Genomic DNA, 67,060 nt, shown 5'->3' on the forward strand with positions numbered 1-67,060 from the left:
TGTCCTGATCTGACTGCCCTCAAAACCACTGTCAGGGGCCCCGATGTGCAAGGCCGGCTTGATCAAGAGCCCACTGGGGCAACATCGGGCCTAAGAAACAGGGTTGCGCACACGCCCATTGCTCCTTCCTTCTCCCGAGGCCGAGTGCGCAAGCAGCGGCAGTTTTCAAATCACCTTCCAAGGGGCCCTGGCAGGCGCCCAAGGGCCGCACAGGCCACCAGAGGCCCACAGCTACCTCAGGCCTCATGGCCACATGGCCATTCTAGCTCAGGAGAGCTGGGCGAGAACATTTCTCCAGGCCTCTGGACCCCTCTGTCACAGGGGCCCGTTCTCTGTCCCGTGGTGCTCCCTGCTCCTCCCAGCACCAGCCACCCAGCCGCGTGTCCCCACAAGAGCACCGACCAGGGCGTCATGGGGGCCCAAATCACAGGACACCTCCTGAAGGCAGTGGGAGCGGAGAGGAGGAGCATGCTGGTCTGGTGTCATGGCAGGGACTTGGCACAGCCGGAAGGGCGGGTCAAGCAGAGCGGGCAATGACCAGAAGGCGACGAGGGCCCCCGTGGTGGGCGCATGTTGCTACGGGGGGAGGGCACACAGAGCCACCGGACACCAGGCCCTGAGGCCAGCCTGCAGGGCGTGGGCTCCTGAAGGCTGGGCGTCAAATGGCCACATCAGCGGGTTCCAGGGCCCCTGGACAATGGCGTGGCCAGCGGACTGTGGTCTGAGAAGAGCCTGGAACCTGGAGGACATGGCGTTGAGGCCGTGGCAGCATTAGGAGGAGGGAAGGCGGTGGCAGGAGCCACGGCAGCGGCGGTGCCGGAGGCCCGAGGGGACCTCTGTGCAGCGAGCTAGAGATCCTCGCTTTGGTTTAGACCCCACTCACTCAGGGGGATCCAACGGGCCGGTTCAATATCCTTCTGGTGTTGCCGCCGGCGGGCACCCCGCCCGCCCTCTGGAGCCTATACCGCACTCCGTACCAGTTAGATTGCGCTGAAGCCTACTCTTCTGTCTCTGAGGTTACGAGCCTCCTCTCTCGCTGCTGCTCAGTTGTTGGTTCCAGGTGATTTCTCCACCACGTACTGGTAATCCCAGGTCGGTCCTGGGCGGAGGTCAGTGTGACTTCCACTCACTCCACTGCCCTCTTGTCTTTTCTACCTATTTACTATTTATTTTTAGAGAGAGGGGAAGGGCGGGAGAAAGAGTGACAAAAGTATGAATGTGTGGTTGTCTCTGCCACGCTACCCACAGGGGATCCCGCCCACCGCCCAGGCGTGTGCCCTGACCAGGAATCCAAGCAGCGACCCTTTGGTTTGCAGGACACACTCAATGCCCTGAGCCACGCCAGGCAGGACGAACCCCAGAAGCCTTGAACTCAGAGAACGGACCAGATGCCATCCGTCCCGGTTAACGGAAGGCCTGAGGTAGCGTGTCAGCAGAGAGACGTGACCCATGGGAAGAGAAGAGGACCGGCAAGGCGCTCTGCAGGCCCCCCAGGCTAAGGGAAGGGGCGTGGGAGGAGACCCAGAAGGAGCTACAGGGGAGGCAGGAGGGAAACCAGGAGAGCGGCCTCAGGGGAAGACCGGGCTGCCGAAGGTTTGGGAGGACAGGGGCCCCCTTCGCCTGGGGAGATAACGACCAGGCTTGAGAGCGGCCCCGGGCCGGCGAGGGCTGGCCAGCTGGCAGTGCCCTCCCTGTGGCAGCAAAGGAACAGGTGAGTGTCGTTGGAGAGGGCCCTTGCTCAGCCTGAGCAGGAGAGAGGTCGGGGCAACAGGCCACATCTAGCGGTGGCTGGACATGTTTACAGACCAGAAAGTACTAGAGAAGATTCCGGGAGAGGGCACAGTGGTCCCGAACACCTGAAGTGACCAAAGGCTGGGGCTAGAGCGGGTAAAGTGTACTTGGCATCCTCCACGGAACTGGCTGTGCAGGTATGTCTGCAGACCCAGCGGTGACTGTTCTTCCCTCGACCAGCCTGACCTGAGGGCCCTCTGGGTGGGTTGTGGGGCCTGGAACGAGAACTCAGCGGTGATCACGTTGCCACAGGTGGGAACAGGTAACCAGGTTCGAGGTGACTGCAGACAAACATTGAACTGAACATACAGAGTCTATAGCAGAAAGTGAAAGAAAGCAGATAAATGAAGCCACGCAGAACATGGGAGCACCAACTCTGAGCAGAGCAGAGCAGGGCAGAGCAGAGCCTCACAGCAGCCAGGACTGAGGGGGGAGAGGGCTTCGATTCCTTTAGGGTGGGTCTCCCATGATTCCTTCCCTGGCTCGGGAACGAGGTCCCACAATGCCAATTTATTTTAAGGCTCTTTGAATGAAGCAGGGGTCAGGCAGCATCTTCTGCACAGGCACATTCTTGATTCCCTAGGATTCAACGCTTTTCCAAAAGCAGAAACCACCAGTCGTAGAACAGGGTCTCCGCCCTTTATCCTTGTTCTTTATCTTATCCCTGGGGCACCTCTGGAGTTGGCTCCTTCCTGACTATCTGCTGCCTCAACGTGGCAGGACCCCGATTCCTGGGCCGGCCACAGTGGGGAGAGGGACGCAGGACGGACGCCTGGCTCCTTCCTCTCTCCTGGACCTCTCACCTCTCTGGAGCAACCCCGGGGAAACTCCCTGAGGGGCCCCAGAGTGACCAGGATGCTGTCAAGGAGATGGAGAAACCATTTCTTCACGGCGCACACGGGGCCAGCCAAGCCCCCCAGTCCAGCGAGCCCCGTGAGGCAACAGCGGGGCTGAGGCAAGCTCCCGCCCAGCCCAGCGCGCGCAGGAGGCCGGTGCCGGGGCGGGGCAGGAAGGCCCAAGGTCGGGCCCTTGCAACACTGTCGGGCATAAAGGAGGGTCCCACAGGCTGGGGGACGCACATTCAGGGACCATGGAAGCACAGAGGAACCGCGGCTCCTGCGGGCGCTGGTCACTGATGCTCCTGCTGCTGGGCCTGGCGACGCCGCCAGCCACTGCCCAGGCCCTCAGCTACAACGAGGCCGTGCTCCGTGCCGTGGAGGCCTTCAACCAGCGGTCCTCGGAGGCTAGTCTCTACCGCCTCCTGCAGCTGGACTCGCAGCCGCCCAGTGCAGTGAGTGGGGCAGGGGACTCGGGAGGGAGGCTCTGGGCCAGCCAGGGGCCACGCTGCCACCCTGTGTGCTCATGAAACACCTGGGCCTGGATGGCATTCCTCCCTTTCCGTGGGACCCCACCTCTTCCGGGAGACCTTCCCCAGCTGTGTTCCCTCCCCGATCACAGCCTCCTGCCTTAGAGCCTATGGTGTGCGAGGTGGTACCCCCTCCACACCCGCATGGTGGCCTCAGGGCCTTCTGGGAGTCCCGGGAACAGGAGTGGGGCCACTGGGTCTGGGACGTGACTTCCCTGCTTCCAGCTGTCTCTGCTCCTGCTCGTCTCTCACACGGGCAAGGGCTTTGCTGAGCCCGGAGATTTCCGTGACACTGTCTTTCCTGCAGGAGGCCCCCTGATGTCCCTCGGGTCCCAGAGCTTGTCCGAGGTCCGCCCTGTGCCCTGTATGTGGGCGGGGGCAGGGATGGGCCCTGACCTCCTCCGTCTGTGCCCCTCACCCCACCCGGTGCAGGGAAGTAGCCAGGGCCTGTGAAATGGGGTCTCGGGGAGACAGGACGAAGAAGCCTGGCAGGTACCCAGCCCGGTCTCCCCACTGTCTCTTCCGTCAGGACGAGGACCCAAACAGCCCGAAGCCTGTGAGCTTCACGGTGAAGGAGACTGTGTGCCCCAGGACGACGCAGCTGCCGCCCGAGCAGTGTGCCTTCCAGGAGAACGGGGTGAGGCTGGGGCCCGGGGCCGACGGGGCCTCCCCTGACGCTGATCCATAGGCGTCCACGGAACCGTTCCCGTCACCGGGGTGAGGCTGGACGGTTTAAGCCCAGAGATCCCAGTTTGACCTCAGGCCTCGTCTTTCCAGCTGGTGAAACAGTGTTCGGGGACCGTCACCCTGGACCAGGCCAATGGCCCCTTTGACATCAACTGTGTGAACGTAAGTGGCCCCTTCCCCCACTGTCGGGGCCCGCGGGCGGGGGTGCATGGAGCTTCCTGTGGACCCGTTCACCGTTGCCCCATCCAGGGCAGAGAGAGCCCCTCGTGGCCTGGGCTCCTCCCTCAGCCCGAGCCCCAGGTCCCCAGGACTGGCTCTGCAAGGCCCCGGAGCAGCGGTTGTCCAAGGGCCGTCCTCTCCCGGGAAGGTGGTGGCAACGCCGGTTGTCAGGCCCGTTGAGACCCGCTGCCTCCCAGTCTGGGGTGGGGCCCAGCACTTTGTATTTCGGCAGCCGTCCCGTAGAGCCTGACCCCTGCGGACGTCGGAGAGCCAGGGGCTCCAAGTGATGGGGTTGCAGGCCATGCTGTGGCCTGCGGTTGCTGGGACGGGCTGTGTGACCTTGAGAAGCAACTAGCCAGCAGAGTCCTAAGATTCCTCATCGGATTATGGGTGTGGGGACTCAACTGCACGTTCTGAGCTTCCTAGTCAGAGGGTGGAATGTAGCTTCAGGCCTCTGGGGTGGCCCGGGAAAGGGAGGTCTAGTTGGGAAGGGGTCTTGACGTGGGTCCAGCCCTCAGAAGCAGCTTCTTTCTTCCTGGTGCACAGGTGCGGAATGTCAGAATAGACTGGAGGAGGATATTTCGCCCCTGGTGGTGGAGAAGGGGATGAACGATCGAAGATACTATTTTTTAACTTGAGCCCAGGGACGAGTTTTACCAGTTGGATTTGCCTTGGCTCCAGCTTCTGCTCTATGAAAAATAAAGTCTTGTGAAAGCAATGCCACCAGGCTTCAGTGTCACATGTCTCTCCTTCCCTCACTTACAGCCTCGGGGCCCCAGCCATCCTTGTCTGCGTGCGCACACTGTGCTCATGTGCAGCAATACTGAGGCCTGGGTGGGGCCGCTGTTCCCTGCAGGACGGCATGGGGGAGGCAGGAGGGACAGGGCGCCCAGGGCAGCGTCTCCACTCTCAGGGTCGCCCCCTCCCCCGGGGACCTCATCTGCACCGCCCTGCCTCCTTCCCTGCCCTGTCCCCTCCCTCCCCGCTTCCTCTCTGAGTCCGAAGTAGGGCCTTAAGGGGATCTACTCCGTGTGCTCGGAGCCACAGATGCTCCGGGGCTGTCCCTGCTCAAGAGGTGGTGACCGTGGAGGGAGGGGCCGGGCGTTCTGTTAAACACCCACAGAGAAGCACTTCACGCTCATGGTTGGCCGGGTTCTGACGTCAGCAAGTTCCAGTGCCCATTAAACTCCAAAGTCCCCTTGAAAATGTCCCCTCTGCTAATCCCTCCACACCGCGGGGTAGCCATCAAGGGCGCCCGCTGCGATCAGCTCTTCACCTGGGTGGTGAGGGACCAGGCGCTGGAGATAAAGGTCTGCCTTTCCCCAGTGGGTGAGCTTCTCAGACTTGCACGTGCCGTTTCTGGGGAAGGAACTGCCGTCTATTGCTCAAGGATGGAGGTGAGGCTCAGTTAAGGCCTCTGGTCGAGTTGCAGTAGAGTGAGTTTTCCCCCAGGAACACACTTCCATGGAGTCAAGTGGAGACTGTGGCTGAGCCCAAAGGCCTGGCTCCGTGACCTGCTTTGCTCCACGGCGAGCATGTCGTCTCCCAGGCACAGCCCGGGAGGGCAGCCTCGGACAGTGTTAATGCCGCCTCCCAGAAGCTCTGGACTCATTCCTTTTTCTTCTTTTTTAACATCGACTGATTGACTGATTGATAAATAAATGGACAGGACACAGATAGAGAAGCAGAGGCACAGCCATGTGACAGAGATGCATCGATTTATTGAATGTTAGGTTCTCGCCTGTGCCACGACCGGGACCAAACCAACAGCCCTGCATGTGCCCTGGCCGGCATCAAACCGGCAAGCCTTCCACTTGCGGGTGAAGCCCACCAACCCAGACACCCAGCCAGGCCGGGACCACCCTCGGTGTCAGGGTTACCCCTCAAGAAGTGGGAGGAATGACCTCAATGGGCCTGCGACCCAGAGCCACCAGCAAAACACGGCAAAGGGAGTAGCGGAAACCCTTTTCCGAAGTGTGAAGTCAAGGGGGCTGCAGAGATGTGCCGGGTGGCTCATCCTTGCTGCCCCGCACCCTGGCCCCGCGACGAGGTACCACTGCAGAGTGTGTGCGGCTGCCCTCACGTGCACGCCTGGGAGTTCATGCTCCGTGCTGGGCAGCTGAGGGAGAGTTCCCAGCACGTGGAGGGCATGGGGCCTGAGTTAGGCCAGAGGCAGAGGACAGGGAGTGGAAGGCTGGGGGGAAATAGGGAGCCACAGTCAGTTCGGGAGCAGGGGAGGCTTTCACTCCAAAAGGACAAGCATTCTTGTGAGGTTTTCTGGGGTGCTCTCTGGAGGTCAGAGGTCTTGGATTAGAGCTGGGCCCTCCTTACAACCTGCAACAGAGTGCTGTGCCCTCCACAGAACATAGTGGGGCGCAGGGAAACAATGTGGTGGGGCCGAGTAGCCTTTCTCTGTGTCTGGGCCTCCAGGAGGAAACATTGTTCCTAGGGTTCCTTCCCATCCTGGTTGAGCTACAGCCTGTGGCGCCAACTAGCTGGTAGGTGTTTGACAAATGCCCACATAAGGCAAGATGCTGAGAGTGTGTGCGTGTGTGCATGTGTGTGTGTGTGTTTCTGGAGGGAGAGGGGGATGGGGGGATGGGAACTTGGTTGCCAGGACTGAACCCTTCTCAGCCGTGAACAAACCCTGCCCTAGAGGAAGCCGGGGGTGCAACCACGCCCTCCCTTTCGGCCAAAAATCCAGACCCCTGGGCATGTCCTGACCTGTGGGACGCCTGTGTGTTCTGTGAAGGAGGGAAACTCTGAATAGTGCCCACCTCTGCAGTGAAGCCCACACTGACTTCACAGACAAGGAACAGAAGTGAGAGCCTTGTCCCTGGCCCAGGGCAGTGCCTCCTCAGCAAGGCCTGCGCCTCCCTCGCTGGGACAATCAGCGCGGCCTCAGAGGTTGGGGGAGAGCAGCCGCCCCTGGGCTCCTCTTTTTCCCCACCTTCAGAGCCTTCTGCATGAGCAGCTCCTCTGAGATCAGGCTCCGCTGTCCTGTTGTTAGGGAGGGAGACCAACGCTCCTTCCTGGGAAAATATGCCCGCCCATTTAACCCGCTTACTCCTCACTCCGCTGCTTTGAAAACAGAGGTATACATTTTCTACCATGAAGTCCACTCAAGGCATCATTTCGTGAGTTCTGGGACATGTCTGCAATCGTGTAACGTCCACCACAGTCACGATGTAGAACGTTCTCACTACGCAAACCTCCCCTCTCGCCCCTTGGCGGTGAGTCCCCTCTTGCTCACCCGGGCCCCTGGCGGCCACTGGTCGACCTCCTCTCACTGGAGCTTTGCCTTTTCTGGGGATTTCCCTTGGACAGGAGCAGACAATCATGACCTTTGGCCTCTGGCTTCTTTCCCTCACCCTCATGTTTGTGAGGTGCTTCTGAGTGTGTGTGCTGGCAGTTCCTTCCTTTTTCCTGCCCAGGAGCATTGCAGAACGCATGTGGGTGGCCCAGTGTGAGGAGCCTGGCAGGGGACACCGGGGTGTCCCTGGTTTTTGGCTATTTTCTTCTTCCCCTCCTTCTGCTCCTCCTGGACGTCCTCTTCCTTCTCCTCCTCCTCGTGGTCTTCACCTTCATCCTCGTGTTCTTCTACTTCTTGATTAATTTGTATAAATTTGCTATGCACATTATCGTAAGACGTTTTGTGTAGGGACCTGCGTTCATTTCTTGGTGGCAAACACCCAGATATGGAGTTTCTGGGTTACATGGTCAGGGCTCATCCTTTCGAAAATGATTCCTGCGTGTTCTCACCTTACCACCCTCGGGCGTGGGGGGAGGGCGTCGGGGGGGATGAGAGGGTGAGCTGTTGGCGGGGGAGCCTGCGGTGCCCCGGGTCTCGGCCTCCCATCTATCTTCAAGGATCCCGGCGTCTTGGGCACGTTGCTTCGCCTCCCCTAGGTTGGCCTCGTCTTACTCATGTGTGCAAAGGAAAGAGCTTCCCACTCTCCCTGCCTGTCCCAGATGAAGTTCTGGGGACATTCGGCCGAGGGTGAGGGCAGCCTCAGGCCTCTACGCGGGGCCCGGGAGACAGGACGTGGCCTCAGGGAGAGGCCCCCTTGGAGCGCGCCGTTCTCCACAGCCCCCGAGGGCGCGCCCGAAGCCTGTGTCTCCCGGACCTCAGAGGCCCCCTTTGGCCTTGAATGAGGGGCCCAGCTGATGCGGTGCGGGTGCCGGGGCCATCCATTTGCCATAAACCCCTCAGAGAGTGACACTGCGAAAGAGGAGAGAGTTTTTTCAAGGAAGCCAAGGAAAAAGGGTCTCTACCGCAGTTCATGCCTGTGGCCACTCGTGTTTGAGTTAATAAAATTAAAAAATCAGTTCCTCCGTAGGCCTAGCCTTCTTTCCAGTTGTCAACAACCGTGAGTGTTGAATAGTTACCCGATACAGAGCGGTCCCTTCACTGCAGAAAGCTCTATCGCACAGCTGAGAGAGACCCCAAACGCCGCCTTTTGGAAGGCTCAGCACCATGACACCGTCCCTGGTGGGCATGGGAGAAGGATGCGGGCAGCGCCAGCAGCCAGAGGTGTCCCCGAGCGAGCTGTCTGTGGGGTGGACCCTGAGACACGCAGTCCTACCACCTGAGGGTCTGGAGGTAGAAGGTGGGCTCTGCCCCTGGCTGTGGGGGGCCCCTGGAAGGAGGGGCTGCATCACGGGGCACGGTGGGGAAGCGCAGCTGGGTGCACCCGGCGGAAGGAGAAATAGAGGGCGATTGGGAAAGGTAGCGCCCCAGCTCGGAGAAGAGGTGGTGACACCCCTGCGCCAGCCTCTGAAGGACCCTCTACTCCCATCTGTCAGGCCGCTCTGTGCTGTTTCCTGGGTGAGGAGTGGGCGAGAGGAAGGTGCCCAGAGATCTGCGCGACCATCCAGGTCTTCACTACCACAGCCTCCGGGGTCCTGCCCACCCCCGACTTGGCTCCTCTTCCCTCTCCCCTTTCCCTCTGTCTCTGCCTCTCTGCCTGCGTCTCTGCCTGTCTGTCCTTCTCTCCTCCAAACAAAATCCCTGGAGGCCCGAGGGGGACACTCTGACGGGTGGCCCGTGCCCTCTCCCTCGGGGCTTCGTCCGCCTGCGGCACCTCAAGCTGGGCTGACACGTATATGCCACTGAGAGTGCCGCCCAGGACAGGGGTTTTCAAAGGAGTCGCCTCCAGTGAGAGGCTGCCCGATGATGCCAACGCCTGTTTGCCTGACCCAGCGTCAAAGGACCTGACCAGCCCTTGGGAGCTGCTTCAGGCCCTGTTACAATAGCAGGTGCTTGATGGACAATCTATAGTGTCCCCTCCAACGAGGAGGGAAGGGGCCCTGGTTTGCTGGGCCTGACCCAGAGGGAAGCAGGACCGGGCCGGTCACATGCCCTCATCAAAGACGCACATGGGAACCTACTTCTCTCCCAGTTTAGATCGATGGGACCACAAAGTCAGAAAAAGGTGAGGGATTCTGGAAAGATCTTACGTGTCCCATGCACTAGTCTGACCGTCTTCGAAATTGCAATCGGGGGCCCCGATGTGCAAGGCTGGCTTGATCAAGAGCCCACTGGGCAACATCTGGCCTAAGAAACAGGGTTGCGCACACGCCCATTGCTCCTTCCTTCTCCCGAGGCAAGTGCGCAAGCAGTGGCGGCATGCGGGCTGCTGCCTTCCAAGGGGCCCTGGCCGGTGCCCAAATGTCCGACAGGCCACCAGCGGCCGACAGCTACCTCAGGCCTCATGGCCGCATGGCCATCCATTGCTCAGGCGAGCTGGGCAAGAACATTCCCCCAGACCTCTGGACCCCTCTGTCACATGGGCCCGTTCTCTGTCCCGTGGCGCTCCCGCCTCCTCCCAGCACCAGCCACCCAGCCTCCTGCCTCCACAAGATCGCCGACCAGGGCGTCATGGGGGCCCAAATCACAGGACACCTCCTGAAGACAGAGGGAGCAGAGAGGAGGAGGATGCCGGTCTGGTGTCAAGGCACGGACAGTGGCAGAGCTGGAAGGGCAGGTCAAGCAGAAGGGGCGAAGTGCAGGAGGCTCCGAGGGCCCGAGTAGCCGCATGCAGGAGCCGCGTGACTCCTGGGGCTCGCAGGGCTGCGGGGAGGGCGCCGGGGGCCGCAGGACGCCCGGCCCTGAGCCAGCCTGTGGGGCTTCGGCTCCTGAAGGCAGGGCGTGAAATGGCCACATCAGCAGGCGGAAGCGGCGCCTAGACAATGGCGTGGCAAGCGGACTGTGGTCCGGGGAGAGCCTGGAACCTGGAGAAGGTGGAGTCCAAGGCTGTGGCCGCACTTAGGGGGAGGGAGGATGGTGGCAGGAGCCAGATTGGGGCAGAGACGGAGGTCCGAGGGGACCATTGTGCAGCCGGCAGCGAGCAAACAGCAGGCCAGGCGGCCTGGGGACGGCCAGGGCTGATCCTAGAAGTCTTTTCTTTTCAAAGACTTTATGTATTATTTGTTTTTGGCGAGCTGAGCAGGGGAGTAGAAAGGAAGAGAAATAATAGCATGAGGTTTTCTCTCACTTGCTACCCTGAGGGATCCCGCCCACCGCCCAGGCATTGTCCTGACCGGGAATCCAAGCAGCGACCCTTTGGTTTGCAGGGCACGCTCAGTGCCCTGAGACACAGCAGCCTGGGCTGATCCCAGAAACCTGGAACTGAGAGACGCAGACCAGCTGTCCTGTGTGCCAGATGACGGAGGGCCTGAGAGAGTGTGTCCCCTGACAGATGTGACACCCGTGGAGAAGCAGTCCCAGAAGGCGCTCTGCAGGCCCTCCAGGCTAAGGGACAGGTCGTGGGAGGAGACCCAGAGGGAGCTACAGGGGAGGCAGGAGGGAAACCAGGAGGGCGGCCTCTGGGGATGATGGGGCAGGCGAAGGATTGAGTGGACAGGGGGCCCCCTTCGCCTGGGGAGGTAGATACCTGGCTTGAGAGCGGCCCCGGGCCGGCGAGGGCTGGCCAGCCAGCAGTCCCTGCCTGTGACAGCAAAGGAGCGGGCCAGGGAAGTTGGAGATGTTCCTTCCTCAGCCTGAGCGGGGGAGAGGTCCGGGAAACAGGCCACGTCTGGCTGCGGCTGGGGACATTTTCAGACCGGAAAGCAGGAGAGAAGAATCCGGGAAAGTGCACAGTGGCCCCACGTACCTGAACTGACCGAGGGCTGCGGCCAGAGCAGGTGAATAGGCCTGGGCATCCTCCACAGAACCGGCTGTGCAGGTAAGACTGCGGACCCAGCGGTGACTGTTCCTCCCTCGACCAGCCTGACCTGAGGACCCTCGGGTTGGGTTGCGGGGCCTGGAACGAGGACTCAGTGCTGATCAGTGGTGCTGAGAGCGAAGCAGAGACTCACAGCAGCCAGGACTCAGGGGGGAGAGGTCTTCGATTCCTTTAGGGTGGGTCTCCCATGATTCCTTCTCTGCCTCCCAGGAAGGGGGTCCCACAATTCTAATTTATTTTAAGGTTCTTTCGGTGAAGCGGAGATCAGGCAGCATCTTCTCCACAGGCGCATTCTTGATTTCTAGGATTTAACGCTTTTCCAAAAGCAGAAACCACCAGTTTAGACAGGGTCTCAGCCCTTTATCTTTGTTCTTTATCTTATCCCTGGGGCACCTCTGGAATGCCCTCTTTCCTGACAATCTGCTGCCTCAACGTGGCAGGACCCCGATCCTGAGGCGGCCACAGTGGGGAGAGGGACGCAGGACGGACGCCTGGCTCCTTCCTCTCTCTGGACCTCTCACTTCTCTTGAGCAACCCTGGCGAAACTCCCTGATGGGCCCCGGCATGATCAGGATGCTGTCAAGGATATGGAGAAACCATTTCTTCATGGCGCACACGGGGCCGGCCAAGCCCCCAGTCCAGCGAGCCCCGTGAGGCAACAGCGGGGCTGAGGCAAGCTCCCGCCCAGCCCAGCGCGGGCAGGAGGCCGGTGCCGGGGCGGGGCAGGAAGGCCCAAGGTCGGGCCCTTGCAACACTGTCGGGCATAAAGGAGGGTTCCACAGGCTAGGGTGACGCAGACAAGTGGACCATGGAGGCCCAGAGGGATGGCCGCTCCTGGGGGCGCTGGTCACTGATGCTCCTGCTTCTGGGCCTGGCGACGCCGCCAGCCACTGCCCAGGCCCTCAGCTACAACGAGGCCGTGCTCCGTGCCGTGGAGGCCTTCAACCAGCGGTCCTCGGAGGCTAGTCTCTACCGCCTCCTGCAGCTGGACTCGCAGCCGCCCAGTGCAGTGAGTGGGGCAGGGGACTCGGGAGGGAGGCTCTGGGCCAGCCAGGGGCCACGCTGCCACCCTGTGTGCTCATGCAGGGCCTGGGCTCGGGATGACACTCCTCCCTTTCCGTGGGACCCCACCTCTTCCAAGAGACGTTCCCCAGTGGTGTTCCCTCCCTGATCACAGCCTCCTGCCTTAGAGCCTATGGTGTGCGAGGTGGTACCCCCTCCACACCCGCATTGTGGCCTCAGGGACTGCTGGGAGTCCCGGGAACAGGAGTGGGGCCACTGGGTCTGGGACGTGACTTCCATGTTTCCAGTTGATCCTGTTCCTGCTCGTCTCTCACACAGAGCATGGGCTTTGCTGAGCCTTGAGATTCCTGTGACTCTGTCATTCCTGCAAGAGCCCCCTGACGTCTCTCTGGGTCCAGAGCTTGTCTGAGGTTTACCCTGCGCTCTGTGTGCTTGGCAGGGGCAGGGATGGGCCCTGTCCTGCTCCCCTCTGTGACCCACACCCCACCCAGTCATGGACACAGTAGGGGCTTGTCAAATGGCGGACACGGGGAGACAGGACGAAGAAGCCTGGCAGGTACCCAGCCCGGTCTCCCCACTGTCTCTTCCGTCAGGACGAGGACCCAAACAGCCCGAAGCCTGTGAGCTTCACGGTGAAGGAGACTGTGTGCCCCAGGACGACGCAGCTGCCGCCCGAGCAGTGTGCCTTCCAGGAGAACGGGGTGAGGCTGGGGCCCGGGGCCGACGGGGCCTCCCCTGACGCTGATCCATAGGCGTCCACGGAACCGTTCCCGTCACCGGGGTGAGGCTGAACGGTTTAAGCCCAGAGATCCCAGTTTGACCTCAGGCCTCGTCTTTCCAGCTGGTGAAACAGTGTTCGGGGACCGTCACCCTGGACCAGGCCAATGGCCCCTTTGACATCAACTGTGTGAACGTAAGTGGCCCCTTCCCCCACTGTCGGGGCCCGCGGGCGGGGGTGCATGGAGCTTCCTGTGGACCAGTTCACCGTTGCCCCATCCAGGGCAGAGAGAGCCCCTCGTGGCCTGGGCTCCTCCCTCAGCCCGAGCCCCAGGTCCCCAGGACTGGCTCTGCAAGGCCCCGGAGCAGCGGTTGTCCAAGGGCCGTCCTCTCCCGGGAAGGTGGTGGCAGCGCCGGTTGTTAGGCCCGTTGAGACCTGCTGCCTCCCAGTCTGGGGTGGGGCCCAGAACTTTGTATTTCGGCAGCCGTCCCGTAGAGCCTGACCCATGCGGACATCGGAGAGCCAGGGGCTCCAATGATGGGTTTTCAACCCAAGCTCTGGCCTGCATTGCTGGATGGGCTTTGTGACCCTGGGAAGCCACTAGCGATCTAGTCCTCTGCTTCCTCATCTGATTATGGTGTCAGGACTCAACCACGTGTGTGGAGGCGCTACCCAGAGGGTGGAATGTAGTCGTAAGGCTCCGAGAGTGGCCAGGAAGGTTTTGTCGAGGTGGGAAGGGGTTTTGACCCTGCATCCATCATTCACAAGGAGTCTGTTTCTTTCTGGTGCACAGGTGCAGAACGTCAGACGGGGAAAGGTCTTGTGGAGTCTTGGCAAAAAAATTGGTAAAGCGATTGGCAAAGTGTTTCAAAATATTCGCCCGGGAGTCGCTATGAGCGTTCCGTTTGGTTAGCCAGGGCCTTGTGGCTAGGGATGTGTTTTGTCCTGGCTCCACTTTCTGGACTCGGAGAAATAAATTCTTGTGAAAGAAGTCTCCTGAAGCTTCGATTTCACCTGTGTTGCCCTCCCTCACTTCCCTCCTCAGGGTCGGAGCGGTCCGGTGTGTGCCTGCACACCGTGCGCGCTTGTGCGGCACAGCTCTGGCGTCGGTGCGGGCAGCTTTTCCAGTCATGAGGGTGTGGGCGGAAGCAGCAGGGCCAGGGGGTCCAGGACAGCGTCTCCACTCTCAGGCTCCCACAGCCCAACCCCGTGCCACTTCCCCGCCCCCACACCCTCCCATTCCCCCCTACCCCCGCCCCGCTAGTGATTGAGCATCCAGTAGGGACTGAAGGAGATCGACCCCGAGCGCACCCTGCTGCGGATGCTGGTGTGCTATCAGTGCTCACAAGGTGAGGTAGCTTTAATGCCACCTCCCAGAAGCTCTTGTCCACATTCCTTTTTCTTTTTTTTAAACATTAGTTGATTGATTGATTGATATACAGATATATAGGACGGAGATAGAGAGGGAGAGAAACATCCATGTGACTGGGAGACATCGATTGGTTTGGTCTTGACAGAGGTGTGACCAGAACTGAACCTGCAACCCTGCATGTGCCCTGGCCGGCATCAAACCAGCAACCCTTCCACTTACAATGTGATGCCCGACCACCCCAGCCATCCAGCCAGGCTGGGACCACCCTTGGTCTCACGGTTACCCCTCAAAATTGGGAGGAGTGACCACAATGGGCCTGCAACCCAGAGGCATCAGCAAAACACAGCAAAGGGAGTAGCGGAAACTTTTCCGAAGTGTGAAGTCAAGGGGGCTGCAGAGATGTGCCGGGTGGCTCATCCTTGTTGCCCCGCTCCCTGGCCCCGCGACAAGGTACCACTGCAGAGTGTGTGCGGCTGCCCTCACATGTACGCCTGGGAGACTGTGCCCCGTGTTGGGCAGCTGAGGGAGAGTTCCCAGTAGGTGGAGGGGATGGGGCCAGAGTTAGGCCAGAGGCAGAGGACAGGGAGTGGAAGCCTGGGGGCAGTAGGGAAGCACAGTCGGTTCTGGCGCAGGGGAGGCTTTCACTCCAATGGGCCTATTTTTCCTGTGAGGTTTCTTGAGGTCCTCTCTGGAGGTCAGAGCTGCTGGATCAGAGCTGGGCCCTCCTTCCTACTTGCCCCTGGGTGCTGTGCCCTCTGCAGAACATACCGGGACGTGAGGAAACACTATGTGCTGGAGGCCAGAGTGGTCATTCTGTGTCTGGGCCTCCAGGAGGTAACATTGCCCCTGGGATCCCTTCCCATCCTGGTTGACTTACAGCCTGTGGCGCCAACCAGCTGGTAGCTGTTTGACAAATGACCACATTAGGCAAGATGCTGAGAGTGTGTGTGTGTGTGTGTGTGTGTGTGTGTGTGTGTGGCGGGAGAGGGGGATGGGGAATGGGGACTGGGTTGCCAGGACTGAACCCTTCTCAGCCGTGAACAAACCCTGCCCTAGAGGAAGCCGGGGGTGCAACCACGCCCTCCCTTTCGGCCAAAAATCCGGACCCCTGGGCATCTCCTGGACTTTGGGACGCCTGTGTGTTCTGTGAAGGAGGGTAAGTCCGAGAATTCCCACGTCTGCAGTGAAGCCCACACTGACTTCACAGACAAGGATTGGAAGTCGAGGGCCTTGTCCCTGGCCCATGATGGTGTCTCCTCAGCAAGGCCTTGGCCCCCCTGCCCTGGGACTGTCAGCGCCGCCCTAGCAGTGGGTGGCAGGTGGCGGCCGCCCCAGGGCTCCTCCTTTTCCCCACCTTCAGAGCCTTCTGTACGTTCAGCTCCTCTGAGATCAGGCTCCGCTGTCCCGGAGTTGGGGAGGGGGATGAATGTGCCTTCCTGGGAAAATATGCCCGCCCATTGCCACCGCTTACTCCTCGCTCTGCTGCTTTAAAAACAGAGGTAAACATTTTCTACCATAAATTCCACTCGTGGCATCATTTCGTGAGTTCTGACACATGTATGCAATTGTGTAACCACAGTCACGATGTAGAACGTTCTCACTACACAAACCTTCCCTCTCGCCCCTTGGCGGTGAGTCCCCTCTTGCTCACCCGGGCCCCTGGTGGCCACTGGTCAACCTCCTCCCACTAGAGCTTCGCCTTTTCGGGGGATTTCCCATGGACAGGAGCAGACAATCATGACCTTTTGCCTCTGGCTTTTTTCCCTCACCCTCATGTTTATGAGGTGCATTGGAGTGTGTGTGCTGGCAGTTCCTTCCTTTTTCCTGCCCAGGAGCATTGCAGAACGCGTGTGGGTGGCCCAGTGTGAGGAGCTTGGCAGGGGACACCGGGGTGTCCCTGGTTGTTGACTATTTTCTTCTTCCCCTCCTCCTGCTCCTCCTGGACGTCCTCTTCCTCCTCATTTGTGGTCTTCACCTTCATCCTCTTGTTCTACTTCTTGAGTAATTTGTATAATTTGTTATGAATATTATCTTAAGAGGTTTTGTGTAGAGACCTGCTTTCATTTCCTGGTGGCAAACACCCAGGGATGGAGTTTCTGGGTTGCATAATCAGAGCTCCCCCTTTTGAAAATGACTCCTGCGTGTTCTCACCTTATCACCGTCGGGCGTGGGGGGAGGGCGTTGAGGGCAAGGAGAGCGTGAGCTGGGGCGGGGGAGCCTGCGGTGCCCTGCGCCTCAGCCTCCCATCTGTCTTCAAGGATCCCGGTGTCTTGGGCAAGTTGCTTTCCTTCCTCTGGGTCTGTCTTGGTTTTAGTCCATGTGAGGAGGAAACAGCCTCAGGGGCCTCCCTGCCTGTTCCAGAGGGTGTTCTTTGGGTGCACGGCGGTGGCGAGGGCCGCCTCTGGCCGCTACTCGCGGCCTGCGCTCTGCGGGCTGGGGCTGCGGTCACGCGGTGCCCGTGAGACAGAATGTGGCCCCGACGGAGAGGGCTCCCTCGGAGCGCCCCATCTCTCCCCAGCCCCCGGGGCCTGGCCGCAGCCAGTGTCGGCCAACCCTCGGAGGTTCTTCTTGGCCTGGAGCTGGTGGCCGAGGGCTGCTGTGGTCTGGGGGTCTGAGGCCATCCGTTCCCCATAAACACCTCAGAGGGTGCCGGTACACGGAGGAGGGAAAATTAGCAAGGACACCATAGCAAAACGGTCTCCACCGCAGTCCAACGTGTATGTAGCTCCTTATGTTACAATTAATGAAAGTTAAGGAAACACTTCTTGGGTTAGACTAGCCAAGTTTCAAGCTGCCTACACCCCTGAGTGTTTAAACATTACCATATTGGGGAGCACAGATACAGGGCAGTCCTTTGGCAGAGAAAGTACTACAAGGCAGATGATAGAGACCTCAAACCCCCCATTTGGAACGGTCTGTATCGTTAGACTGTCCCTGTGGGATGAGGCAGCCCCCAAGGTCAGGCGGCTGGCAGAGAAGGATGCGGGCAGCTCCGGCGGGCAGAGGTCTCCCCGAGCGAGCTGCCTGCACTGGAGCCCGCGGGCGGCTGTGGGGTGGACCCTGAGTCACACAGCCCAAGTAGGTGAGGGCTCTGGAGGGAAGGAGAAGGGGGGCTCCACCCGTGGCTGTGAGCCGGCTGAGGAGGGAGGGGCTGCAGCGCAGGGCAGGGTGGGGAAGCGCAGCTGGCTGCACCAGGCACGAGGAGAAATAGAGGGCGACTGGGAACGGTGGCCCCCCAGCTCGGGGAGGAGGCGGTGACACCCCCTTGCGCCAATCTCTGCAGGGCCTTCTGCTCCCATAGGTTGGGCCGTTCTGTGCTGTTTCCTGGGTGAGAGGTGGGTGAGGGGACGGTGCCCGGGGATCTGCGCCACTATCCAGGGCCTGGCGACCGCGGCCCCCGCATTTCTGCCCACCCCAGACCTGGCTCTTCTTCCCTCTCCCTTTTCCTTGTCTGTCTCTGCCTCTTTGCCTGCGTCTCTGCCTGTCGGTCGTTCTCTCCTCCGAACAAAATCCCTGGAGGCCCGAGGGGGACACTTTGACAGCGTGCTCGTCCCCTCTCCCTTGGGGCTTCGTCCACCTGCGGCACCTCGAGCTGGGCTGACACGCACGTGCCGCTGAGAGTGGTGCCCAGGACTTGGGTTTTCAAAGGAGTCGCCGCCAGTGAGAGGCTGCCCGATGATGCCAACGCCTGTTTGCCTGACCCAGCGTCAAAGGACCCGACCAGCCCTTGGGAGCTGCTTCTGGCCTTGTTATAATAGCGGCTGCTTGATGGAGAATCTAGAGTGTCCCCTCCAACCAGGAGGGAACGGGCCCTAATTTGTGGGCCTGACCCAGAGGGAAGCAGGGCAGGGCAGCGCATGCCCTCGTCTAAAGATCAACATGGGAACCCACTTCTCTCCCAGCTTGGCTCCTTCAGGACCCTGAGCCAGAAAAAAGGCGAGGGATCCCGGAAAGATCTTAGGGGTCCCATGTCCTGATCTGACTGCCCTCAAAACCACTGTCAGGGGCCCCGATGTGCAAGGCCGGCTTGATCAAGAGCCCACTGGGGCAACATCGGGCCTAAGAAACAGGGTTGCGCACACGCCCATTGCTCCTTCCTTCTCCCGAGGCCGAGTGCGCAAGCAGCGGCAGTTTTCAAATCACCTTCCAAGGGGCCCTGGCAGGCGCCCAAGGGCCGCACAGGCCACCAGAGGCCCACAGCTACCTCAGGCCTCATGGCCACATGGCCATTCTAGCTCAGGAGAGCTGGGCGAGAACATTTCTCCAGGCCTCTGGACCCCTCTGTCACAGGGGCCCGTTCTCTGTCCCGTGGTGCTCCCTGCTCCTCCCAGCACCAGCCACCCAGCCGCGTGTCCCCACAAGAGCACCGACCAGGGCGTCATGGGGGCCCAAATCACAGGACACCTCCTGAAGGCAGTGGGAGCGGAGAGGAGGAGCATGCTGGTCTGGTGTCATGGCAGGGACTTGGCACAGCCGGAAGGGCGGGTCAAGCAGAGCGGGCAATGACCAGAAGGCGACGAGGGCCCCCGTGGTGGGCGCATGTTGCTACGGGGGAGGGCACACAGAGCCACCGGACACCAGGCCCTGAGGCCAGCCTGCAGGGCGTGGGCTCCTGAAGGCTGGGCGTCAAATGGCCACATCAGCAGGTTCCAGGGCCCCTGGACAATGGCGTGGCCAGCGGACTGTGGTCTGAGAAGAGCCTGGAACCTGGAGGACATGGCGTTGAGGCCGTGGCAGCATTAGGAGGAGGGAAGGCGGTGGCAGGAGCCACGGCAGCGGCGGTGCCGGAGGCCCGAGGGGGACCTCTGTGCAGCGAGCTAGAGATCCTCGCTTTGGTTTAGACCCCACTCAGTCAGGGGGGATCCAACGGGCCGGTTCAATATCCTTCTGGTGTTGCCGCCGGCGGGCACCCCGCCCGCCCTCTGGAGCCTATACCGCACTCCGTACCAGTTAGATTGCGCTGAAGCCTACTCTTCTGTCTCTGAGGTTACGAGCCTCCTCTCTCGCTGCTGCTCAGTTGTTGGTTCCAGGTGATTTCTCCACCACGTACTGGTAATCCCAGGTCGGTCCTGGGTGGAGGTCAGTGTGACTTCCACTCACTCCACTGCCCTCTTGTCTTTTCTACCTATTTACTATTTATTTTTAGAGAGAGGGGAAGGGCGGGAGAAAGAGTGACAAAAGTATGAATGTGTGGTTGTCTCTCCCACGCTACCCACAGGGGATCCCGCCCACCGCCCAGGCGTGTGCCCTGACCAGGAATCCAAGCAGCGACCCTTTGGTTTGCAGGACACACTCAATGCCCTGAGCCACGCCAGGCAGGACGAACCCCAGAAGCCTTGAACTCAGAGAACGGACCAGATGCCGTCCGCCCCGGTTAACGGAAGGCCTGAGGTAGCGTGTCAGCAGAGAGACGTGACCCATGGGAAGAGAAGAGGACCGGCAAGGCGCTCTGCAGGCCCTCCAGGCTAAGGGAAGGGGCGTGGGAGGAGACCCAGAAGGAGCTACAGGGGAGGCAGGAGGGAAACCAGGAGAGCGGCCTCAGGGGAAGACCGGGCTGCCGAAGGTTTGGGAGGACAGGGGCCCCCTTCGCCTGGGGAGATAACGACCAGGCTTGAGAGCGGCCCCGGGCCGGCGAGGGCTGGCCAGCTGGCAGTGCCCTCCCTGTGGCAGCAAAGGAGCAGGTGAGTGTCGTTGGAGAGGGCCCTTGCTCAGCCTGAGCAGGAGAGAGGTCGGGGCAACAGGCCACATCTAGCGGTGGCTGGACATGTTTACAGACCAAAATTACTAGAGAAGATTCCGGGAGAGGGCACAGTGGTCCCGAGCGCCTGAAGTGACCAAAGGCTGGGGCTAGAGCGGGTGAAGTAGACTTGGCATCCTCCACGGAACTGGCTGTGCAGGTAAGTCTGCAGACCCAGCGGTGACTGTTCTTCCCTCGACCAGCCTGACCTGAGGGCCCTCTGGGTGGGTTGTGGGGCCTGGAAGGAGGACTCAGTGGTGATCACATTGTCACAGGTGGGAACAGGTAACCAGGGTCGTGGTGACTGCAGACAAACATTGAACAGAACATACAGAGTCTATAGCAGAAAGTGAAAGAAAGCAGATAAATGAAGCCACGCAGAACATGGGAGCACCAACTCTGAGCAGAGCAGGGCAGAGCAGAGCCTCACAGCAGCCAGGACTCAGGGGGGAGAGGGCTTCGATTCCTTTAGGGTGGGTCTCCCATGATTCCTTTCCTGGCTCGGGAACGAGGTCCCACAATGCCAATTTATTTTAAGGCTCTTTGAATGAAGCAGGGGTCAGGCAGCATCTTCTGCACAGGCACATTCTTGATTCCCTAGGATTCAACGCTTTTCCAAAAGCAGAAACCACCAGTCGGAGAACAGGGTCTCCGCCCTTTATCCTTCTTCTTTATCTTATCCCTGGGGCACCTCTGGAGTTGGCTCCTTCCTGACTATCTGCTGCCTCAACGTGGCAGGACCCCGATTCCTGGGCCGGCCACAGTGGAGAGAGGGACGCAGGACGGACGCCTGGCTCCTTCCTCTCTCCTGGACCTCTCACCTCTCGGGAGAAACCCCGGGGAAACTCCCTGAGGGGCCCCGGATTGACCAGGATGCTGTCAAGGAGATGGAGAAACCCTTTCTTCGCGGCACACACGGGACCAGCCGAGCCCCCGGTCCAGCGAGCCCCGTGAGGCAACAGCGGGGCTGAGGCAAGTTCCCGCCCAGCCCAGCGCGGGCAGGAGGCCGGTGCCGGGGCGGGGCAGGAAGGCCCAAGGTCGGGCCCTTGCAACACTGTCGGGCATAAAGGAGGGTCCCACAGGCTGGGGGGACGCACATTCAGGGACCATGGAAGCACAGAGGAACCGCGGCTCCTGCGGGCGCTGGTCACTGATGCTCCTGCTGCTGGGCCTGGCGACGCCGCCAGCCACTGCCCAGGCCCTCAGCTACAACGAGGCCGTGCTCCGAGCCGTGGAGGCCTTCAACCAGCGGTCCTCGGAGGCTAGTCTCTACCGCCTCCTGCAGCTGGACTCGCAGCCGCCCAGTGCAGTGAGTGGGGCAGGGGACTCGGGAGGGAGGCTCTGGACCAGCCAGGGGCCACACTGCCACCCTGTGTGCTCATGCAGGGGCTGGGCTCGGGATGGCACTCCTCCCTTTCCGTGGGACCCCACCTCTTCCAGGAGACCTTCCCCAGCTGTGTTCCCTCCCCAATCACAGCCTCCTGCCTATAGTCTATGCTGTGCGAGGAGGTACCCCCTCCACACCCACATGGTGGCCTCAGGGCCTTCTGGGAGTCCCGGGAACAGGAGTGGGGCCACTGGGTCTGGAACGTGACTCCCCTGCTTCCAGCTGTCTCTGCTCCTGCTCGTCTCTCACACGGGCAAGGGCTTTGCTGAGCCCGGAGATTTCCGTGACACTGTCTTTCCTGCAGGAGGCCCCCCTGATGTCCCTCGGGTCCCAGAGCTTGTCCGAGGTCCTCCCTGTGCCCTGTATGTGGGCGGGGGCAGGGATGGGCCCTGACCTCCTCCGTCTGTGCCCCTCACCCCACCCGGTGCAGGGAAATAGCCAGGGCCTGTGTCATGGGGTCTCAGGGAGACAGGACGAAGAAGCCTGGCAGGTACCCAGCCCGGTCTCCCCACTGTCTCTTCCGTCAGGACGAGGACCCAAACAGCCCGAAGCCTGTGAGCTTCACGGTGAAGGAGACTGTGTGCCCCAGGACGACGCAGCTGCCGCCCGAGCAGTGTGCCTTCCAGGAGAACGGGGTGAGGCTGGGGCCCGGGGCCGACGGGGCCTCCCCTGACGCTGATCCATAGGCGTCCACGGAACCGTTCCCTTCACTGGGGTGAGGCTGGACGGTTAAGCCCAGAGATCCCAGTTTGACCTCAGGCCTCGTCTTTCCAGCTGGTGAAACAGTGTTCGGGGACCGTCACCCTGGACCAGGCCAACGACCCCTTTGACATCAACTGTGTGAACGTAAGTGGCCCCTTCCCCATTGTCGGGGTCTGTGTGCGGGGGTGCATGGAGCATCCTATTGACCAGTTCATCGCTGCCCCATCCAGGGCAGAGAGAGCCCTTCGTGCCCTGGGCTCTTCTCGTAGCCTGGACTCCAGTACCCTGGACTGGCTCTGCAAGGCCTCGGAGCCATGATTGTCAAAGTGCGGTTTTCCCCTTGTAACGTTTTGAAAATGCCAGCTCAGACCTGCTGACTCCCAGTCTCGGGGTGGACCCAGCACTTTGTATTTCAGCAGCCTTCCCGTAGAGCCTGACTCCTGCGGACGTTGGAGAGTGATGGGTTTTCAGCCCATGGTCTGCCCTGCGTTGCCGGGATGGGCTGTATTTCCCTGGGAAGCCACTACCCATCTGGGTCCTCTGCTTCCTCATCTATAATGGGTCTCGGGACTCAACCACGTGTTCTGAGAGTTCCTGCCAGAGGGTGGAATGTAGCTGTGAGGCTCCCGGGGTGGCCCCGGGAAAGTGAGGTCTAGTTGGCAAGCGGTCCTGACCCTGGGTCCAAACCCCCGAAGCAACCTCTTTCTTCCTGGTGCACAGGTGCAGAATGTCAGACGTCTCCCAAGAGGCCACCGGCGGGGGAGAGGTCGGCCCAGAAGAGGGGGGAGAGGGGACCGGCCGGGGAGACTTCCCCGCCGGGGGAGGAGGAGATGGGGCTGAATGATCGAAGATATTATTTTCTAAACTTGAGGCCAGGGAAGAGTTTTAACGGTCGGATTTGCCCTGGCTCCAGCTTCTGCTCTATGAAAAATAAAGTCTTGTGAAAGCAATGCCACCAGGCTTCAGTGTCACATGTCTCTCCTTCCCTCACTTACAGCCTCGGGGTCCAGGCTGTTCTGTGTGCGCATGCGCACCGTCCACGCACGCGTTTCGCCAAAACTGAGGCCTGGGTGGGACAGGTGTTCCCTGCAGGACGGTATGGGGGAGGCTGAGAGGACAGGGGGTCTAGGACAGCGTCTCCACTCTCAGTGTCGTCCCCTCCCCCGATACCACATCTCCACCGCCCACCCCCGGCCCTGCCTCGTCCCCTCGCTCCCCACTTCCTCTGTAAGTCTGATGTAGAAACTCAAGGGGATGTAATCTGTGTGCACCTGGCTAGGGATGCTCCGGAGCTGTCCCTGCTCGTGAGGTGGTGACCGTGGAGGGAGGGACCAGGCATCTGTTAAACACTCACAGAGAAGCACTTCACTCTCATGTTTGGCTGGGTTCTAAGGTCACCAGGATCCGATACCCACAAAGTTTCAAGGTCCCTTGAAAATGTCCCCTCTGCTAATCCCTCCACACCGCGGGGTAGCCATCAAGGGCGCCCGCTGCGATCAGCTCTTCACCTGGGTGGTGAGGGACCAGGCGCTGGAGATAAAGGTCTGCCTTTCCCCAGTGGGTGAGCTTCTCGGACTTGCACGTGGTGGTTCTAGGGAAGGAACTGCCGTCTATTGCTCAAGGATGGAGGTGAGGCTCAGTTAAGGCCTCTGGTCTAGTTGCAGTAGAGTGAGTTTTCCCCCAGGAACGCGCTTCCGTGGAGTCGAGTGGAGACTGTGGCTGAGCCCAAAGGCCTGGCTCTGTGACCTGAGCGCTCCAAGGGGAATGTTTGCTCCCCCAGGCACGGCCCAGGAGGGCAGCCTCGGACAGCGTTAATGCCGCCTCCCAGAAGCTCTTGTCCTCATTCTTTATTCTTTTTTTAACATCGATTGATTGATTGATACACAAGAGGAAGAAAGAGAGAGAGAGGTACATCATTGTCACAGAGATACATCGATTTATGATTGTTTGGTTCTCTTCCTTACTACGACCAGGACCGAACCAGCAACCCTGCATGTACCCTGGCCGGCATCAAACCAGCAAGACTTCCACTTGCAATGTGATGCCTGACCACCTCAGCCATCCAGTCAGTTCAGGACCACCCTCGGTCTCAGTTTTACCCCACAAGAAGTGGGAGGAATGACCTCGACATGTCTGCTTCACAAACACATCAAAAAGACACAGCAAAGCAAGTAGCAGAAACCCTTTTCCAAAGTGTGAAGTCAAGGGGGCTGCAGAGATGTGCCGGGTGGCTCATCCTTGCTGCCCCGCTCCCTGGCCCCACGACGAGGTAACACTGCAGAGTGTGTGCAGCTGCCCTCACATGTACGCCTGGGAGACTGTGCCCCGTGTTGGGCAGCTGAGGGAGAGTTCCCAGTGGGTGGAGGGGATGGGGCCAGAGTTAGGCCAGAGGCAGGGGACAGGGAATGGAAGTCTCGGGGGCAGTAGGGAGCCACAGTTGGTTCCGGAGCAGGGGAGGCTTTCGCTCCAATGGGCCTATTTTTCCTGTGAGGTTTCTTGAGGTCCTCTCTGGAGGTCAGAGCTCCTGGATCAGAGCTGGGCCCTCCTTCCTGCTTGCCCCTGGGTGCTGTGTCCTCCACAGAACGTACCGGGACGTGGGGAAACACTATGTGCTGGAGGCCAGAGTGGTCATTCTGTGTCTGGGCCTCCAGGAGGTAACATTGTTTCTGGGGTACCTTCCCATCCTGGTTGAGCTACAGCCTGTGGCGCCAACCAGCTGGTAGCTGTTTGACAAATGCCCACATAAGGCAAGATGCTGCTTGTGTGTGTGTGTGTGTGTGTGTGTGTGTGTGTGTGGCGGGAGAGGGGGATGGGGGGATGGGGACTTGGTTGCCAGGACTGAACTCTTCTCAGCCGTGAACAAACCCTGCCCTAGAGGAAGCCGGGGGTGCAACCACGCCCTCCTTTTCAGCCAAAAATCCGGACACCTGGGCATCTCCTGGACTTTGGGACGCCTGTGTGTTCTGTGAAGGAGGGCAAGTTCGAGAAGTGCCCACGTCTGCAGTGAAGCCCACACTGACTTCACAGACAAGGATTGGAAGTTGAGGGCCTTGTGCCTGGCCCATGACAGTGTCTCCTCAGCAAGGGCTTGGCCCCCCCGGCCCTGGGACCCTCAGTTCGGCCTCCAGCGGTGGGGGACAAGCGGCAGCCGCCCCAGGGCTCCTCCTTTTCCCCACCTTCAGAGTCTTCTGCACGTTCAGCTCCTCTGAGATCAGGCTCCGCTGTCCTGGAGTTGGGGAGGGGGAACAACGCGCCTTCCTGGGAAAATATGCCCGCCCATTGCCACCGCTTACTCCTCACTCCGCTGCTTTGAAAACAGAGGTATCAATTTTATACCCTGAAGTCCACTCAAGGCATCATTTCGTGAGTTCTGGCACATGTATGCAATCGTGTAACGTCCACCACAGTCACGATGTAGAACGTTCTCACTACACAAACCTTCCCTCTCACCCCTTGGCGGTGAGTCCCCTCTTGCTCACCCGGGCGCCTGGTGGCCACTGGTCGACATCCTCTCACTGGAGCTTTGCCTTTTCTGGGGATTTCCCTTGGACAGGAGCAGACAATCATGACCTTTTGCCTCTGGCTTCTTTCCCTCACCCTCATGTTTGTGAGGTGCTTCTGAGTGTGTGTGCTGGCAGTTCCTTCCTTTTTCCTGCCCAGGAGCATTGCAGAACGCGTGTGGGTGGCCCAGTGTGAGGAGCCTGGCAGGGGACACCGGGGTGTCCCTGGTTATTGACTATTTTCTTCTTCTCCTCCTCTTCCTTCTTCATCTTCTTTTCCTTCTCATCCTTTTTCCTCCTCTTAAACTTCCTTTTACTCCTCTTCCTCCCTTCTGTCCTTCTTCTTGATCCTGGTGTTCATTTTATGTTCTTCTTCTTCAGTATTCTCAATATATTTTCAACGTGCATTCTCATATGAGTTTTTGCTTAGAGACCTGCTTTCATTTCTTGATAGTAAACACCCAGGGATGGCTTTTCCAGGTTGCATGGTGTCAGAGCTTATCCTTTTGAAAATGATTTCTGCTTGTTCTTACCCCATCAGGTGCTCTGGGAGGGCGTTGGGGGGGATGAGAGGGTGAGCTGCTGGCTGGAGAGCCTGCGGTGCCCCGGGTCTCGGCCTCCCATCTGTCTTCAAGGATCCCGGTGCCTTGGGCAAGTTGCTTCACCTCCCTTAGGTTGGCCTGGGCTTACTCATGTATGAAAAAGAAAGAGCCTCCCCTCTCCCTGCCTGTCCCAGATGAAGTTCTGGGGACATTCGGCCGAGGGTCAGGGCAGCCTCAGGCCTCTACGCAGGGCCCCCACCCCCCGGGCCGGGGCAGAGGTCACGTGGTGCCCGGGAGACAGGACGTGGCCTCAGGGAGCGGCCCCCTTGGAGCGCCCCGCTCTCCCAGCCCCCGAGGGCGCGCCCAAAACCTGTGTCTCCCGGACCTCAGAGGCCCCCTTTGGCCTTGAATGAGGGGCCCAGGGCTGATGCGGTGCGGGTGCCGGGGCCATCCATTTGCCATAAACCCCTCAGAGAGTGACACTGCGAAGGAGGAGAGAGTTTTTTCAAGGAAGCCAAGGAAAAAGGGTCTCCACCGCAGTTCTTCATGCCTGTGGCCACTCGTGTTTGAGTTAATAACATTAAAAAATCAGTTCCTCAGTAGGACTAGCCTTCTTTCCAGTTGTCAACAACCGTGAGTGTTGAATAGTTACCCGATACAGAGCGGTCCCTTCGCTGCAGAAAGCTCTATCGCGCAGCTGAGAGAGACCCCAAACCCCGCCTTTTGGAAGGCTCAGCACCGTGACACCGTCCCTGGTGGGCGTGGGAGAAGGATGCGGGCAGCGCCAGCAGCCAGAGGTGTCCCCGAGCGAGCTGTCTGTGGGGTGGACCCTGAGACACGTAGTCCTACCACCTGAGGGCTCTGGAGGTAGAAGAAGGTGGGCTCCGCCCCTGGCTGTGGGGGGCCCCTGGAAGGAGGGGCTGCATCACGGGGCAGGGTGGGGAAGCGCAGCTGGCTGTACCCAGTGGGAGGAGAAATAGAGGGAAATTGGGAAAGGTGGCGCCCCAGCTGGGAGAGGAGGTGGTGACACCCCTGCACCAGCCTCTGAAGGACCCTCTGCTCCCATCTGTCGGGCCGCTCTGTGCTGTTTCCTGGGTGAGGAGTGGGCGAGAGGAAGGTGCCCAGAGATCTGCGCGACCATCCAGGGCTTGGCGACCGCAGCCTCCGGGGTCCTGCCCACCCCAGACCTGGCTCCTCTTCCCTCTCCCCTTTCCCTCTGTCTCTGCCTCTCTGCCTGCGTCTCTGCCTGTCTGTCCTTCTCTCCTCCAAACAAAATCCCTGGAGGCCCGAGGGGGACACTCTGACGGGTGGCCCGTGCCCTCTCCCTCGTCCGCCTGCGGCACCTCGAGCTGGGCTGACACGCATGTGCCGCTGAGAGTGCCGCCCAGGACAGGGGTTTTCAAAGGAGTCGCCTCCAGTGAGCGGCTGCCCGATGATGCCAACGCCTGTTTGCCTGACCCAGCGTCAAAGGACCTGACCAGCCCTTGGGGGCAGCTTCTGGCCCTGTTACAATAGCAGGTGCTTGATGGACAATCTATAGTGTCCCCTTCAATCAGGAGGAAAGGGGCCCTAGTTTGCTGGGCCTGACCCAGAGGGAAGCAGGACTGGGCTGGTCACATGCCCTCGTCTAAAGACGCACATGGGAACCTACTTCTCTCCCAGTTTAGATCGATGGGACCATGAAGTCAGAAAAAGGTGAGGGATTCTGGAAAGATCTTAGGGGTCCCATGTCCTGATCTGACTGCCCTCGAAACCACTGTCAGGGGCCCCGATGTGCAAGGCCGGCTTGATCAAGAGCCCAGTGGGGCAACATCGGGCCTAAGAAACAGGGTTGCGCACACGCCCATTGCTCCTTCCTTCTCCCGAGGCCGAGTGCGCAAGCAGTGGTGGCATCCGGGCCGTCATCCAAGGGGTCATGGCCAGCGCCCAAGGGTCCCACAGCTACCTCAGGCCTCATGGCTGCATGGCCATTCATTGCTCAGGGGAGCTGGGGGAGAACATTTCTCTGGGCCTCTGTACCCCTCTGCCACGTGGGCCTGTTCTCGCCTCCTTAACGCTCCCTCCTCCTCCCACACCAGCCACCCAGCCTCATTTTCCCACGGGAGCACCGACCAGGGCGTCATGGGGGCCCAAACCACAGGCCATATTCTGAAGACAGTGGGAGCAGAGAGGAGGAGGATGCCGGTCTGGTGTCAAGGCACGGACAGTGGCACAGCCAGAAGAGCGGGCCAAGAAGAAGGGGCGAAGTGCAGGAGGCTCCGAGGGCCCGAGTAGCCGGATGCAGGAGCCGCGTGACTCCTGGGGCTCGCAGGGCTGCGGGGAGGGCGCCGGGGGCCGCAGGACGCCCGGCCCTGAGCCAGCCTGCGGGGCGTGGGCTCCTGAAGGTGGGGCGTGAAATGGCCACATCAGGAGGCAGAAGAAGCCCCTAGGCAATGGCGTGGCAAGCGGACTGTGGTCCGGGGAGAGCCTGGATCCTGGAGAAGGTGGAGTCCAAGGCTGTGGCTGCACTAGGAGGAGGGAAGGTGGTGGCAGGAGCCAGGGCAGGGGCGGTGCCGGAGGCCCGAGGGGCTGTCGTGCAGCCGGCAGCCAGCAAACAGCAGGCCAGGCGGCCTGGGGGCGGCCAGGGCTAATCCCGGAACCTTTTTTTTTTTTAAGATTTTATTTATTATTTATTTTTGGAGAGCAGAGAGGGAGGGAGAAAGAGAGTAAGAGAAATAGTAACATGTGTTTGTCCCTCCCACGCTACCCACAGGGGATCCTGCCCACAGCCAAGGCCTGTGCCCTGACCGGGAATCCAAAAAGCGACCCTTTGGTTTGCAGGAAACGCTGAATGCTCTGAGCCAGGCAGCCAGGGCTAATCGTGGACACCTGGAACTCAGAGACGCACCAGCTGTCATCTCTGCCAGATAACTGAGGACCTGAGAGAGCTTGTGCCCAGAGAGATGTGACCCATGGGAAGAGAAGAGGACCGGCAAGGCGCTCTGCAGGCCCTCCAGGCTAAGGGAAGGGGCGTGGGAGGAGACCCAGAAGGAGCTACAGGGGAGGCAGGAGGGAAACCAGGAGAGCGGCCTCAGGGGATGATGGGGCGGGGAAAGTTTAGGAGGACAAGGGGTCCCCTTCACTTGGGGAGATAACGACCTGGCTTGAGAGCGGCCCCGGGCCGGCGAGGGCTGGCCAGCCGGCAGTGCCCTGCCTGTGGCAGCAAAGGAGCAGGCGAGTGTCCTTGGAGAGGGCCCTTGCTCAGCCGGAGCAGGAGAGAGGTCTGGGCAACAGGCCACATCTAGCGGTGGCTGGACATGTTTACAGACCAGAAAGTACTAGAGAAGAATCCAGGAGAGGGCACAGTGGTCCCGAGCGCCTGAACTGACCGCAGACTGGGGCTAGAGCGGGTGAAGTGGCCTTGGCATACTCCACGGAACTGGCTGTGCAGGTAAGTCTGCAGACCCAGCGGTGACTGTTCCTCCCTCGACCAGCCTGACCTGAGGGCCCTCTGGGTGGGCTGTAGGGACTGGAACGAGAACTCAGTGGTGATCACGTTGTCACAGGTGGGCACAGGTAACCCAGGGTCGTGGTGACTGCAGACAAACATTGAACTGAAACTACAGAGTCTATAGCAGAAAGTGAAAGAAAGCAGATAAATTAAGCCACGCAGAACATGGGAGCACCAACTCTGAGCAGAGCAGAGCCTCACAGCAGCCAGGACTGAGGGGGGAGAGGGCTTCGATTCCTTAGGGTGGGTCTCCCATGATTCCTTCCCTGGCTCGGGAACGAGGTCCCACAATGCCAATTTATTTTAAGGCTCTTTGAATGAAGCGGGGGTCAGGCAGCATCTTCTGCACAGGCGCATTCCTGATTCACGAGGATTCAACGCTTTTCCAAAAGCAGAAACCACCAGTCGGAGAACAGGGTCTCCGCCCTTTATCCTTGTTCTTTATCTTATCCCTGGGGCACCTCTGGAGTTGGCTCCTTCCTGACTATCTGCTGCCTCAACGTGGCAGGACCCCAATTCCTGAGGCGGCCACAGTGGGGAGAGGGACGCAGGACGGACGCCTGGCTCCTTCCTCTCTCCTGGACCTCTCACCTCTCTGGAGCAACCCCGGGGAAACTCCCTGAGGGGCCCCGGAACGACCAGGATGCTGTCAAGGAGATGGAGAAACCCTTTCTTCGCGGCACACACGGGACCAGCCGAGCCCCCAGTCCAGCGAGCCCCGTGAGGCAACAGCGGGGCTGAGGCAAGCTCCCGCCCAGCCCAGCACGGGCAGGAGGCCGGTGACGGGGGGGGGGGGGGGGCCAGGTAGCCTCCTGGTAGGGCCATTGCAACACTGTCGGGCATAAAGGAGGGTGGCACAGGCTGGGAGGACGCACAATCGGGAACCATGGAGGCCCAGAGGGACGGCCGCTCCTGGGCGCGCTGGTCACTGATGCTCCTGCTGCTGGGCCTGGCGACGCCGCCAGCCACTGCCCAGGCCCTCAGCTACAACGAGGCCGTGCTCCGTGCCGTGGAGGCCTTCAACCAGCGGTCCTCGGAGGCTAGTCTCTACCGCCTCCTGCAGCTGGACTCGCAGCCGCCCAGTGCAGTGAGTGGGGCAGGGCACTCGGGAGGGAGGCTCTGGACCAGCCAGGGGCCACGCTGCCACCCCGTGTGCTCATGCAGGGGCTGGGCTCCGGAAGGCACTCCTCCCTTTCCGTGGGACCCCACCTCTTCCAGGAGACCTTCCCAGAGCTGTGTTCCTTCGAAGAGGACAGCTGCCTCCTTAGAATCTCTAGTGTGCTAAGAGGTACCCTCCATACCCCCATTCAGGCTTCAGGGAACTCTGGAATCCCCGGAACAAGGGTGGGGCCACTGGGTCTGGGACGTGACTTCCCTGCATCCAGTTGTCTCTGCTCCTGCTCATCTCTCACACAGGGAAGTGCCCTGGTGGGCCCTGAGGTTCTCGGGACACTGTCTTTCCTGCAGAAGGGTCTTGACATCCCTTGAGGCCCAGAGCTTGTCTGAGCTCTGCCCTGTGCTCTGTGTGCTTGCTGGGGACAGAGATGGGCCCTGTCCTGCTCCGCTCTGTGCCCCACACCCCACCCGGTGCAGGGAAGTAGCCAGGACTGTGAAATGAGGGGCCCGGGGAGACAGGACGAAGAAGCCTGGCAGGTACCCAGCCTGGTCTCCCCACTGTCTCTTCCGTCAGGACGAGGACCCAAACAGCCCGAAGCCTGTGAGCTTCACGGTGAAGGAGACTGTGTGCCCCAGGACGACGCAGCTGCCGCCCGAGCAGTGTGCCTTCCAGGAGAACGGGGTGAGGCTGGGGCCCGGGGCCGACGGGGCCTCCCCTGACGCTGATCCATAGGCGTCCTCGGAACCGTTCCCGTCACCGGGGTGAGGCTGGACGGTTTAAGCCCAGAGATCCCAGTTTGACCTCAGGCCTCGTCTTTCCAGCTGGTGAAACAGTGTTCGGGGACCGTCACCCTGGACCAGGCCAATGGCCCCTTTGACATCAACTGTGTGGACGTAAGTGGCCCCTTCTCCCACTGTCGGGGCCCGCGAGCGGGGGTGCATGGAGCTTCCTGTGGACCAGTTCACCGTTGCCCCATCCAGGGCAGAGAGAGCCCTTCGTGCCCTGGGCTCCTCCCTCAGCCCGAGCCCCAGGTCCCCAGGACTGGCTCTGCAAGGCCCCGGAGCAGCGGTTGTCCAAGGGCCGTCCTCTCCCGGGAAGGTGGTGGCAACGCCGGTTGTCAGGCCCCTTGAGACCCGCTGCCTCCCAGTCTGGGGTGGGGCCCAGCACTTTGTATTTCGGCAGCCGTCCCGTAGAGCCTGACCCCTGCGGACTTTGGAGAGCCAGGGGCTCCAAGTGATGGGGTTGCAGGACATGCTGTGGCCTGCGGTTGCTGGGACGGGCTGTGTGACCTTGAGAAGCAACTAGCCATCTGGGTTCTCCGCTTCCTCATCTGATTATGGATGTCGGGACTCAACCACATGTTCTGAGGGTCCCAGCTAGAGGGTGGAATATCACCGTGAGGCTCCTCAGGTGGCCCTGGAAGGGGAGGTCAAGTTGGGAATGGTCTTGACCCTGGGTCCAGCCCCCTCTAGCAGCCTCTTTCTTCCTGGTGCACAGGTGCAGAATGTCAGGCGCCGCTGGTTGGTGAGACGCCCACCCTGGTGGAGGCCGAGATGGATCTGAATGATCGAAGATACTATTTTTTAACTTGAGCCCAGGGAGAGTTTTAACGGTCGGATTTGCGCTAGCTCCAGCTTCTGCTCTATGAAAAATAAAGTCTTGTGAAAGCAATGTCGCCAGGCTTCAGTTTCACGTGTCTCTCCTTTTCTCACAGCCTTGGAGTCCAGGCTGTCGTGTGTCTGCGTGCGCACAGTGCGCGCATGTGCAGCAAAGCTCAGGCCTGGGTCGGAGCCGCTGTTCCCTGCAGGACTGCATGAAGGGAATCAGCAAGGACATGGGGCCCAGGACAGGGTCCCCCCTCTCAGAGTCGCCCCTCCCTCGGGTACCCCATCCCCAATGCCCCTCTGCCTGCTCTGCCCAGTCCCCTCCCCCCGCTTTCTTCTTTGAGTCCAAAGTAGAAACTCAAGGGGATGTAATCTGTGTGCACCTGGCTAGGGATGCTCCTGGAGCTGTCCCTGCTCAGCAGGTGGTGACCGTGGAGGGAGGGGCCGGGCGTTCTGTTAAACACCCACAGAGAAGCACTTCACGCTCATGGTTGGCCGGGTTCTGAGGTCACCAAGATCCAATACCCATCAAACTCCAAAGTCCCCTGGAAAATGTCCCCTCTGCTAATCCCTCCACACCGCGGGGTAGCCATCAAGGGCGCCCGCTGCGATCAGCTCTTCACCTGGGTGGTGAGGGACCAGGCGCTGGAGATAAAGGTCTGCCTTTCCCCAGTGGGTGAGCTTCTCGGACTTGCACGTGGTGGTTCTGGGGAAGGAACTGCCGTCTATTGCTCAAGGATGGAGATGAGACTCAGTTAAGGCCTCTGGTCTAGTTGCAGTAGAGTGAGTTTTCCCCCAGGAACGCGCTTCCGTGGAGTCAAGTGGAGACTGTGGCTGAGCCCGAAGGCCTGGCTCTGTGACCTGAGCGCTCCAAGGGGAATGTTTGCTCCCCCAGGCACGGCCCAGGAGGGCAGCCTCGGACAGCGTTAATGCCGCCTCCCAGAAGCTCTTGTCCACAATCTTTAAATAAAATTAAAAAAAAAAAACACCCTCCTTTATTTAGTTATAGTTAGAGAGAGTGGAAGGGAGGGAGAGAGAGAGGGAGAGAAACATTGATTGGTTGCCTCTCCCCCTACCCAGACCTCAACCAGACCCAGAAACCAGGCTTGCGCCCTGATCAGGAATCGAACCTGTGCAGGCTGAGCCTCACTGGTCAGGGATGCTTGGCCACATTCCTACCCAGACTGTTGCTACACCCAAGTGGGATCAGACAGTTCCTTTTCCCATTCCTCTTGGCTTCTCCCAGGAGTTTCTCTGCTGATGCCATGTAGGAAACCTTGCAATATGCAAATTTGGACCCCAAAGGAATTCTATCTCCTTGGCAAATGCTTGACAATGGATGATAGAAACCAGTAGGGAAATACCCAGCCTTCTGGCTTCTGTTGGGAAGTAGAGGACCTCCAGCTAAACTGGGCCAGTTGTCCACGGTGTTGACCAGCTTTCTCTTCCCTGTTTTTCTCTCCCAGTGCCTTTGCTCCTGTATTGTGAGATCCCAGTCCCTCCTACATCTCAGGAATTATATATTAGTGATTACAAATTATATTTGTTTTAAACCAATCCCTCTCTACTGAGTCCACTCCCTTAGCATATAAGCATGTTCAAATTATTACTATTCTAAAAACTATCTCTTCTATTTTTTCTGCACCTACTGTCTCTCTTCTTTAACAAACCTGGAAATCCCCATTTACCTACTGCTTCCTTCCATCCCACACGCTCCTCAACCCTCTGCAGTCTGCTTCTGTTCCCGCCACTTGGTGGACAGTATGCTGACAACTCCAATAATCTTATACTTTTTAAATTTCCTTTTCCCCTCAGTCTTTCTCCTTCTTGCAGCCCCAGCAGTATTTGATTCCATTTTTCTTATTCTTACCTTTCCCCTAGACTCTCCCTACTGTTTTCTAGCGTCTGTAGTCACCATCAGCTTTTTGTGAGATGCTTCATAACTACTTCCCAGTCCTCTCCCTCTCCCTTCTGTCTTCTCATCACATACATTCCCCTCACTTAAATCTTTAGTTGCTTCATTTTACTCAGTCACTAAGGACATTTTCTCTACAATGGCCACATAGGTAGGGACTGATGGGGACATGGAGCTACCAACATTCAGAGGGACAGAGTTTTAAGGACGAGACAGGAGAGATGGAGGGATATCAATGGAATGATGACTACTGAGTACTGATTTGAGGCCGGTTTTGCATAGATGAAAAGTTTATTTATATGTGAACAATAAAGAAATATTTTACCAATTTTAAGACTACTATTGTGTCCTTTGTGGTAAGGTCATGGATTGCACCACATATCATACCAACATAAAAGCAGGGTATTTAACCCCTTTTGTCTATCATACTTGAGAACTGACAAAGCTCAGCCACGCGGCTCCTCATGTGCTTGAACAATGGGGGCTCGAATGTTTGAGGGAAGATGGGGCATGGAACCCTCTCTGCATTTCCGCAGCTGTTCTGAGCCTTCACACCATGATCTAAGGGCCCCGGAGCACCCGAACTGCCACTGGCTCGGAGTCTGTGAGACGGAGCTTCGTCCTTTCACTTACTACTTATGTGAGCCCAATAAATCTTAGACAGTGAATTTGCCTAAAATTGTTTACATTTGAAAGCCAAAAACCCATTGCTGGAGAAAATGAGCTATCTTTAACTTTGATGAAAGTACTTTCTTCTACTTGAGAACCCAACTTTTTAAAAAAAATAAAAACACTTGGAGAAATGTTCTTTTCTTTTTTATTGAGGTGTAATTGACATAGTCGACTGAACACCTTAAAAGATGCAGCTTGATGTTATGTAGACATCCATGAAATAATCATCATCAAGATATGAACATAGCCATCAAGCTCCAAGTGTACTCTACTCTCCGCCCCTCACCGCCAAGGCAGCTGCTGCTCTGTCACTACCGATTACCTTTCATTTTCTAGAATTATATAAGAAGAATCGTACAATATGTACTATTTTAAAATATCTTTGGCTTCTTTCACTCAACACAACTATTTTGAGAATCACCCATGTTTTTTGTATATGAAAATTTCATTCTTTTTTATTGTTGAACAATATTCCATTGAATAAAGCATAATTAATCCATTCATCTGTTAGGACATTTGGATGAATAATTTTTCCTTGTATATATACACAGCACAATTAGGTTATCCATTCATCCATTGGTGAGCATTTGGGTTGTTTCCACCTTTTGGCTCTTATGAATAATGTCACTGTAACATTCATGTACAAGTTTCTAAGTGGACATATGTTTTCTTTTTTTCTTGGGTACATACCTAGCAGTGGAATTGTCGCGTCATTGTTAATGCTATGTTTAACTTTTGGAGGAACTGCCAAACTATTTTGTACTATTTTACATTTCCACCAGCAATGCACTTACTGCATACTTGCCAACGCTTGTTATTTTTCATTTTCTTCTTTATTAAAGCCATCATAGTGGATGTGGAATGGTATCTCCGGTTTTGATTTGCACTTTTTTAATGAGCAATGATGCTGAATACCTTTTCATGTGCTATTTAGCCATTGCATATCTTGTTTAGAGAAATGTCTGTTCAAGTTCTTTGCCCATTCTAAAATTAGGCTGTTTGTCTTTTTACAAGTGACTTTTAAGTTTTAAAAAATATATTCTGAATTTTAATCTCTTATCAGATATATAATTGGCCAATATTTCCTACCATTCTGTAGGTTTTTCATATTCCTGATACTATTCTTTGATGTACAAGAGTTTTAACTTTTGTTTTAGTTTTGATGAAGTCCAATTTATTCTTTTTGTTTCTCGTGGATTGGGTGTCAATCTTAAGAAGCCATTCCCAAATCTGAGATCATGAACCCCTACTTTCCCTTCTAATAGTTTTTACAGTTTTAGTTCCTATATTCAGGCTGTTGATCTATTTTGAGTTCCTTTTGTGTATATGATGTGAGAGAGGGGGCTGACTTCACTCTTTTCCATTTGATTATCCAGTTGTCCCATCACCATTTGTTGAAGAGACTATTCTTGCCCCCATTGGTCTTGGCGCTCTTGTTAAAAATCAGTTCACCATAGACATTTCGATTTATTTCTCGATTCTCAAGTTTATTCCGTTGGTCTATACGTCTATCCTTAGGCTAGTATCCATTGTTCTAATTACTATAACTTAGCAGTAGGCTTCAAGATCAGGAAGTGTGGGTTCTCCCAACTTTTTTTTCAATATTGTTTTGGCTATTTGAAGTCCCTTGCAGCTTGACATGAAGACTGCTTCTCTTTCTGCAAAAGAGGCTGTGGACATGGACCTTGAACCTATAACCTAGATATGGATTTAACCTGGACTTTAGACCTGACATTGGACCTGAACTTTGGACACAGACCATGACCCACCTTAGGAACTGTACCTTGGATCTAGACCTTTAAGCTCACCTGTGCACCTAGACCTGATCCTGTTCCCTAGATATTGAATCAGGACCTCAGGCCTGCACAACTACTTTGGACATGCACCTTGGACCTTGATTTGTCCAGTTCCTTGGAAATTATTAGTATCTTAAGCTAGAAATTGGAAATAGATGTGAACCTTTTATAATACTTAGACCTTGGAGTTTGTCATAGACTTAGATGTGGACTCCAGTATTAGAATTCAATCTTTGACCTGTATTTGTCCAGGATCTTGGACCTGAGCTTCTATCTAGACCTTGGTCATGGACCTGGACCTCAGACCTCGATCTGGATCTTGGGTGTGATATTAGTTTGCTATGGCTCCTGTAACAAATACCAAAAACTGGTGACTTAACCAACAGAAGGTTGGTATCCCACAGTTCTGGAGGCTAAAAGTCCAAGATCAAGGTGTTGGCAGGGTTGACTCCTGAGGGCTGTGAATTATGTTCCATACCTCTCCTGGCTTCTGGTGTTTTCCTGGCGATCTCCAGCATTCCTTAGTTTGTAGATGAATTGCACTGACCTTCCTCTCCACGTTCCCATGGTGTTCTCCCTGTATGCATTGTGCCCAATTCCCCTTTCCATAAGGACATTGGTCACATTGGATTAGAGGTCCATCCTACTCCTCTGTGACTTCACCGTAACTAATTACATATGCAATGGTCTTATTTCCAGTCTCAGGACTTTGTCATATAAACCTTTGAGGGCCACAATTGAACTTATGACAGGTGTGAAGTGGTATCTTTGGACACTGACTTGGATTGACTTGGAACTTGAAATTTGGACCTGGACCTGGATGTTCGCCTGGATTGGTCCGGAACACTGAAACAGCCCTTAGACCTAGATTTTGGCATTCAGCAGAGTACCTGAAACTTTGATTAGGAGACTGGACCTGGGTTTTATACCTGGACTTGGTCCTTGGACCAAGTACCCACAGTTTCACCTTGGACCTAAATTTGGCATTGAAATCAGGTCTACTCAGACATTAGGGCTGGTCTTTGGACCTGGACCAGATATTTGGAAATGTACCTGAGAACTTAGGTCTTTAGCTTGAACCTCCTCCTCTAAAATCAGACACATACCTTGTACCTCAACTTTGGATGTGGGCCTGGCCCTGATCTTGGTCATGGGCATTGGACCAATACTTTGAAAACAGACATGGACTGTGGACCTGAACCTGCAGTTGGATTTTGGGTCTTATTCCTGAACCTTGAATTTGTATTTTAAACCTTGGTCTCTGATCCTGACATAGCCCTTAAATCATACTTTGAATCTCAACCTGTCCTTGGCCTTGAATCTTGAAACTAGACATCAGATCTCAACGATATACCTGCATGGTCCTGGGCTTTAGACCTGACATTAGACATGGCTTTTGCTTATACACATGAATTTGGATCTTAAACTTGAATATGGGTCTTGAACCTGAACTTTATTTTTACTTTTTAATTTTTTTATTGTTATTCAATTGCAGTTGTCCCCATTTTCCCATTCTTCTCCCCTGCCCTCCCTTACCCCCACCTTCCACTTTCAATCTTCCCCTCTGCTATCTTTGTCCACAGGTCCTTTATACATGTTCCATGACTTGACCCTTCCCCTTCTTTCCCTTATTATCCCCCTCCCTCTTTCCTTTGAACCTGAACTTCTGAGAGGACTTGGACTTCATACCTTGATCTTGGATCTGGACCTAATGCCCAGACTTCAGACCTGGATGTGGACATGAACTTAGTCCTGAACTCTGACCTATTCCCAGACATTAAGCCTGAAACTGAGACACGGATTTAACCTGCAACTTTGTACCTGACATTAGACTTGGACATTGGACCTGGACCAGGTCCTTGTAACTGTACCTGAATCTGGAATTTGGACTTGGACCTTCTTACTCTGGCTATTGCTTCATCTCCTTTGTTGGCTTGTACAAATATTTATTTTAATAAATTCTATGTAAAGTCAAGGCTCTTCACTATCCCCAATTTGTAGATTGCCATGGCAATGGCCCCCAATAATTCATACCTCCCAGTGTCCATGCCCTCATGCAGGCCCTTCCCACATGGACTCTGCGTTTGGCCATGTGACTTGCTTGGGTCAATGGGATATTAGCAACATGACATAAACAGAGGCTTCCTAAGCTTGTGAATGGGGACCTGCCTTCTTGGAGCCCTGAAACAACCATGCTATGAAGAAGTTCAAGATGAAAGGTCACATTAGACCCAGCTGCTGAATGCAGCCACGTGAGTGAGTCCAAGTGAGACCAGCAGAATCACCCCACCAATAGACAAACATAGAACAAGAAAGCATTACTGTTTTAAGCTACTAAATTTTGAGGTGATTCGTCATGAAGTAACTGAAAAGTATCATCTTCAGCTGCAACAAAAACATGGCTACCTTTAGTGGCTTTGTGCAAATCATAAAAAAAAGTGAATCATAAAAACAAGCCTCACCCTGACCGTGTAGCTCAGTTGGTTAGAGCATCGTCCCAATACACCAAGGCTGGGGGTTTGCTCCCCAGTCAGGGCGCACACAAGAGAACCAATGAATACATAAGTGGAAAACAAATTGATGTTTCCCTCTCTCCCTAAAGATCAGTAATAAAAAAAAACCCACAAAAAATATTCCTCTACTGGGCAGGCACACCTTTGTTCAAAATCAAAGCCTCCCCTTCCTCCTGGATGCAGCCTGTGCCAGAGGCGCAGTGTTGGATCTGCACTCAGCTGTCACTGGGCGCCCTCATGCACAGCCTAAGCTGCATGCAGCGTGCACGGGATATTTCCACACAGTCTTTCTCCACGGAACAAGGGAGAAACTTGGCTTCAGCGCAGGTTTAATTACTAATGACTCCAGTTAAGGATGGAGAGAAGGCACCCAGCGCAGAGCTCCCAGCCTTGCCTACTGACTTGCACTGAGGAAGCCAGGCCCCATGCTGCTTAGAGAGAGTTACTGCAGGGCTCTTGCTTGAAAAAGGATGAGCAGTTTTCAGAAAAAAGAGGAAGCATTCTTCCTCCGAGCTGCCCACGAACACTCCAGAGGCGAGGCAGACAGGGTTAGATTCTAGAGGCGGTGGCAGTGAGGGGCTGGGCCGTCACGCAGGTGGCGAGCCCTAGCGGGGAAGACGCCATGAGCCCCAGGCCTCCCTGGTCTCAGAAGAATGCTCTGGACAGGAGGGCTAAGACAAAAGTCTTGGCCACGCCACCAGTCTTCACATACTGACAGGCCTGCCTCAGGCTCCTGTGCCGGCTGCACGGTGGACGCCGCCCTCCGGACTGTAGCGCACGGGGCCACAGCGCAACTGTGGCTCCTCCTCCTCATACCAGCGCTGCTCGCTGAAGTCAGGGAAGAAGGCTGCGATCTCTCTGCTGGCTGAAGCCACAGAGTCTGTAAGAGAAGGCAAGAAAAAGAGGGGATTCAACTGGGGAGCACAGAAAGGCAGTCAATATCAGGCTCACAAACCAGAGCTTCGCCTCTTCCCGCCCGTCCCACAGTCCCGGGGCCACATCTGCCAAGATGGCCACAAAGGGCCAGCTGGGAAAAAAAGCTCACAGGGAGGATCCAACTCTCAACCCCACCATATGGCCCACCCACCAGCCCCACACTAAGCCCCCCTATTTGTGGCTATGGGTCTGGGAGGCAAACTCACCAGAGCCATGGGTGGTGTTGCGGGTGTCGGTGAGGCCGAAACTCCCACGAATTGAATCTGGGGCCACGTGGCGCGCTCGAAACACTCTGGTGGGGCCCATCAGTGTCCTCCACAGCTGGATGGCATCCTTGTGGGCGAGGATGTAGGCTCGGATTGGCCCGCTGTGAATGACAGGAGCAGACACCCGTCAGGACTCAGGCCCCTGGGTCTAGGACGGCACGCTATGTGCGGGCACAGATGAAGGCACACTGCGCATCGTGAAAGCTTCCGGGCTTTTCTAGCTGGGTACCAGTGCTGCCCACATAGGTGATGGAGGGGTCACTGCTGAAATCCAAGAAAGTCGCAAAGCTCAGCAGAGTTGCTAGGCGGCATTTGACAGTGTTCTGCTGCAGCCCCTGGATCAGCGACCACCATGGGACTGGTGGCCGCCAGGCAACCGTTGGCTCACTCAGGGCCCCGGGCCCTTGTGTCTTTGGACGCTGGACACTCATTTCGACTTTCAAGAGTGGCGAAGGGAATTAATGAATCTACTTAGGGGGCAGGGGAGATACGTCTCAGTAGATAAAGATGCTGGAACCAAACTCAGAAGTACCTGGCCATGAACTCCACCAGCCGCTGATAGAAAAAACGCCCTGCAAAGAGAGAGGACCTTTGTCAAGACACTGGTGCCCAAGAGAACCGACTGCGCTTCTGGCTCCTAACTTGGGATAATAAAAACTGTTTTAGAGCCAAGAACAAGGCCCTTGGAGTCTGACGTACCTGGGTCCGAATCCAGGCTCTGCCACGTACCACCTGTGCGATTTTGGGTGACTCATGAACTTCTCTAACTCAGTTTCCTAATCTGTATCCTGGGGACATAACAATGCCTACCTAGCAGGGCTGCTGGGAGAGTTAAATGAAATCATGAGCATCACGACCATGTCTGACAGAGTAAACGTTCACTAAATGTTAACTACTGATATTACCAGGATATAAAACTAAGTTTCTGGTTGGACTGGACTGTGAGGTAGAACCTTCCTAGAAAATAGAAAAAACAAAACCAAACCCTGAGAATCATGACAAGTCTGTGTATATACTGAGACTTGAAACTGGTGACAATCTCAATGCTGGTGGTAGAGAGCCTGCGTCATGTGGCCAGGTAAGTCTGTCCTGCACGCCTTCTGGGGCAGAGACGCCTCCCACTCAGAAGGCTGCCGAGCGTACCTTCATGCTCTTGGTAGAACCGCTGGCAATCTTCTTTTCGCCACACAAGTTCTCTCATTCGTACAATAAGGAACTTGTTGCTCAGAATCTGTTGATGAACAGCCTAGGATAAATATCACCGCAAAGATAAAAATCAGTCAAAAGGGCCATCTGAGTGAACAAAAGGCTGACCAAAGGACCCGTGGGAGCCCAGGGCTTGAGAGCCTGTCCCTGGGTGGGCCAGCGAGAAGACGGTGGGGCAAAGCCCTTCAGTCACACCACCAGCACGTGGCCTTGGGCGGAGCGGGCAGGAAGTGCTGTGCCTGCGCCTCCCTTCCTGCAGCCCCTCGAGCCCAAGCCCACAGGACCCACCACTCGAGCCATCAGGAACGTCTCTTGATAGTGGCCCTGGCCTGAATTTCCCCCACTCTCTCTGTACCATCACACCTGACAAGTCAAAAACATTGTAATTTAGGTCACACTCTGGTCAGAAGCATTCACGTGGTTCCTATTATTCATGGGATGAAGAGCGACCACTTCATTCTGGTGCTCAAGGCTGCACTTCCCTGCCCCCCACCATTTCCAGCTCTCTAGTCCCACCACCCAGCCCACCGGTGGCCCTCAGACACACCACTCCCGCCTCAGCACCTCCCTTCTGTGGGATGCTTGTCCTCCTGGGCACCAACCGAAGTCCATCCTTCCCTTTGAAGCCTGGCCTAGTCTCAACACTTGCAAGCCACCGTTCCTCATGGCCCTGGTCTCCCTTTGCAGTACAGTGGGCTTACTTAGCAATGCTGCTCAGCTACTACTTACCAAACTGTTGTAAGCACAATGCTAAAGTGTCCCTCACCTAGCCCCACCAAGTTGCCTTCCCTAAATCTCCAGGACGGTAAGTATCATGCAGAATGATTACTACGTGACATGACAAGAGAGATTTTGCAGGTGTAAGGTTAATATAGGTGGACTTTGCTTTGATCAAAAGGCAGATTATCTGGACGGGCCTAATTAGTCACATGGCCTCTTTACCAGCAGAGATGTATCTGGTTGGGAGCTAAAGGCAAAGTCACAGAGATCTGAAGCACTCGATGCACCGCTGCTGTCCTGAAGACGCAGAGGGCCAACGGATGACGGATGGGAGGAGCCTTCAGAAGCTGAGAGCAACCCCTGCCTACAGGCAAGGACACAGGGACCTCAGTCCTATAACCACAGGAACTTAATTCTGCCAACAACCCGAGTAAGTTTGGGAGTGGATTCTTTCCCAGACCCTCCAGGTGAGGGCCCAGTCAGCTGATACCTTGACTTCGGCCTTGTGAAACCGTAAGGAAAGAACCTGGCCAAGGCTCCTGAGCCTCAGCTTCTAGAATTGTGAAATAACAAAGGAGTGTTGCTTAAAGCTACTAAGTTTGTGGTAATTTTTACACAGCAATAGAAAACTAACACACATACATTGTCTTGAGGTTTGGTTCCTCTTATTATTATACGGGATTCTTTCTTATATTTTATATCTACCCAAATCTCCGACAGATTTTCAGTCTTCTTAGGGTCTGAGTCCATGGCTCCTAGCTCTGCCTCCATGGTATCTAGTACAGGACTGTGTTGTCAGTCTTTACAAGTGGCCCTATGGCACCTCAAACAGAAGTGATGTCCAGGGCACACAGGAGAGGCTTGGGATTCATTCTTACCTCCAAAATCAGTGGGTGAGCAACTGCATCGGGCTTGATCAGCGCCAGGGTGAGCTGGAGAGCCTGAGGGCTTCGCAAGATGGAGGTCATCCTGCTCTCCCGCTCCTGCCATCAGAGCTGGATTAGGGACCCATCGGAGCTGCACCCCCCGCCCTTCCTCCTCTGGAGCTGTGCAGCCCTGCAAGCCAACCAGCGCTCTCATTTACAGAAAGCACATGACGGTTACACAGGAAGACTGTATACATTGTTATTGTATACAGGTATATTTTGTTGTATTTAATGGCCCTTGTGTGCTCAGGGATGGAGGGAAGGGAGTGGGAGGGGCGCACGGGGGCTGTCCTGTGGGTTACATTATCTGGTTTTTGCCACTGTGAGCCTACAGAGGAGTGACCCATTCAAGAGAGACTCAAGTTTAAACACTACCTGTCTCTCCCAATATTCCCTTCCCTTCCTGACTGTTCTGTGTTGTACAGAGTATTTACAACTACACTTCTCAAGAGCCAGGCCACAAGGGTAGAACAAGTGTGCCCACTGCAAAAGCCCTCTATCTTGTAACGCTCTCCCACTGACTGCAGACTTGGAAGACGGGGTGGGCCAGAACCAGGATGTTGGCAGGAGACCACAGAGTCTGCTGGGTACATGGCGTCTCTGATCTACTCTAATAGGTAGGTCAAGATCTTTCCTGTCCAACTCAAACCCTGTAATACACTCAGCTGTTCTCAATGGCAAAGCTTACAGATGTGCCACTCCAAGTTCAGGGACTAGTTGTAACCATGTTGTATCTGAAGCAGCCGAAACAGTATTTGGCACAAGGGTGCTTGAACAATTTTATTGCCTAATGAACCTACATAGCTTTTTCTATTCATATCTGCATTTCCAGTGTTTAACATGCTGTAAGAGCTCAATAAATAATTGTGCAAATGATATAAAGAAAATAAAAGTATTTTATACCCTGGCCTAAGAGCACTTGAATTCTCTTCCAACCATGAACTTCTATTGATATGTGAGAAGCTGGTCATCTCTGCAGGACTAAGGACTAGGTCTCAGAAGATACCCGGTGGAACCCCTAAATTTGCCAGCCAATAGAGAAGGCTTCCATGAGCACATGCAGGACCAGTCTGGCCAACACTTTCATTTCTCTTAGTCCCAAAGTAGCCCGACAATCATGTTAAAGGTGGTGTTAAGGTCTGGCTCAAATGAGGAAGCTATGCCAAGGTCTCTTCTTCTCATGTCCTTTCTATACCTTCAGCTTGATGCTCCACTCGAACCACAAAGCTAAGCCAAGTCTAGCCAGTACAAGATTGGCCAACCCATTCTCCCTAATTTCCCAGGTGGTTAGTGACCCAAAGCACGCAGAGTCTTCACCATACATCTAGAGACATGCTTGGCACCTCCTCTCCCTCATCTCCCACATCCACGCTATCACTAAATTGTGATAATTTTACTTAACCAATATAACATCTCAAATCCATACAATTCCCTCCCTCTCAACTACCATCACCAAGTCCAAGGTAGCATCCTCCCTCCCTCGACTGTGCAACAGCCTCCTGAATGGTTTTCCGGTTTCTGTCTTGCTACCCTCTATAATTTGTTCTCCACAAAGCAGCCAGAGAACTAAAGATGCAAATTTACCTATCATTTCCTTCCTTACTTAACCCTTTAAAGTCTATCATGCTTTTGTAATAAAACCCCAAATCCCTATCGTGGTCTACTGGACTTTGCGTGACCTGATCCCTGCGTCCCTCTCTAGCCTCATCTAGAACTCCACGTTCCTGAACTTTTTTGTTCCAGCCTCATGGGCCCTACAGCTCCAAGACTTTCTGGCCTGACAGCGTTTATATGAGTTTTCGCAGCCAGAATGTGCTTCCTCTGGTTTCCTCCTACTCACGTACCAGATCTTAGCTTCCTTCTCCTGTAATTCTTTCTCAGAGCTCCTTGCACGTTTTCGTCAGTTACGCCTTCCCCACTAAGAAGGTCAGTTCCATGAAAGCAGGGGTCTGTTTTGCTCACCATCGTATCCTCAGTACCGATGCAGAGTGCCTAGCACGTAGCTCGTTCTCAACAGTATTTGTCAAACGAATTAATCAATGAACGTGATCCAGCCATACGAAGGCCAGGCTGCGAGAGGCCTCCAGGGGAGGATGTGGGTCCTTTCTTAATGCCACCTATGGCTGTCTTGGTTCTTAGTTTACAACAAATGATGACAAGTCGAGAAACTTGCTCAACTTAAAGTTGTCGCTCCATCAGAGAATTACAAATTTTGTAAGTTGCCTGGGCATTTGCCCCGACACCTGAGGCACCTATTCCTCTGCTTCCGGAAGGCAGCATCCAAGCCTCTAGTCCTCGCAAGCCCGACGTGGACCTGCAGGCCCTCAACTCTGCCTCCGTCCCCCAGTACCCGAGGCCCCGCCCCCAGCCCCCCAGGCTCACAATCTCGTACCCTCCCCCAGACCCCCTCCATTTCTCCAGTCCCGCAGCCGCGCAATCCCTGCCGCTGGTACCTGGGACAAAGTCCAGACTCTGGGTTCTTCGGAGCCCCAGCTCAGCTGGAGTGCGGGTCCGAATGCACCTAGTCCTCCGGCAGCGTCCCTCGGCCGCCAGGCGCTGTGTTAGCTAGCCCGAGCGGCCCGAGCGGGGTCCTTCAGGCGTTCGGCGGGCAGCCCCCCTGGGGTCCTTGCCGTGGACCTCGGGCCGAGTCGGAAGCGTAGCGAGGCTGTGTGAGCCCTGGCAGGTGCCTGTGCTGTCCGGTTGCCCAGGACCCAAGACGGGGACAGCTTGCAGCAGGAGGGTTGGCTGCCGGTGGCCCTCATCTCTCTCCAGCGCTCGTCCTGCGCCAGACGAGAGAAGGACGCCGTCTCGGGCGGGAGCTGCCTCTCTGAGCCTCGCTGGGACTCCCTCGTGTGGTAGAGAGGGCGAGCCGGGGTACCCAGGACAGGATGGGCGTCCGAGGTGGCAGCCTGGCAGGGGCAGTGCCCGCCAGCGGGGCCACCGGCATGCTCCTTGCCTTACTCTTGTGTTCTTGTCTCACGCAAGGCTGGTTGCCAGTGTTTGTCGGAGCTACGCCGAGGGCGAAGGACTTGCGCGCTCAATCACGAGGGCAGAGGCAGGCAGCAGGCAGAGCGACCACAGAGGCACGGAGGAGCACAGCGAACCCGGGCTTGGTGAAGCAGGATTCTTGGTTGGAGCCCAGGCGTACAGAGGGCGGGAGGGAAACTAGCCGTAAGGATCGGGAACATGTCGCTAAGGAATTCGGGCACCGGCTTGTAGAGTGGGTTACCCCAGGGTCTACTGAAGTAGTCCCGGGTGAGGAGGCGAGAACTGGGTTATTCCTGGAGTGTAGTTTCGTGTTTGGAGAGGGCACAGTTTTTTCTTGGAGGGAATTACAGAATTTGAGAGGAAAGATAACAAACGGTAATTGTCATCAATTGAAATATTTTCCCAACTGATTCTAGTGCCTGCGTATCCCGGTGTCGCACTCCTGGAATGTTGATGAGAGGGTTTGTGGTTCCGGCAGCTTGTTGCCAGAGGTGTCTTTAGGAAACTTTTATGGTTGCTTTGACCGTTCTCAACAACACACCTACTTAATGAAAGTAAGGGCAGATGTGATTCTTGGGGAGACCCAAGGGCATGTGAGAAGCAACCACACATTGATGATTCCCTTTCTCCCTTCCTTCCCCTCTCTCTAAAAATAAATAAAATCTTAAAATAAACCAAACACTTGCTTATAAACAAAGTGACCAACATTCAACACATCCAACTTGAAAAGTGTATGAAATGCCTCAACTTACATGTGATGTTGTGGTTCCCACATTTCTAACCTGGTCTTTCTTTTTTACATTCTGTGCCATATCATCAGATCTTAACATTCCTTTGAATAAAACTTAATCCTCCACCCCTGCCAAAAGACAGAGCCATCTTATGTAAAACTCAACACCCAGCAGAACCTGTGGACAACTGCTTCCCAAATAAGGGAAGGAAGCAGGGGCCAAGTTATCCTTGCCTGGCTTCCTGAGGTTTCACATATATGCATGTATATTTCTTCATTCACAGTTTACTGTGTGCATGTATATATATGGTTTCCTAGGACCATAATCAAATGTTTTATATAAGAATCTCTAATTCATTGTAATAGAATCCTCACTGTGGATTGTATGAAACTCTAAGCTTTCATTTCTTTGTAAAATGAGGCTGTACTTAAATTTGTTGTGAAAAAGTAAGTTAGTCCTTGTAAAGCATTTAAAAACCTTAATGTGGCCCTGGCTGGTGTGTCTCAGCAGATTGCGCACTGGCCTATGAACCACAGGGTTGCCAGTTCAATTCCCAGTACAGGACACATGCTAGGGTTGCGGGCCAGGTCCCCAGCAGGGGGCGCTAGAGATGCAACCACATACTGATTCTTTCTTCCCGTCTCTAAAAATAAATTAAAAAACAAAAACAAAAAACCTTAATGTGGCCAGGAACTACTCAAAGTATTGTGCTCAGTAAGTTTTCTTCTAATAAAGTTCTGAATCTCTTACTACATGGTTAGTTTTTCAAACCAGATCCTGACGTCACTTGCCTGACATGTACTCAGGTTAACAATGACCAGAGCCCTCCTCTTGTAAATATTGCTGCTCTTGAAGCACCTGTTCCCTAGTGTCGACATCTGTGGTCATTTGTTCATAATCTGTATAAGAACAGAGGGAGCCCATGGCACAAGTTGTGTGATTTTGGGATGAGAACACAGAAGAGAGGATCTTTTAAAAAGATACAAGTCTTACTGAGAAAAATGTTTGCCAGCCAGATTTTCTGCTGAGAATCATTTACTGAAGAAGCTAATCAATGAGTGTGATCCTACTGTTAGTTTCCTCCAGGGTATTCTCCTCTAAAGGGCATACACTTTAAGAAGCAACCACTACATTTTACATGATCATCTGGGGATTCAGCAGGCTCTGTAATTCTCCATGGCACGTTCAGGAGTTCTCCTGTAAAAGAAGTATCTGCTTAGAGAAATCAAACGAGGAAATGAAGAGAAAAACTACCACATAGAGCCCAGCAGGAGGAATGCTAACAATTTTTCTGTGAATTAAGGCATACTAGAGACACTCTAATCTCACCGAAGAAGAAAAGCGCAGTAGAAGTGGGCAGAGGAGGGTGAAGGACGCGGATGCCCCTGAGCCATCTGGCCCTCAGGGCAGCCGTGGGGCAGAAGAGGCATAGGGCCATCATAAAGCTTCAGTTACAACCCAGGAGCGTGGACTGTCTCTTCATAGGATCTTATCCTTTGGTTGAGTCTTAAAGTTTTCAGAAGTCTTGAGGAGGAAAGTTATTTTCCAGATCAGTTTTTATTTCTGTTCTGAGGTTTTTGGGTTTGTTTGGTTTTTTTTTTTAAATTTTCTAATTAGGTATTACTGCTGTAAAGAAATGTTTCTGAATTGTAGGTTGATCATTCATGCAGCGAATTCCAGACTCTCCTTAACTGTGTTAATAGTTTGTGATTCAGCCCACCCCTGGATTGATGATTATAGTATCTTTATTTTTATCTTAGGGTGAAGTACTATCTAGTAAACAGACAAATATGGAAAGACTTGGATAAAATAACATGTTCATTGCATGCTCCCGGAGTGGTCCCTGGGGCAGGTGATTTACAGCTGCCTTCTAACTAGTGGCTCCAGGTACAGGTCTTGTGATGGTTAATTTTATGTATCACCTTGGCCGGGCCATGGTGCCCAGATATTTGGTGAAACTTCCTGAGTATTTCTGAACAGTGTTTTTGGAGGAGATAAAATCAGAGGCCTTTAAGTAAAGCAGATTGTCTTCCACAATGCCGATGATCTCATCAGTCAGTTGGCCTGAACGGAACAAAGGCTGCCCCAAGGGAAAAGAAGGTCTGCCAGAAGACAGCCTTCGGACACCATTTTATGGATATCTTTCAGTTTAAAAGCATTTTTTTGAAGTTAGAAGTCTGAAATGGACCTGGGGTCAAAGGTTTATTTGACAAGGGCTGTGCCCCAGGTATAAGAGGAAGGGATTCCGCAGGATTTTCTATGAATTAGTCCAGGTCAAAAGAATCTGACAGAAGTAGAGATCACGGGAAGCCCCATTACAATGACCCCAAATCATAAAAAGTCTTACGCCTTCTCTTTAGTGGAACTAGAGAACATTCAAGTTATAGAGCTCCAAGTGAGTAATACATACACTGACCTGTAAATCATAGGAGCCTTGTGACCTTGTCACTGAGATTGCATCAGGAGATATTGTAGCATTATTACAAAATTAATACAATTTTTATGTGCTTTACCTGCTGTCTTCTTTATTTTCTCTTCCAAGATGATTTGTCTCAGGCCCATTTTCATGCCTCAGAACTATAATGATCTCTATGGTGTCAGCTGAGCTCTTGCTTTGGCCCCATGACCCTAAATTCAAAGGCACGAGATCTAGAGCCGGGTTAAGCTTGGCCTGGACCATTCACTCTCAGGAAAACCTTCCAATGAGGGACTTTTGTCAGTATCCCAGAAATTAGACATGGCAGGAAGACAAAGGGTAAAATGGATGTTCTTTACTGTTGAATTATCAGGCCAAAATACATTTCTTTTCCCAGGAGATGTTATTTTGAGATGGGTTTGAAATTCTGAACATGAAGTATGTATTAGAAGATAACAAGTAGTTAATTAGGTGTAGAACAGCATTTCTGGTAAGGGGATGTCCACTCTTCCTAGAGACGCACTCTGAAGTAGGCAGGAGCGAAGTGACATGATGTCTGAGATATGTGTTAATAAGCTTCAGCAAAGATAGAGGAAGGAAACGTGGCAAACACTGCACTTTGTAGACTCTATATGATAGGCATATGAGGTTTTATTATATTATCTTTAACATCATGTATGCTTGAAATTTTTCATGACAAAATATTTAAAACCCTCGCCCTAGCTGGTGTGGCTCCGTGGATTGAGCGCTGATCTGTGAACCAAAGGGTTCCCAGTGTAGGGCACATGCCTGGTTCGCAGGCCAGGTCCCCAGCAGGGGGTGTGCGAAATGCAACCACACATTGATGTTTCTCTCCCTCTCTTTCTCCCTCTCTTCCCCTCTCTAAAAATAAATAAATAAAATCTTTTAAAAAATACTTAAAACTCTACAACAGTGAGTGTTTAGCTATATTTGGTTTGTTCCTAAAAATGAAAAAAAAAGTGACTTACACATGGTCCATCATGCAGTTTAGTTATTTTAAGCCTTTCATATCTGAAAGAAATATTTTAAATGAAAGAAATTATATTTTAAAATGATTATTTTTGCTCTATGATATGTTATGACTAAGTTTCACTTGATAACGAAGTTTTTAGAAGAAAGGAAACGTCCTGCTAATAGTAAATTCTTATTTAATAAATACTTTAAAATATCTACGATATAGGTTGTCACTTGTTAAAGAAATTGAATGTATAAAACATACTAATCCTTAAATATAGAAAATTCAAAATAATCTTGAATAGTTAAGTAGAAATACAGAATATTTCTAGGAGAATGTACATTAAAGTTAAAATATGCCTTTAACAAAAGTTAAGGCATTGCTATGACCTTGAAATAAAAATGATTATAAGGGAATACTGTAAACAATTGTACGTCAATAAATTAGATAGCCTAGATGAAATGGACAAACTCCTAGAAACACACAAATTACCTAATCTTATTCAAGAGGAAACAGAAAATCAACAGACCTATATCAAGAGATTGAATCAGGGGGAAAAAACCCTAACAAAGAATAGCTCAGGATCAGACATCTTCATTAGTAAATTCTAACCAACATTTTAAGGAGATTTAATACCAATCCTTCTCAAACACTTCCAAATAATAGAAGAGGAATAAACACTCCCTAATCTTTCCAGGAAGCTATAATTACCACAATAGCAAAGACAGACCAAAATATCACAGAAAAAGGAAACTACAAATATCCCTTATGAATATGATGCAAAAATTCTCAACTAAATACTAGCAAATCGAAGCCAAACAGGATTGTACACCACAATCAAGCCGGATTTTTTCTAAGAACGCAGGTGATTCAACATAAAAATATCCGCCGGTGTAATAATACCATAGTAATAAAAGGAAGGAGGAAAAAACTCTGTTTTTCTCAACCTGTCCCTGTGCGGGCAGACACCAAGCCTTCACCCCCGGGGCTCTGTTCTGCATTGTGTGAATGGGATCCCTGCTGAGCTTAGGGAAGCCGGGACCCAGAGGCGGAGCAAACAGTGGAGTCCTCTCTGGAGGGGGGAGCTCCCCGGTAGGAAGCATTTTCAGGAGGTCCTTCCTATGTTGGCCCCATTTAGCCTCCTGACTTGAGAAAAGGAAGAAGAAAATGAAGACTTACAGAACTGCAAAGCAGAGATGGCATTCGCTGTTGTAGGTGACATGGTCACTGCCACAGATGGGTTCGCTTGGCTTGATGTAGGAGACGAACCAGCAGTGATTTATATTGTTGGTGCATTTAACCTGAAGGTGAGAGGCACAGACTCTTGCTTTAGATGCTTTCCTCCAGGTCCTCTGACTGTCGTCACTCGGTGGGGGGGGGGGGGGGGTGAAGGCGGGGGATGGGGGGACAAGAGCCCTAGACCAGGAGTTAGGGGCCCAGGCTTCAGAAGCCTAAGAGTTTGACCCCTGGCATTTACCACCAACAATATATAACATTATAATGTAATATAAGACAATATAATGTATTGTAACATAAGATGTAATCCGCAGACCTCCCAGTATGAGCTATAGATTCCTTAGGATAAAAATTCCTCTCCTACCTACCGCAAATTGTGATTGTGAGGTTACAGAGGGGAAAATGTCTTTCAAGGTTAGAGTCTCCTTATGCACGTTACTGAGTGACTTGTGTGTGCCGCTTCAGACAGCAGGGGGCTCACGCTTGCCACCGCAGAGCTAGGATGTAGGAGGAAGGGGACCAAGTGAATGCATTGGCGCGTGGGAGATAGGATGTGTGTCTTCGGACAGCCCAGTGGAATGTCCACTGTAGCACAGGGCAGGCCTGATTTTGAGCCATGATTTCATCATCCATTTAATGATGTAAAATACTTGCTTTCCATCCCACAAGGGAGCCTTATGAACTGACTGGGATAATGAACGGGAAGAGGGCTCAGGAACAGACAGAACGTGCTATGCATAGTTGATGACTTAGTTTTTATGGTGATATTACACCCACGCAGGTCCCCTCAGGCCCCAAACACCCGGAAGAAAGAGCTGGGGCTGTCAGGGAACCTGGTCTCCCCAGTCCCGTCCAGGGAAGCAAGAAAGCAGAGCTCACCTTCGTCTCTTTGAGGCTCGCCCCTTCGCCTGCAGGGAGAGGGAAGTCTGGAAGACAAAAAACGGCATCAGGAGAGTTGCTCCTCTGTCTTCTGTCCCCGGGGAAAATAGCAAGGGCGAGGGAGGCCCTGGCTGGCCCACAGGCAGCTTTGCGTCCCAGCAGAAGGGCTGAAGCAAGCTGCCCTCCGAACAAGGGAAGCACTGGGACACTGCAGCCCTGCTCTCACGTGAGATGGAGATCTTCCTTCCAGCCCTTCCCCTTCACAGGCAACCAACACCTCCTATAACCCTTCTCAGCTGTTTTTAGAAAGCACCCTATCGGTTACAAATTACCATACAATAGTTATATTGAGATATTTTAAAAGATGTTGGGTTTCATTAAGACTTACATATTCTGGATCCAAAAAAATCTTTGCAATTATTCATATATGTGCATATAACAGTTTGTTACATATATTATAGTATATATTATAATCTGATATTGTAATATACAAGAATAACATATCAGCTCTAGACGGGGTGGGCAAAAGTAGGTTTACAGTTGTAATACAAACAGAATACAATAAATAATAAAGAATACAAGAATAAGCCATTTCACATACAACTGTAAACCTACTTCACCTACTCCTGTATATCAGCTTTCTTAAGATATAATTCCCATACCATAGAATTCATTTATTTAAAGAGTACAGGTTCAATGGTTTTTATTAAATTCACAGAGTTGTGCAACCATTACCACAATCAATTTTGTAACATTTTCATTCCAAAAAGAAACCCTGCCCCCGTCAGCAGTCACTCCGCATTCCTCCCTCAACACCCGCCCCCTTTCTCCTCCCCAGCAACCACCAGTTTGCTTTCTTTTCTTTCTGGAATCTTTATATAAATGGAATCACATAATATGTAGTCTTATGTGTTAATCTCCTTTCACTTAACATAATGTTTTAAAGGCTTATCCATGATATATCATGCATCAGCTCTTCGTTCCTTTTTGTAATTCAATGATAGTCCATTATATGTATACATCACATTTTATTTATTCATTAATCAGGTAATGGACCTTTTAGCTGTTCTCACGGTTTGGCTATCATGATGAGCAAAGCCGCTATGAACACTCATGAACGTGTTTTTGCGTGGCCATGTGTTTTCGCTTCCCTTGGGTACATACCTAGCAGTGGAATTGCTGGGTCCTATGGTGACCTTTTGAAGACATATTTTCCAAAGCGGCTGCACCATTTCACATTTCCAACAGCAATGTATGAAGGTTCCAATTTCCTAACATTTTTGCTAACGTGTGTTATTACTTATTTTTTTTATAGTCATCCTAATGGGTAGGAAGTGGTATCTCATTGTGGCCTTGATACATATTTTCCTACTGGCCAATGAGTGCTGTTGAGCATCTTTTCATGTGCTTAGTGGCCATTGTGTATTTTCTCTGGACAAATGTCTATTCAGATATTTGGCCTTTTCTTTTTAAATAGACTATTTTAAGTCTTTTTATTATTGAGTTGTAAGAGCTCTTTATATATATTGGATACTAGTTAACATCAGATATGTGCTTTACAAATAATTTCGCCCATTTTCTGCGTTGTCTTACGACTTTATTGTTATCTTTATTGGTATCACTTGAATCACTAAAATTTTTAATTTTGATGAAGTCCAATTTACCTATTTTTCTTTGTTTCCTTCTGCCTTTGGCACCATATTGAATAAGGCTTTGCCAAGCTTAAGGCCATGAAAACTCATATTTTCTTATAGCTCTATAATTTTACCTGTTACATCCAGTTCTGGATTCATTTTGAGTTAATTTTTGTCTATGACACAAGGAAAGGGTCCACGTTCACTCTTTTGCACGTGGACATCTAGTTGGCCCAGCAGCGTTTGTTGAAAAGACAATTCACCATCAAATTTTTTTGGAATCTTGTTAAAATCAATCCACCCTAAAAGTGAGGTCTTTTTCTTTCTAGATTCTTAGTGCTATTCCATTGATCTCTGTTTCTCCCCTTATGCTAATACTAGACTGTCTAGGTGCCTATAACTCTGCAGTAAGTTCTGCAGCCAGAAGCACGAGCGCTTGCCACATGTTTGCTCTTTTTCAAGATTGTTTTGGCAATCTCAGCCTTTTGCATTTCCATACGAATTTTAGGATCAGATTTTCCATTTCTGCCAAAAAACAAAGTTTATCTCCTATAGATAGTATGTAGTTGGATCTTGGTTTTTTTTAAATTTAGTCTGACAATTTCTATCTTTTGATCAGATTGTGAAATTCACTCACATTTAATGTTTTTATGATATAGTTAGATTTACATCTGGCATTTTACTTTTTGTTTTCTGTATGTCTCCTATCTGTTTGCTTCCCCATTCCTCCTTTGCCGCATTAAGTGAATATAACCTAGTGTAACACTGTAATTCCCGTAATAATTTTTTCACTATCTTTGCTGAATATTTTTAGTAGTGGCATATGGCTTACCAAATACAGCTTATCAGGACATACCTCAGACCTATACTATTTTAATTCAAGTGACATTTAAAAACGTTATTTCTACACAGCCCTATTCCTTCTTCCCTTCTTTCTTTTTCTTTGGTTTCAGTTTCTATATTTGTAACATGAGGAATTAGGGTTAAATAAAACTAGATGGCACTTCCATTTCTAGCTCTAATTTCCCCATGATCCTGCATATACTGCAGAAAATGCAGGCAGAGCAAGGCCGTGTCACTCACCAGCTGCAAAGGCAGCCCACGCGGAGACCGCCAGGACAAGGACAGTGTTCAAGAAGGTCCCCTTCATGGTGGCAGAAGAGCTGTGGGAATAACACAGCTTTTGATAATAGGAAAGAAAACTCCATGCGAGGTACCAGTTCTCACAGCGTTCCCTCATTGATTAAGAGATGAAATTTAAATACTTCAAGTTTGTTCTTTCCTCAAGTGACTTGGAATGGATAGCATCTGGTGAACTTAAATTGCTTAATTCACTTGCTTAGAATGATTAAACACTAGAAAAAAGGATCTCAAAAACAGAATTTTAGAAGATGCGAGAAAGAGAGGTCGTAAAGGACATTTTTAAGGGATCCTTTGACAAAGAATAAGCACCAAAAATTTTTCAATGAAATGTTTAAAAGTTGATATTTATCTCTGAAGGAAGAAGTGCGGTCACTAGAAAGTTTAGTGACACAGTTTAGATCAACAGACAGCAAGAAACAGGAAGGGTCAGAACATCAAACACTCCTATATTCCTAATCTTCCATACGTTATTACTTGGGTGTTAATATTTAGTAACTAATAATATTATTGAAATGAAAAACATGAGTATTTATCAACAGCTTACTTGCATTTTTGAAAATGCCATAGTACAAGTCAATTGGCATTATCTGCAGGTTTCTATACATTTTTTCCATACATTTTCCAGGTAAATTATATATCTAGGTAATTTCTGCCCAAGACTCTCCCTGAGTAAAAACAAATAATAAATAACATAACCCTTTTCCCACTTACAAGTTGTCAAATTAATAAAGCCACTTTACCTGCTGTGACTCCTACAGGTTTTCTGAGTAACTGGCTGGACAAGATATTTTTTTATTTTCGGCTTGTTGGTAATGAAATGACACTGTGTGTAGGGGACAGGGGCAGGGCGTAGTGTCTTTCCAAGGCCCGGCTGCCTGGCAGTGGGAGAGGGAACTTTAAAGTCAGGAACTGTTGACACAACTCAAACCTGTTCTTTCCGACTCCCGGTTGTGTCACAGCCCGTCTTGGAAGTCCCGCCGCGGTTTTCTGAGCCTGGCGCGCACTGGCTGCTACCCCTCCGAAATCTAGTTGCTCTTGCCAAACCCGAACCTACCCTTTTACAGGTGTCATACCCAATTTTTGAGCTCCTACATTTTTATCTCTATTGCAAATATTATATTCCAGGATCGCTTCAGGTATTTACACAATGCTATAAATCGCCACATCCGCAGGTTTCTTAGGGGAGACCTCCCCAATAAGCCAATAGAGTCGCAAGCAGATTAAGCCCAGAGAGCGGGAGCTTAGTGATAAAAGCCAGCGCAGCCAGCGCCTGGCGCAAAGTCCTGGTCGCTGGCGTCTTCTGAAGGTGGGTGGCTTGCGGCGGGGGGGGGGGGGGCGCGGGGGCGGGGGGGTATGTCTCAAGCCAAGTGGCGCTCTAGCTGGATGTGTCCGGTGGGAGCCCCGGGCACCTCCAGCATGACCACGGTACAGCCAAGTTCCAGCAGTTGGTGGTCAGAACTCTGTGATTGTAACCCACAACGGGTGGAAGTCCCACTCATAAAAATGTCCAGATGAAGTCCTTACCCGAGCATCCCAACCTGTGGTTTAGGGTGTTTCCGCCCCTCCCAAGGGTGTTACACCCTGTTACCTGAGTCTCGGCCTAGCGCTCGACATAACTGTCATGGCTGACAGTGACTCCATATTGGATTCCCCGAAGCGTTCAAAAGGCCTCTCTGCTCTTGCCCTGAACACGCAGGGTCAGGGTCCGCTCCACTGGGCGCGGACTTCCCTCGTCTCCAGCGGCCAGCAGGGCCTGGCTCTGCCGCAGGGCCCACAGTCCGCGGCCGGAGCAGGGCGCCCGCCGCTACCCCCACCCCGCCTGCTGCCACCAGGCCGAGGTGGTCCGCGGAGGGGCCTGGAGCCCTCGAGGTGGGCCCCCTTCTCCGAACCGAGGGCTGGGAAACACTATCCTGCCCCTCCCCCCAGCTCTGCTCCGGGCTTTCATCCCCGACCTTCGCAGCTCCAGGTCCCCCAACCCCCATCTTGAGTCCTGCTAAATTCTTCCCAGAGCTAAAGCCAAACTCTGCTCCCTCACGTCTTCACGGCGTTATCTCAGGCAAGTTCGTGGCCTCTCTGGGCCTTGGATTACCCGTGTGAAAACGGCGGACACCAAAGCACCAGCCGCGGGCCAGGGCGCGGGGGCGGCGCCCGCGGTTCCCCCTGCCAGGTGCTCTTCCAGGCTGTCGGCAGGGCCAGTGCCTTCCCCAGCACTGCGGTGGGAAGGGCACGGCCCTCCGAAGGTTTGGCTCCTGGCTGAATCATGTGCCTGGCTAGCAGGTCTGTGGGAAGAGGCGCTGCACCCTCCAACCCTCCCCCCACGCCCCGCATCCCTAAAACCAACCCAAACAGATGGTTGCCAGGTCGACTCTTCTGGACACTGGCCCCTGGGGAGGGCTAGGTGAGGTCAGGCAGGAGGCGCCAGATTTGTCACAGGCCCACAGGCTGGAGGCCAAGGTAGACAAGATGACATTTAGATAGCAGAGACATTGGCTTCCTCCCCAGCGAGCCTCCGTCCACCCCTGCCTGCAGCCTCCTGGCCGCTCCCCCTCTCGGTGCGGGTCAAGCCTCTGTCAGTCCCAGCGAGGCACAGCTGAGGCCAGCTTCCCCGAGCTGGACGCAGGGCCCCAAAGAGGAGCGCCTTCCACTCCCTGCACCTGAGAGCCTGGGGCACCCCTGCCTGCGCCCTGGAGCCAGGGGATCCCCTAGGCTGCACCCAAAATCCAGGGTGCCCCTTACCCCCTCCCCTGTCCCCCCAAGGAGTGGGCTCCACGCCTCCATGGCCCAGGCTCCCTGCTTCTCCCACCACCCCTCCACCCACCCTGCCACCCCCATTGTTCACCCCTCAGAAGAGGGTGGGTCCAGGTTTTGGAGTGTGAAGCTTACACAATATGGAGCTAAGTTAAAGAAAAAGAGTGCAAAGAAACAAATACCAAATTACTTAAGAAGTCCACAGCTCTGGCTACCAGGAAAGGCCACAGCATGGGCGTGTCCCCTCCTGCCTGCCTGGCTGCTACAGAGGGGCCCCGTGCTCTGTGCTGGGGAGACCCCAGCCTAGAGAAAGAACAGTGGCTGGCACTTGGGGAGCCAGGCAGGTTACCAAGCCCCTGCAGTGCATTGCCTGGTTCATGTCCTGCAGTGACGCTGAGCAACTTATTCACAGACATGTCCCTGGCACACTGCTGAGCCATGGCTCCTGAATGCACTAGCAGGCAGCCCTCAGTTCTGGAAGCCTTGGGAGAACCCAGCCATGCCTCCATCTGGGTGCTCCAGTCCCGGGCGAGGGGCAAGAACAGGGTTGGCAAGTCACCCTCAAGGGCCCCCACTTAGACCACAGGCCCAGAGCTCCTGAGGTCCGGGTGGTGGGCAAGGACCCGCGGGGCTGCTTCGGGTGAGGGAGGACCGCTCCCTCCAGCTGTGCGGAACAGCTGAGGGGTGCGGTTCTGTCGTAGTGGCTCACGCTGTGTTTTGATTCCCAAAACGTGTTCCTTCTAAGAAGTCACACCTGGTAGTCACGGAATCCTCAGAGACGTGCTGTCAGCCCGCCTGGCCTGCGGCAGAAGGGAGGTCAAGATCAGAGGCCGTGGGTGGTGGGCAGACACGCTAATGACACCGCGGGGGCGGGGGACGGGGGGACCAGGGGTTGTTCTCCGAGGACAGCCAGGGTCCTGCCACTGGCCCTGGGGCCACTGCCCACAGCCCCGGCCAGCTGGAGTCCCTGTGCGCCACCCCATGTGTGTGGTGTGGGGACTCATAGAATCTTAAAGAAGAAAGTTACCTTCTACAGAATCTGCCAAGCTCAGTTTTATCTGGTAGAGTGGAAGAATTTTAGGATGGAATGCTCATTCCCTTAAATGGTACCTCTTTCTACCACTTGGAACAAAAAGTCCCTCAAAACATCAGCTCCCTTTAAAGGGAAACTTCAGAGGTTATTGGGTGACATAAATTCAGGTCCCAGTCCTGAACGAACGGCCTTAACTAGGGACATAACGTCTAGTTCTGAGAAGTCAATGTACTTTCTCAGAACAGCCCTGATCAACGAGTATCTATGTGACAGTTTTTAGAAGTGTCGCTTTTCATCCCTCTGAATGTGGTGCCCACTCACAGTATTTTTAAAGTGCCATGTAAAATTCTTCATCGTAAATTTAAATATTTACAAATAATTGAGTTACTGGCTTATTCTCTGCTGAGTTAACCTCTCCGTGTGCCTCTCCCTGACTCAAGGCATGATTTCTTCCATTCCTCCAAGCCCTTCTCTTGCTTTATACATCTCTCTTTCAGTGAACTCTGTGAAAATTTAGGGATGCGTTCATTTACTTGTTTAGTGTTCGTTTCCTCCACGAGATGAGACAGCAAACTCTCTGAAGGTCAGGCACTGTCTTGTTGCTACTGTTCTGGGCTTCCTCTCTCAAGGTTTGAAATTGGGACCAAGAGCTCGGTGATCTATAGGTGACCCATGATCACAGCGGAGGAGACATGGATTAATTCTTACCGCTCTGGAACATGTTCCAATTGCCCTACATCCTTACCCCAACCCTCACATATTTGATTTGTGCTACACTTACAGGTTTGTCAAAACCTGTAAGATCTCTTTAAGATGGGTTTCATCCCACTTGCCCTTTCATTTGCCTATCTAAGCAACTGGGGAAAAGCCAAGAAGGAAGGACAGGGCTGGCCTGGGGCTGTTTTCAGGCAACTTAGTTAGTGCTGCCTGACTTTTTTCATATGAGTCAAAAAGTCGAGAACTTACTTTGCTTATTAAACTGCAAAAAAGTAGCCAGGACAGGCCTTGGCCAGGTAGCTCAGTTGGTTGGAGCACTGTCCCATTACGCTGGGGTTACAGGTTTGATCCCTGGTCAGGGCACAGGCATGCAAGTATATGGGTAGAACAACAAATTGATGTTTCTCCCTCTCTCTTTCTTTCCCTTCCTCTCTCTCTTGAAAATCAATTTTTTAAAAAAAGTAACCCAGACGGCCTTGGCTACTGTGGATTGAGTTCTAGCCCGCAAACCGAAAGACTGCTGGTTCGATTCCCAGTCAGGGTACATGCCTGGGTTGCAGGCCAGATCCCCAGCTGGGGGCATATGAGAGGCGACTGATCCATGTATCTCTCACACATCAATGTTTCTTTCTCTCTTTCTCCTTTCCCCTCTCTCTAAAAGGAAATAAATAAAATCTTTTTAAAAAAATGTAACCAGGATGGATTAAAGAGAGCTGAAGAAAACTTTTATTTGTTGAATGCTACCTCTGGAATAGGCAGGGTATCATAAATGGTATGTATTATAGATATATTCAAAATACTGTTTTAAATAAAATTTCACATCATTCATGAAATTGTTACCATAATTTAATGTTTTAATGAAACAATCACATTAATTCCCAAAATATCGATCACTGAGAATCAAGAGTGTCAGTCCTTTTAAGGTTGCTGAAATGTTACCTCATCCAGGACACTCATCTGACCTGTGAAAAAACCGAGACCCAAATGAGAAAGACACTGGAAATGTGATATTAGGATTCATTTTCCCTCGCAGGTGGCCAGGTTCCCATGAACCACAGTAAGTGGTCTTACTAACTTGTTTTCACATGGTGTGGCGAGCTCCCCAGGTTAGGGCTTAGGGGCATGCCAGCCGCGCTCCGGAGCCTCGCCCATGCAGACAAAGGTAAGAATCGTCCGTTCTTATGCCTTCATGTGCAGATACTTAGAATACATGGGAAAAACTTTAACCTGCTCTGTTAGAAACAGGACATTGATAGAGGACTATGTAGCTATCCAATATTTAATGTTCTCAGTTGTAGTCATTTCAACCATTTTAGTAGGTATGCAGAGGTATCTCCTTGTGGTTTTTGTTTTTCAAAAACTATATATATTGAGAGCATTCTGAGGTTCATGGCAAAATTAAGTGGGAAGTGCAGAGATTTCCCATATACCCCCTGTTCTTACGCAAGCATGGCCTTTCCCTTTATCACCATCCCCCACTAGAGCAGAACATTCGTTATAGTTGATGAACCTATACTGACACATCCTTATCATCCAAAGTCCACAGTTTACATTAAAGTCCACTCTTGGTGCTGTACATTCTGTGGATTCCCCAAGTGTATAATGACAAGTATCGACCACTATAGGATCATACAGAGCAGTCACATTGCCCGAAAAGTCTGTGCTCTGCCTATTCGTTCAGGGGTACAGCTCTACAATACATCATCTGTACATTGTATTGTGGGTTCACAACCCAAGTAGAATATGTCTAAAATTCATGCACCCTCAAAAAAAGTAATTGTTTCCTACCTTTGTCAGTGCCAGGGAAATAAAATTTAAAACAAAGCTCTCAACCCAGAGAACCTCTTTAAAAGGGTAGAAGAAAACAATCATTTATTATTGAATAAGCATTAAGCCAGAATGTGAAGCATATCCCAGGCAATCCATTAAGAAGTTGGGGTGACTATGTTAGTTCATTGGTTTTATAGAAAGAAAAAATAAACTACTCTCTTTCTTTTTTTAATATGTTGATGAGAGAGAGAGAAAGAGACAGAGAGAGAGAGAACATCGATTTATTGTTCCACCTATTTATGCATTCATTGGTAGCATCTTGTATGTGTCCTGACCGGGATCAAACCCACAACCTTGGTGTATTTCGGATGACCCTCATCTTAACAACTGAGCTAACACAACATCATCAGATAGCTGCCAGAAGAAGCTAGCTAAACTTCTCTCTTTATGACAGGAGATACTGTATTTTGCCATGTATACTGTGCACCCACCTTTTACGCACATTATACATGGGATTATTATACCCATCATACTCATGTATAATGCGCACCCTTATTTTTCCCTCAAAAATTTGGGCAAAAATGTGCATTATACACAGCAAAATACAGTAGTTTTGCAACTGGGAGCAAGGTACTCAAGGAAGTTAGGCCCCTACCTTCCCACCAAAGCTGGGGGATAAGGGTGCTGTCTGCCTGGATGTTTGCATTTGAAAGAGCTGGCTCCCAAGTACTTTAGAAAGACATGTGTGGGTCATAAAGCTGGCAAGAGGCTTATTTAGCTTTTTAAAAAATTCTTACCTGAAGATATGTTTTTTAAAAATTGATTTTAGAGGTGGGGGGTGCATCATCGATGTGATAGAAACATCAGTCGCCTCCCTTTCACCGCTGACCCCGGATCCAACCTGCAAGTTTTTGGTGATTGAGAAGCTGCCTCCAACCAGCTGAGCCGCCTTTATTGCAAGGGCTTCATTTAGCTTCTTAAAAGGTTTGCATACATGTCAAAGGGATAGAGAAAAAAATTACAACAATAAACTTTCTAAAGTAAATGCTCTAAGGAAAGGGAAGGAAATCACCTCCTTATTTTTAACAGGGAAAACAAAGGGTCATGTTTCATTTGCATTTGCCCTCCTACCGAGCAGAATGTAACCGCGGTGCTCAGGGCACCAGCCATTCTCCTCAGCTTAGAACGTGTTCATCCACCCCTTCGTCGATTGGGTCATAATTAAATCTTATGTTTCCAGAAACAAGCCTGGACTATGATGCAGAAGTGAGTCAGAGAGACAGATTTCTTTCATCAAAGAAATTATATTCCATAGAGGGAGAGAGACAATGAACAGAAAAACAAATAAATTTACTTAATTTACTTACAATTTAATTACAGGGGCTCTTAAGGGTAATGAGGACAAATAAAATAGCATAAAGAGCCGAACCTGATGGGAAGTATTATTTTAGAGAAAACTCAAGGCAGAGAGAGTATTTGAGCCGAGATGGGGAGGCAGTGATGGGGGGCCACAAGAGAAGAGAGAGAAAGGAAACTTTGAGCTTTTTGGCCTGAGCAAGAGGATGAACATGACATTTACTATGCGTGGGAACACAGGGAAAATGCACATTTGTGGGACCACTAAGAATTCTGTTTTATACATGTGAAGTCTGAGAGGTCTTTAAACCTAAAAGTATAGGTGTTAGGAAGACAACACGTTTAAAACCATATTAAATGCCAGGGAAGGATGTGTGAATATGGGAGTTGTCGGTACTCGGGGGTCATTTGAACCAGGAATCCAGACATATGTGTTTCCTGTGCTGGAGTAGCTTGCTGAAGACTCATGCTCCCAGGAAAAACAGATTAATAGGGAAATAAGATTTTTTTTCAAAACCGGCACAACATCATCAGATAGCTGCCGGGCAACTAGGACTGGAGTGGGCAGATGCCAAAAGGCGGAGAGCCAGAGTGGGGAGCCGAAAGCATTTATCTGATTTTTGCCTTTTGGCCTTGGTCTGTAATGACATGAGGGAGTGTGGAAATCCAGGCGTGGGGAGGTTTGGGCAGAGTTGTTGCTAAGTGACAGAGAAGGGCGCAAAACAAAATGCCAAAATTGAAATTTGTGGACGGCCAGGGAGCCAGGATTCAGATGGTCAGTCCTGCAGAGGAGGAGGCAGAGGGCGAGACCTCAGCTTCTGGCCGGGTTTCTCTGGCTTCTAGAGGCATTTGCCAATGTCTCAGGCTGCGTAGGGGACAAAGAAGTCAGGCAGAAAGCCTCTAAAATATCCCATAGCCTCTCAGGGCTAAAGAGGAAAACATCGAATCTCAAGATCCAAAAAAGCAGAGGGACTCAGGAGATCGGCAAGTGCCTCTTGGAGGCTCTCCCGGTCGGAAAGCCCCGCGGCCCCTTCCCCCTTCGACCACAGGGCTCCGCTCCTGTCATCTCCCTTGGCTGCCCAAGTGTGCACGGCAGATGCCACATGAGCCACCTCCTTCCACGTGCCCTCACCTCACCTGAGAAGGTGGCTCTGACATGGCAGGACCTCAGCGTCTGCGGGCCGCATGTCTTCTGAGCCCACCGGAGGACACCAAACACATGGTTATTTAATTCACTCAAAAGGGTCCATTTTCACAGCCCTCCACATGTCTTCTACACTCGATATATGCCAAGTCAGCGTCCTCCGATGGCCCAGGACTCCTGTTGCCTTCTGAGCTCCTGGTCCCCGTGGTCTGTCTCATCGTTTCGTCTTCTGCCGGCCCGGCCTATCTGTGCACCTCGCCGTGGCCCCAGTGCTCCGCATGGGAGGGTCGCAGTCTGCAGATTGGTCCCCCCTTCTTGGCCCTGACCCCGCTCCCCGTCCCCAGGACTCCTGCCTCAGGCGCGGCAGCTCGGTGCCTCCCCAGGACCGTGGCAGGCGCCGCCCAAACGCCCGGCCACGCAGCTCACTCGCGGCTCAGGACGCCCACAGCTCCCCAGTGCAGGGCAGCTCTCAAAGCCTCCTGTTCAGACTTTCCCCCCAGTCTTGTTTCTAGGCGCACCCATCGCTGCCCTCTGCGCCTGCCCTTCGCCTCGTCTCTGCTGGCTCCTGGGTGGCCTGGGGGGACCCGTGGCCACCCTGTAAAACCCAGAGTCACTAGGGGAGAGCAATTCCCCCCGCGCCCAGGCGGAGTGCAGGGTGGAGAAGAACGCTGGGGCGGCTCAGGACTTGGCAAGGCAGAGTGGGAGGACCGAGCCATGTGTCCAGGGGTGGTGTTTGGGCGAGGGAAGGCGGGTAGAAGTGGCACTCATGCCATGGATTTGCTGGTTCCGGCCCTGCCAAGGCCCCTTTTGGTGTGAAGCAACCCCAGATTCCTCACACAGCTGAGGAGAAGGAGGCTCCCAAGTTGTGTGGCCTCCTCAGGACACAAGTGGGCAGGGGCAGGGCTCCTTGCGGTCCTGGGCCTCCAGGCTTTCCTGACACGCGCTGAGGGCCTACTGGTTGGCAGGTAGGCGGCCTGCACCGCCACTCCCCCAATCCAATGTTCACTCTACTTTGTCCCCCTCCTTGAATACCCTGAGCACCATCACTGGCACCAGCCAGGCGAGGACACGTGTGGCGCTCCTTCCCAAGGTTCCAGGTGGGTGGGTTTCCCTCTGAACTCATGGGGCAAATATACCCCAAACCAACCAAGTGCCCGTGGGTGGAACAGGCTTTTCCTTTCATTCCACCTGGAAACCTACAACTGAGAACTCTGAGGAGAGGAGCCTGAGCCAGGCTCCTGGATCACTTTGCTTTCAAGTTCGAGTTCCTCTCTTTCTCTCTGTCTTTCTTTTTGTCTCTTATGTCCTCTCTCGTGAAGGAAAAAGGGGCCACATACTCAACCTGACAAACTCAGGAGGGGCCCACAGGTCGGACACTTCCAGGATAGTCCGCCAACAGGAAAAGTGAAGCCCGGTCCTTTCCCTGGTGAGCTCAGGACTTGGAAAAGGACAACAGAGTCGGCGCACGTTAAATATTTGCTGAATAAATGGAGAATCACGGGGCCGAGCCTGGGGCCAGAGGCACACAGTCTAGAGTCACGAGAAATGATGAGCATGAATGTTTGCAGGGAGCAGGGGCCTCACTTCTGCTTTTGCTTCTCAGGGCAGAAAACAGGAATGGCTGGCCTTGGACTCTCCCTGTGCCCCGCCTCAGGTCTTCGGTGTCTCTGAGAAAGGAGGTCCTGGCGCCCCAGGTTTTGTGTCTGCTGCCCAGAGGACACATCCCCTGACAGCCTGACTCTGGTGGCCAGTGGGGCTTGTGTTCACAGTTCAATGGGACAGTAGCAAAGGAGCAGTTCTTAACTGGCTGTGCCCCCAGAGCTCAGCTCGGAGGGAGCAGACAGGACTTCATCTCCCAGTCTTCCCCTGACAGAGGTGGGTTTGCAGACTTTTTAAACCGGGGACCTGTGTAATAGTGTCAACAATCAATGAATCAAGCAATCAATCAAAGCTGAGGGTTTGGCTCCCTGAATCTCAGTGCTGTGTGAGATCCTCCCCTTTGACACACTGACAGGCCTCGGTGCACTCTCGCTGCTTGGACAGTCACAAAGGTCTGAGGACCACCGAGAGCGGGGGCGGGCGCACCGTGCGCTTGGCCTCCCGCAGGAGGCCACTCCCGCAAGCCCGGGTGAGGCGGCCGCGGTCTGCCACTCAGACACCGACACCGAGAGCCCAGGAAGGTGAAGAGACAGGGGGATAAGTTCCCAATTAAAAGACAGACAGGGTAAAACCTCAGAAAATGACCTAATGAAGTGGAGGTAAGTGATCTACGAGGGAAAGAGTTCAAAATACAGACCATAAAGGTGCTCACGAAGCTCAGGAGAAGACTGGGTGAACACGTGAGAACACTCGCTTACCTGCAATGTTGCTTTCACTCGCATTTGTGGTATCAACACAGGGGCCCATAGGCTGCAGACAGGTAGAGTGAAGAACCCTGAACACTGGAATGTTAGTTGAAGAGAGAGCGGGACACCTAAAGAGACTTTCTGAGAGACGGTCAGGTTGAAATGGTCGTCCTCGCCTTACTGAGGGTAAGAGCCCGTGGCAACCCGAGAAGCAGGCGTAGTGTTCGATGTGCTGGACCCTTAGAGCTGGAAAGGAGCTGGTCGCCGGGTTTCAGTCCCTTGTGTCATTTGCCCACATATGACCATATTTGAAGAAAAAGTTCAAGATCTAATAAATTCAAACATAAACTGTTTGTTGGTATCAAAGGTAGTGAATAGTTAACAGCTTGTTCGTTCACTTGAATTATGTAAACCAAAACATAGAGATTTTATTTTAAGTCTATAATTGGTAAACTGAAAGACTTCGGGAGAACTGGAATCACTGATATAACAGATACCATAGACTCCCTTTCTCTCTCTTTAAACCACTGTTTTTTTCCTTTAAATCCCACT

At 53.4% G+C, this 67,060-nt stretch overlaps 6 protein-coding genes across 9 annotated transcripts; 4 read left to right on the plus strand and 2 right to left on the minus strand.

The window, feature by feature from the left end:
- Positions 1-2,872: 2,872 nt before the first annotated feature.
- LOC129087653 (cathelicidin-4-like) lies at positions 2,873-4,672 on the plus strand. Its single transcript, XM_054594598.1, has 4 exons — positions 2,873-3,082; positions 3,687-3,794; positions 3,935-4,006; positions 4,610-4,672. Exons 1-4 carry the CDS (start codon positions 2,882-2,884, stop codon positions 4,670-4,672), a joined length of 444 nt encoding a protein of 147 aa, XP_054450573.1. The 5' UTR covers positions 2,873-2,881.
- Positions 4,673-12,058: 7,386 nt separating this feature from the next.
- On the plus strand, positions 12,059-19,204 carry LOC129087655 (protegrin-2-like). Its single transcript, XM_054594599.1, has 4 exons — positions 12,059-12,259; positions 12,867-12,974; positions 13,115-13,186; positions 19,010-19,204. The coding sequence occupies exons 1-4, from the start codon at positions 12,059-12,061 to the stop codon at positions 19,202-19,204; spliced, it is 576 nt and encodes a 191-aa protein (XP_054450574.1).
- Positions 19,205-21,208: 2,004 nt separating this feature from the next.
- LOC129087656 (protegrin-2-like) lies at positions 21,209-25,196 on the plus strand. The gene is made up of 7 exons (XM_054594600.1): positions 21,209-21,409; positions 22,015-22,122; positions 22,262-22,333; positions 22,910-22,955; positions 23,282-23,285; positions 24,771-24,843; positions 25,101-25,196. Exons 1-7 carry the CDS (start codon positions 21,209-21,211, stop codon positions 25,194-25,196), a joined length of 600 nt encoding a protein of 199 aa, XP_054450575.1.
- A 5,411-nt stretch (positions 25,197-30,607) lies between these two features.
- Positions 30,608-32,401, plus strand: LOC129087657 (cathelin-like). The gene is made up of 4 exons (XM_054594601.1): positions 30,608-30,808; positions 31,412-31,519; positions 31,660-31,731; positions 32,336-32,401. Exons 1-4 carry the CDS (start codon positions 30,608-30,610, stop codon positions 32,399-32,401), a joined length of 447 nt encoding a protein of 148 aa, XP_054450576.1.
- A 4,631-nt stretch (positions 32,402-37,032) lies between these two features.
- On the minus strand, positions 37,033-45,948 carry NME6 (NME/NM23 nucleoside diphosphate kinase 6). 3 transcript variants are annotated; one of them, XM_054594553.1, is made up of 6 exons: positions 45,846-45,948; positions 43,345-43,449; positions 41,684-41,786; positions 41,073-41,112; positions 40,481-40,641; positions 37,033-40,218 (listed from the first exon to the last, which is right to left on the minus strand). In XM_054594553.1, the coding sequence occupies exons 2-6, from the start codon at positions 43,432-43,434 to the stop codon at positions 40,064-40,066; spliced, it is 549 nt and encodes a 182-aa protein (XP_054450528.1). In that variant the 5' UTR covers positions 43,435-43,449; positions 45,846-45,948; the 3' UTR covers positions 37,033-40,063. The 3 variants fall into 3 exon arrangements, with proteins under 3 accessions (XP_054450528.1, XP_054450526.1, XP_054450527.1); XM_054594551.1 differs by having other exon boundaries at positions 41,684-41,771; positions 45,846-45,932; XM_054594552.1 differs by lacking the exon at positions 43,345-43,449 and having other exon boundaries at positions 45,846-45,943.
- A 2,168-nt stretch (positions 45,949-48,116) lies between these two features.
- SPINK8 (serine peptidase inhibitor Kazal type 8 (putative)) lies at positions 48,117-56,270 on the minus strand. Of its 2 annotated transcripts, none has more exons than XM_054594484.1 (6): positions 56,136-56,270; positions 55,336-55,415; positions 52,619-52,665; positions 51,683-51,804; positions 50,517-50,559; positions 48,117-48,308 (listed from the first exon to the last, which is right to left on the minus strand). In XM_054594484.1, exons 2-6 carry the CDS (start codon positions 55,400-55,402, stop codon positions 48,297-48,299), a joined length of 291 nt encoding a protein of 96 aa, XP_054450459.1. In that variant the 5' UTR covers positions 55,403-55,415; positions 56,136-56,270; the 3' UTR covers positions 48,117-48,296. The 2 variants fall into 2 exon arrangements, with proteins under 2 accessions (XP_054450459.1, XP_054450458.1); XM_054594483.1 differs by lacking the exon at positions 48,117-48,308 and adding an exon at positions 49,626-49,739.
- Positions 56,271-67,060: the final 10,790 nt, after the last annotated feature.

The sequence above is a fragment of the Pteronotus mesoamericanus genome, unplaced genomic scaffold (genome assembly GCF_021234165.1).
Source record: "Pteronotus mesoamericanus isolate MK-2021 breed Mesoamerican mustached bat unplaced genomic scaffold, CSHL_Meso_final scaffold_533, whole genome shotgun sequence".
In the NCBI taxonomy this organism is placed as follows: domain Eukaryota; kingdom Metazoa; phylum Chordata; class Mammalia; order Chiroptera; family Mormoopidae; genus Pteronotus; species Pteronotus mesoamericanus.

Coding starts and splice junctions, on each gene's coding strand:
- LOC129087653 (XM_054594598.1), top strand. CDS start 2,882: ATGGAAGCACAGAGGAACCGCGGCTCCTGCGGGCGCTGGTCACTGATG. Junction 3,083..3,686: donor ACTCGCAGCCGCCCAGTGCA/GTGAGTGGGGCA, acceptor CTCTTCCGTCAG/GACGAGGACCCAAACAGCCC. Junction 4,007..4,609: donor TTGACATCAACTGTGTGAAC/GTAAGTGGCCCC, acceptor CCTGGTGCACAG/GTGCGGAATGTCAGAATAGA.
- LOC129087655 (XM_054594599.1), top strand. CDS start 12,059: ATGGAGGCCCAGAGGGATGGCCGCTCCTGGGGGCGCTGGTCACTGATG. Junction 12,260..12,866: donor ACTCGCAGCCGCCCAGTGCA/GTGAGTGGGGCA, acceptor CTCTTCCGTCAG/GACGAGGACCCAAACAGCCC. Junction 12,975..13,114: donor GTGCCTTCCAGGAGAACGGG/GTGAGGCTGGGG, acceptor TCGTCTTTCCAG/CTGGTGAAACAGTGTTCGGG.
- LOC129087656 (XM_054594600.1), top strand. CDS start 21,209: ATGGAAGCACAGAGGAACCGCGGCTCCTGCGGGCGCTGGTCACTGATG. Junction 22,123..22,261: donor GTGCCTTCCAGGAGAACGGG/GTGAGGCTGGGG, acceptor TCGTCTTTCCAG/CTGGTGAAACAGTGTTCGGG. Junction 22,334..22,909: donor TTGACATCAACTGTGTGAAC/GTAAGTGGCCCC, acceptor CCTGGTGCACAG/GTGCAGAATGTCAGACGTCT.
- LOC129087657 (XM_054594601.1), top strand. CDS start 30,608: ATGGAGGCCCAGAGGGACGGCCGCTCCTGGGCGCGCTGGTCACTGATG. Junction 31,520..31,659: donor GTGCCTTCCAGGAGAACGGG/GTGAGGCTGGGG, acceptor TCGTCTTTCCAG/CTGGTGAAACAGTGTTCGGG. Junction 31,732..32,335: donor TTGACATCAACTGTGTGGAC/GTAAGTGGCCCC, acceptor CCTGGTGCACAG/GTGCAGAATGTCAGGCGCCG.
- NME6 (XM_054594553.1), bottom strand. CDS start 43,434: ATGACCTCCATCTTGCGAAGCCCTCAGGCTCTCCAGCTCACCCTGGCG. Junction 41,113..41,683: donor GTTCTACCAAGAGCATGAAG/GTACGCTCGGCA, acceptor CTCTCTTTGCAG/GGCGTTTTTTCTATCAGCGG. Junction 40,219..40,480: donor CAACACCACCCATGGCTCTG/GTGAGTTTGCCT, acceptor CTTCTCTTACAG/ACTCTGTGGCTTCAGCCAGC.
- SPINK8 (XM_054594483.1), bottom strand. CDS start 55,402: ATGAAGGGGACCTTCTTGAACACTGTCCTTGTCCTGGCGGTCTCCGCG. Junction 51,805..52,618: donor CGAGCCTCAAAGAGACGAAG/GTGAGCTCTGCT, acceptor TCTCACCTTCAG/GTTAAATGCACCAACAATAT. Junction 49,740..50,516: donor AACTGCATGATGGACCATGT/GTAAGTCACTTT, acceptor CTTTGAATTTAG/GGTCATGGGGCCAAAGCAAG.